At 37.9% G+C, this 72,089-nt stretch overlaps 2 protein-coding genes across 6 annotated transcripts in view; both read right to left on the minus strand.

Moving 5' to 3' along the window:
* Positions 1-205, minus strand: part of LOC116250929 (nucleobase-ascorbate transporter 1-like) — a 5,604-nt gene extending 5,399 nt beyond the window's left edge. For both annotated transcript variants that reach the window (XM_031624922.2, XM_031624925.2), the window contains exon 1: positions 1-205. This exon is cut by the window's left edge and continues 182 nt beyond it. The gene's annotated coding sequence lies outside the window, so the exon portion shown is untranslated.
* A 12,249-nt stretch (positions 206-12,454) lies between these two features.
* On the minus strand, positions 12,455-40,397 carry LOC116250545 (uncharacterized). 4 transcript variants are annotated; one of them, XM_050076848.1, is made up of 14 exons: positions 40,009-40,397; positions 39,777-39,903; positions 31,865-34,092; positions 29,395-29,548; positions 28,213-28,387; positions 25,519-25,634; positions 19,951-20,010; positions 19,130-19,277; positions 18,982-19,048; positions 15,028-15,099; positions 14,794-14,859; positions 14,029-14,125; positions 13,859-13,940; positions 12,771-13,782 (listed from the first exon to the last, which is right to left on the minus strand). In XM_050076848.1, the coding sequence occupies exons 3-14, from the start codon at positions 32,126-32,128 to the stop codon at positions 13,671-13,673; spliced, it is 1,413 nt and encodes a 470-aa protein (XP_049932805.1). In that variant the 5' UTR covers positions 32,129-34,092; positions 39,777-39,903; positions 40,009-40,397; the 3' UTR covers positions 12,771-13,670. The 4 variants fall into 4 exon arrangements, with proteins under 4 accessions (XP_031480108.1, XP_049932805.1, XP_031480106.1 ...); XM_031624246.2 differs by lacking the exons at positions 39,777-39,903; positions 40,009-40,397 and having other exon boundaries at positions 31,865-37,211; XM_050076849.1 differs by lacking the exons at positions 28,213-28,387; positions 39,777-39,903; positions 40,009-40,397 and having other exon boundaries at positions 29,395-29,570; positions 31,865-37,677.
* Positions 40,398-72,089: the final 31,692 nt, after the last annotated feature.

Genomic DNA, 72,089 nt, shown 5'->3' on the forward strand with positions numbered 1-72,089 from the left:
TGAGTGATAGTGGGGTAAGGAACTGATTCAAGACAAGACAAGGTAAAGCCAAAAAACAAGAAGAGGCGAAAGGTGGAAAAGGGGAACCAAGAAGAATGAAGCAGCCTCTCAGTCACGCCCCAGGAGGGAGAGAGAGAGAGAGAGAGAGAGAGAGAGAGAGAGAGAGAGAGGGCTCTCTTTGAGAGAGAAGGTTTAGTTGCAAAGCAACCCACTCGTTTTGCACAATATAAAAAAAACGCCAGGAAGCTCTGTCTTTCAGCTTCCCCTGCAGCATACGAAAGCGGTAAACCCTCCTAGGAGGTGAGTTCTGGGAATCAAATTGTTCACGCTTGTGATTTTGGTTGTATTTTGCTCTACCAAGTTCAATCGAACATGCCTCAACGAGCATAACACAAGTCAGCAACGAGCATAACACAAGTCAGCGGTACCACAAGTCAGCAGTACCACAGCAAAGGGTTTGAAGTTCAAAACCCAAGTGTGTTATTTGTTAAGTTTTGGTAGTATGGGTGATCGTAAGTCTACCCAAACTCCAAAGCAAGTCCAAACTTAGAGAAATAAAAGTATTATATTGAGGGTTTTATACAAAAGGTAATTTCTCTTTTAAGTAAAAAAAAAGCTCAATCAAATGGTGCATCGGGTTGGGCAGTCAGCTCATGATGCTTCCCTCAATCAAGCTAAAGAAAAAAAAAATTGTTCAGTTTGAACTTGATTGCTTAGCGGTCTAACTGATTCAAAATACTAACTGTTTGAAAACCTGAAGTGAAGGGCTAGGTCTTGAACTAGGTTCACTCATCTAGGCCTGACCTTAATATCTCAAAGCAAGACTGGGTCCCAACATGCCCAGTAAGCTTCGGCCAGCTGGTCGGTCTGTATTGACAAGTCGCGCCGCGTCACGTTTGCACTTAATTAGGGCTAAAAGTTTATTGGCGCCAGCTGATTGCCATCTAGTTTTAGAGGCCCATGTTGGAGCCCTAATAATTGTAGTTTCTTTAATAGTTGGTTCCCATGAAAAAGAATATGAGCCAAGTTTTGGTTCCTATCTCAATGATTTGTGGATCATTTTACACTTAATTGCCAAGAAAAGAACAATATGTTCATTTTGAGTTGATGCAATCGCTTCATGCTGGATGTATGTTTTTGAACCCACTCCTCAAATGTGTCCAATCGGTTTAACTGAGTAAGGGACCAGCCTTTACCCAAAACGTATTCAATCTGGCAGCTTCAAATGAGCATTAGGGACTAAAAGACAAAGAGGCCCTTATACCCAAAAAAAAGCAAAAAAGAAAAAGAACCCTTTTGTATGGAAAAATTTGGGAGAGTAAAAAAGTTATTGTTTCAACAAAGACAAAAATACCCTTAAGCAAACAAAAGGAAAAAACAAAAGAGAAAACCCCTTTTTGTGTTGTTAAAATTAAGAAGCCGGTCTTGCATCAACTGGAAATTGGGAATTATTAAGCTTGGCCTGACTGAAGCTCTAACTTTTATTTCAAAATTCAAATATTCCAAATCCTTCCAAACTCAGTATTCATGCTAGCCAAATACAAGTTTGCATTAGATTGGACACTTCTCTTGGGATTGTGTTTGAAATTGAAGCTCTTTCATTTATGAGATTTGATACTTTAATTAGCTTTTTATTAAGGGTCTCAAACTTAAACTCTTACGATCCACGAGGGGGTAGGCACAAGGATGGGCAGAAGCCGGTAGGTAGGGAGTCATTCTCTATTATGAACTCTTGTAGCATCAATTTCCGGTTGTAAAAGGAGAGTCTCGATATGCAAGTTGAAGTATAGTTGAGATATTATTCAAAGCACTAAAAACAACCTTGGTACCTTTAAAAATGGCGAGAAGGGTAAAAAGAAATACTAATTTTGATCACCTAAAAACTTAGCCTCTCATCAAATGTGAAATCTTACTCTCTCTCTCTCTTCCTTCAAGAACTCCATTTACTTAACCAAGCTAGTTGGTTTAAAGCCTTCAAATTGAAAATGGCCTAGAGTTACATGTGATTCCCGCTAGAGGGCGAGACGATAAAATCCCTTTAGTGATTAAGAATGCATTCATGAATTTTTTTTGCACATCATGGCAGTCAATTCACTGAACAAGCAGTAATTATCCACTTTATAAATCAAAAAGGCTTTGCAATGGTAGCTCCACAAACACCATGATGAAATCCTGCTTTTCTGTCAGAATTGGCCTATTTTGAGGCAATTCGAATCACAAAACAGTGACAAACCATGTCGATTCTGTGGCCGATCCACTTTTGGCAGAAGTTAACGAAGGAAAGAAAAGAAAAAGATCTTCTTGTGTCATGTGTCGATTTCAGTCAGTGACAACAAACCATGGAGATTCTTCTTCCTTTGACAGCTCTACCAAGATAACATGGAACAAATTAATTTTTTTTTTTCTTGCTTTAACTTGGGTTGTGATTGATAGGCGGCGGCATGCATCCAATCAACCTTAACACGTTTTCCAGAGCAATAAACAAGACAAATGAAACTGGGGAAAGAAGAAACAGACAAGTAGTTTCTGACTCTCTCATGTGTTAAAAAAAGGAAATTGCTGCCAACATCTACAGTAAAATCCGCGTAGAAAATTTCCAATAAATTTTGAAGATATATGTATGTATATAGTGAGGTTTCATAGATGTCATTTTGCTTAGAATGGTATTGCCTGCCGAACCCATTAGACCATAAAGTTGTAAATCCAGTATCAAGAACTTTTATCAAGAACTTTAAAGACCTATGCATTAAAGAACATCATTCGAAAAATTAAATGAATTATAAATTACTCTTTTTGTTAACTTTTATTGACTGATATAGAGGCTGTATCGACGCTGACATATATATATTTGATATGTGACTGTGCAAAAAAGGATTGGGCTCGGGTCTTATATTGATATTGATATTAATTGAACTTCTTTAGCTGATCCGATTTTTCACATGTAATTTGCAGTACTTAAACTTGGATCCAGTCTTGCTGGATCTGATTATTAATTGGCAGCATCAAATTCGACCACCCGCGGGCATTTATAGTCTCTCGCCCACTTGGCTACCATAAAGTTGAGTGGCAAACCTGTGATTTCCATTCCACTATTTGACGAATTACTTATTCATTGAATATGGAAGAAACACATATACAGTGACAGCCACATTCTTTTTTCAGTGCTCCCCAGCGAACTAGTAACCACAGTAACTGTAAAAACTTACAAAGTTACTTAACATCATACCATCTTTCAGAAAGTCGTGCAATGGATAAGGTGGGGGCTACTAGGCAGTCAACCTCTATTTTGTGTTCACAGGACACAACTTTTTAACTTTTTATGTTGTAAAAAAATGACACTTGTATGCTAGTTGAAGTATAGTAGGAGCATCTTCTCAAGACAACTAAAAACAGGCCTGGTACTCTAGGGAAATGAAAGCTTTAGTACTCCTATTTGGATGATATAATGAAATACTTTTCCTACTTACCCAACTTATTATCATACCAAGTAGCAATGAGAAAGGTATAATACCTCAGTCTTACTCAATAATACCCAAGCTCATAACTCAAAATTTGAAACCAAATCTTTCACATTTTAACCATAACTACAAAAAAAAAATTAATTGGCACACTACCAGAACCTAATAATATAGAGAAATACCATATCTACAGTAATGCTTGTAATAATATTTATCAATATTATTATCAGGCATATCCAAAACTCAAGGGGTTTGGCATAGCTGGTTGGGTTTATAGCTAGTAAAATACTGATTGATTTTGCTTGATGGGTATCATCCCCACATATACCAATGCAGGCTTATGCCTACAAGTTGGGGCGGATACTAGTTTTGGGGTTTGTACTGCTAAATGAGCAACCAAATCTCTCGACCTGGGTACAGTTTTCTCAAATCACAACAAAAAATATCATGTGTGTCAATAAAATATTAGTCTAAAGTTGGTCATATATACTTTTTATACATGTCAAGCAATGTTTAAATGGTTAGCAGTAAGGTTACTAAGTGATGGGTGGAATATGAGAGGCAAAAGGCATCCCTTTTCTCCTATTCCCAAAGTTCAGGACTGTTTCGCAACCTAAGCAATTTTACAATATTATCTTTAATCTGAGTATGGTGCATACCACCATTTACAGCTTAGAAGAATAGTATCTTTGGGAGTCATACTGAAAATGTGTCATTTGTGTGTCTCTCAAAACGACCAGCTATGCTATGCCTCTCAAAACAAGACGCTAAGTTTACACAGCTAAAAGTAAAGCGTGTCCTAAATCTCACATCTTGACAGCAGCTTTCATAGCGGGCACATTGTACATAGTATAACGATGAAGCAGCTCTGTATTCTCAGCCAAATTATTCTCTTTCTAATTTATTTTGTTTCTAATTGATCTATACATCCGCATTGACGGTTGACCCATAAAAGTATATAGTACAGTAATAATTATGTTACGAAAGTAGTAAGTGGGAAATGTAAAGGCCAAAGGGTTGTAAGTTGACGGCTCTCGTTGAAAAAGTCAGTCCATTAATTATGTTGTCTGGATTTTATATGGTATTGTCTTCATAAATATTGGTAGTTGAGCTCATCTCTCACTTCGAAAAAATAAAATAAACAACTGTGACATTCTTATGATTAAACCAAAAAAAAAATCTATACATAGGAGAATAGGAGAATGAGAGAGCATGGTTGTCTTTTTATAAAGTGATTTGTCAGATCGAAATGATATGTCCACATGCACCTTCGTTGGTGTTCTTGTCATTTTGCATGACTATTTAACGGGAGGTTTCACCTCGAAACAGTAACGTAGCTCATCACTGGTGGTGCCCAAATGAAAGGATTAATTTTACTTTCTTGGCATCCCTTTCGATGGAATTTGAACTCAGACTCAGATTTGGATCCCGAATCTCAGGCAGAATATGGATCCAATAAACGTAAAAAAGCAACATTTACAGATGATCAGGATGAGTTGGGACTGGACTTCAATTCGATTCATAAAGCTGCGGGTCAAATCCGAATAAGAATTCAGTCTCTTCTTTTTTTTTTTAACTACATCTGACTAAGCAGGCCTGTAATTGGACCAAGTCTTGTAGTCTTACAGCGTGTTTGAATGATGTTCAGAAATGACGTTTTTAGAGTGTTTGAATGACATAAAATTCAGGTAACATTATCACCACATCTGAAGCTAAAATGAGCTTGAATGCATGTAAATATCAGATCTATAATCAGACCGATTAGATTCATGTTTTAACTGCCTAATAATGTCAGTCTTCAGACGCAACTGATCCCTTATTCCCATGGAGCACTTGCAGAGGCGGACAGATAGATAATATATAATCTGACAAAACTACCTGTTTGAAAGGGATTTATGATCTTTACCATCAAACTTTTGCGGTAGATAGTCATTATTATAGGCATTAATGGTGAGCGTGTGTTGGACCCGATTGACAATGGTTTGACCAGAAAAACTTAGCTAAAGCGTGGGATTTAAGTTTCCTTTGACAGTAACTGATCACCACTCACCAGATATTTCAGGGAAGACTTTTTTCTGATTTGATTACCTCAGATCTTTAATCTTACGGAAAGCCCAGTTCGAATTTATGGTATTAACAAACGGCAAAACTAATAATCATGAATGTAAGATCTCCAACATCTCTCAAATCTATGAGAGAGCATTTAAAGGCCTTTAAGCTGAGATCAGAGGTTAACTGAATTCATCGCTTTCAACAGTGTCAGAATGATGCAGAAATTACATTCTTCTGCGCATTTTTCATTTATGAATATGAAGTCAGACCCTCCTTCTTTCTAGGCCCACAGATAAAAAAGGATGATTGGTATCTTAAATCCGTGGTTTGAAAGTCTAGGTTCTGACAAAATCATTGATTTAAGGGGTTCTCAGATCAGACCCTTAGATTTGACATTCAGAATAATCAAACACCCAATAACATTTTAGTATATATATATATATATATATATATATATATATATAGAGAGAGAGAGAGAGAGAGAGATGTTTATAAAACTGTTTTATGGTGCGAACATTACAGATTGATAATGTAATGAATGCATCTGCAGAAAAAGCATCAAACCATTGTTGGGAATGAAAGATCAAAATCTTGGTATCTAAAATCTTGACACCTGGGTTCCTAGAGGTGGTAATCAACCACCTTGTTGATGAGAATCTAATTTCCCAAAGACCAGGGCGCTGGCAGGAGAAACCAGTGAGACATGAAAAGGCGTGCAAAGTGGGAAACATCCTAACGCTGTCTTCTTCTTTTTTCTATTTTTTTCATGGCTTCCAAGGCAACCATGGTTATCTTTCTACCTCGCATGGACCTCTGCCCCATTCAGAAACTGCAGTGTGTTCTTATCATAGGGCATCTGGTTATCTTTTTATTCATAATGAGGCGCTGATCCATCTGTTGGGTTCGCACAGTAATGGCAGTCTGCTGGGTCCAGCATTTAGTATCTTTTTTTAACATCTTTCTTTTGCGGAATGAAATTCAGCACTCTTAACCTTTTCTGTAAAAAATGAGATGTAAAAAGTCAAGTTTGGGAGTTAAAAAGATTCACATGCAAACAATGGCTCTGGTTTGTAAAAGAGCATTTTTGTCTACATGCTTCGCGTAGGGACAGTTTTTACTGAGTTCCCATTTGTGGGCAGTTTGTTTTTTTTTTTTTTTTTTGGTGATATATCATTAAGTGAGTTATCTGCAGAAAAAGGTATACTCCAGTGAGTTGACCTTCCTGACAGATTTAAGAGACCTGAAAATATCTGGTTTAATATGCTCTTTTACTTAGTACAAAATTGCTGATAGGATCTTATAATTGATTTTAGCAAGAAAAAAAATGTTAAATTTAGGTATTTATTTCATCATTAAACATAGTTTTTGAAGAATAAGAAAAATAACAGCTAACTCGCCTGACACCAAAAAATGGAAAACAAGTTTTTTCTTCAATTTCTTTTCAAAACAGCAGAAATGCAGCGATCAGTAAGGCATGTCTTTATACCAACTCAAAACCACGTTGAATTACACTTGTGGAGGTATTATATTAATCTATTTGAATTATAAAGCTCTCGAGCTTTCCCATTGTTGTCAAAGTTAGACTCAAAACGGTTTCAAATTTGAATCAAATTGGTGGCAAATAAATTTCTTTTATCAGGGCCTTATGATCATATAGACTATAGTACTCCCTTGTATTATTTTTTTAAAAGAATTTAGTTTTCTATATTTTTTTAGGATTGAATACGGTAGTGATTTTTTACCGATTCATAAACACCTGACAACTTGGTCAACTGGATTCATTTCTCGATTAGTCCAACCAGTCTTGTCAATATCAGTCTCGTATCGGCCACAAATAGATAAGGTCCGGGCCAGTACAGCAAGAGGAAGGAAAAGGGGGTTGAGGAAATTACGTTCACAAGCATTTTTTTTTTCTTTAGTAAAACTAACGAAATGTGTGTGCTTCCTATTCTCAAATATATGAGGAAAGCTATTGAATTCAATCCCCTTGCCGCTGATTTTCAACCCACAGATATAAGAGTGTGTTTGCTAGCCGACAATGTTAGATTCAGGGGTGGAGCTAGAAAAATTAGTTGGATGAACACTTGAAGCTAGAAAAATTAGTTGGATGAACACCTGTTTAAAAACATTTATATCTGGAGAGACATTTATATGTGCATAAAATAAATATTAAATTTGCTAATGTAAAAATAAATGAATTTTAAAGATCTTGTGAGGGCAACTGTTCACGCCAGCCCACATGTGGTTAGATTCATGATAATTTATAATCACCTTCGATTTCAAATCTGTAAATCTGAAGTCTGACCTCCTCCCTCAACCTCGGATTCATGCTTTTTACATGAGATTCATACAGCCAAGTTCCTCTGTTTGTTTAAACAGTGCATCTCAAATAGCGTACATTTCATATCAGCCTCGGATTTAAGATCAAAGACTATCAGACACCACTTTAAGGGTGTGTTTGCTAGCATCAGATCGGAGATCCAAGGTGATTTGAGATCCTTGAAAGCCTCAAATGATTTGAGGTCAGAACCCTCTCTTTTTCAACCTCAAATATGAGGTTTTGGTTTAGTTTAAGTTCTCGAATCCTCTTTTTCACATAATGGTCAAATTCGGTGTTTGTTTACACTATGAAATCCCCATGTAAAAGGGCTATTTAGATCAGCTTTGGATCGGAGATCCAAAGCTATCAAACATACCCTAAGATTTTGCCCCTTAACATGGATTTGAAATCTACATTTTTTAGACAATATGAAATTCACTGAGTGGCGCCTGCATAGGATGGTGCTCGGACCAGCCTTGGATCATTCCCTTAAGGCAGCCTATCAGCAAGCGGGTCTGGGCCACTAAATTTTCTTGTACCAAATAATTCAGACTTTCTTAAATGTCTAGAGGACCACAAGTACTGTGGTCGGTGGTGGACAACTTGGCCAACAAAAATTCATGGTGTACCTTGGTGGATCATTTCCATAGTGGTCGGATCCAAATCCGATATGTACCTTGTTTTCCAACCAAACCCGAATAAGATTGTATAGAGACATGGCTAAAAACGAAAACCAAATAGAGGTGATTAAAATCAGTGGATTTTATGCTACTTGAACTCAAATTTATTTTAGAGAATCAGACTTGGGATCAACTTAACTCAATTTGGTCAGGTCAGATCTTGGCAAGTCTTACTTGGAGAAGGAATCTAGTAATGGAACAAATAGACTTACAGTACGTGATGGGACCCACATGCACATTATTGTCACTGGCAGAAAAGAGATTAGCATACTCAGTTCTAATCTATAGTTTGGTTTACTGCCCAGGGTAATGGCTGGTAGGCGGCTGATCACTGCTTCGATTCCATGGTGGCTGGGTGTTGCCCACACCAGCCTCACAAACTTTACTTATTATTATGTTAATAATTTCATATATTTTGGTTGTATATATATATATATAGTGCCCCTTAAAACATTAACGTTATTGAACTATTCCTCCCCTCCCACCAGCCAAAATTTCTTTCTGGCTCCGCTAATGGTTCGAGTGACATAGGCATCAACCACTTTTTGTACCAATGAGGTGGAATCGGTGTTCTAGCTGATATGCACTGAGAGCACCATGCCAAGCAGCAACAAAGCCCAGACGCTGGAGGCTAGGGAAAAAAGAAGGAGCTTTCGTTCTCGCTTGGATAGTGGGATACTCCTCGCGCTCACCCAGTTAGTAAAGTTTAGATTTAGTTTCAGTTCAACTTGTTTGGATCTCAAAGAGATTGGGGCTTGGAGGCCCCCTTGGACTATGTGGGCAGTTTCTTGTTTGGTGTAGATTGGATCTCTTTTTAATTTGGGATTTGAATGTTCAACCGTTTCGACGGTCTGATTCTCCATTTCTAATTGGGTAACAAGGACCGACCGAAAAGCAACGAATGAATGGGATCTGAATTATTAGCAATATTTAACTACCACTGAATTAAATGATACAAAGACAAGTACTAAACATTCCTTGGAGTTGGCGATTAATTAATTCCCTTTTATTGGTTTGAAGCAGTTTCAATAATGCCACCCCGACACATAATGTGTCTCCTACAAAGTTGCCTTACAGCTTGTTCATTTGGATTTTGCCCTTCTTCTTTCTTAGAAAGGTATATTTCAATGTCACCTTTACTTTTAAAGTCGGCTGCTTGAAGTACTTTTAGTTTAAAATTTTTAAATTTCAGAAAAACAAAAAGAAAATCTTTTTCACTGTTAATTCCCTTAACCAACAACGAAGATGAATTTCTGGATTAAGAAAGTAAAATATTCTGCTTATAACTCAAATGGGTATCTAAAATTGCATACAAAATACCAAATAAGCAGTTGGGCAGGTATGCGGAGCCCTTATAGCTATACAAATGGCAACTCTTAGTGACATTAAATTAACTCAATGTTTGATATACCTAAGTTCCAGGTTCTGGATGTTGGGCAATGAAGATCACATTCATTTAGACAGAATTTCCAAATGGATTTTTTCAAAAATAAACTTTTGGAGCATAGTGGCACAAAATTTGTGCAATTTTCAATGCACTTTATGGATCTGCAACGTCTGGTGTGTTCTCTTCTCACCATAACTGCACAACATAAATAGAGTGTCAGCAACCAGGTTGGCATGTGGTTTGCTGCAGTTTGATTGTAAGGAAGGTCATTCAATGGTCATAACCTTTCTCCAATAATTGGCCAAAGATGGATCATGGGCATGCCAAGATTTGGCCACCTTGTACAGAACATATATCAGATATTTGGACCTCTGCATTACCTTTGTTAACCTCAAAATTCTCAGAAATGATAATAGGGCTTCTTTTTTTTTTTCTTTTTTTTTCTTTTTTTTTTACCATGAAAAATGAGAGATTTTTTTGGGCATGTCAGAATTGTTGACCTACAAGATGACTATTTACATATCACGTTTTGGTTATATATAGGTGTAAAAATCCCATGAGGAAATTACTTTGGCCTTGAGACAAATGATTGAACTCTAAATGTCCATGCTTTTTTCGTCCAGCATAGACTTCCATGTAGAAATCTAAATTCTCAATCCAAGTTTGCTTTCCTGGTTTTGGGCCATGAATATCACAACTGCACTATTAGGATTTTCCAACTGTGAACACAATATCTGCAACATTAAGAGTTGCTGGATAATCTCAAATTTTATTCTAGAGTGCAATTGCGCCTAATTTTCATAATTCAGATGGCACCAGATTCAGTCAGACCAGATCCCAGCTGAAAATTGAACAGTCGATTTGGAACAAATTTATGGGCAATAGAGAAATAAAGTAGACTGAGATTGCTAGCTATGAACTTTTCTACATGATCAAAAAGTCATATCCCAAGTTGCACAACCCTGTGGATCAAATTCAGTGATTGTTTGAGGTAGAAAGCATCAAGCTAAGGATGACATCTGATATTTCTAAATGAAGAAAAATGGTTCACCAGGGTACATGAGACGACCTTCGCACAGTCGACAAATTGACATTAGTTAATTAAAGAACAAGCAAAGAACAGGAAGAAAATTACCTTCTGTCTCTATCAGTGAAGCTGATAGTCAACTTCTGAATTAGTCCGGAGGTGCGTTGACTATCACAATGGATCCTCCAGAAAACTCTAGCTTAAAGGTTTTTTTACCTTCGAATTTCTTTCTCTACCAACGGTTTGGTATGATTACGCTTCAGTGAGGCAACGCACAGTCACATTTTATTAAGATGTAAAAATAAGATCATGGTTCATGTTATCCTGTCCAATTGGATTAGATTCAGATTTGATGCAAAAGGAACAGGAATTTTAGATCCTGCAAGATAATCAAATACATAATCTGAGAATGACTTGAATTTTACCTTTGATTTGATTTCCATTGGTGTTCCGTTTTTCTGCAACAATTGCACATCAGGTCAAGTGAATTTATTTAGATGCTACTTGCACTGCCCACTTCAATTCTATCTGCCACAAACCCTAAGCGGTTCATGTCACTTCTCATCAAACGCATGCGTTCGTTCTTTTATACATATTCTTGAATGCTATCATAGTGAGCTACTGTTAGAACATATAGTCCAAGCAAAGCTTACGCAAGGCAAATGCGTTGTCAATGTCATCCACGCTGCCATTTAATATATCGATCCTTTGACTTTTTTTTGTTCCATAAGAACATTTCTTAATTCTTTCTTCCACTTGTTGCTCAAGTTGTGGACAATATAAATAATTAAAATTTGTCCCAACAAGTGATAACGTTCCTTAAGAAGGCTTATTTTCTTTTCTCTGCCGTTTTATTATATAAAAATGTGGAGGTAATTTGATCATCGCATACCCTGTCAAAAGGTACTTCATCGAAAGGGAGGTATGACTTCCATCCTTCCTTCTGCTCTAATTTTTCAAAAAGATATATGAAGAGCAATCTCTGGGCAAGGGGTATTTGTTGGTCTCTCACTCTCTCATGCGCGCCTCTGAAATGAGCTTTGCTCACCCAACCTAAGCTGAATGTATATTTTACAAGATGTGTGAAAGATGAAGCCAGTGGGTTCTGAAAGTAGAACCTACAATTTACGATTCGAAAAAGCATCTCAGTATACTAGAGATATTTCGTGCCAAAACGTTAAAACAAGTTATATACATGCCACATAAATGAGTTTAACGGAGCTCTCGCATTTAAAGACTGCATATCTCAACCTCAACTCGTCTTAAGTAAACGAGGTAATCCTTTGGCTCGAACTCGAATCACCAAGCTCAAGCTAAGCTTATACACAGTACAACACACACACACACCCCACATCGTAACGTGCCCAAATATCAAGGAACATCGTCTAAGAAAGTTGCCCAAGCTTGCACTGAATAGTTCTCTCTCTCTCTCTCTCTCTCTCTCTCTCTCTCTCTCTCTCTAACTAGTTGAAATTAACCAACCACAAACACTTGTAGTAGTTGAAATTAACCAACCACAAACACTTGTAGTACTTCCAAAAATAACTGAATTGATCAAATTGGTGAAAGAACAAAAATTTCTACCCCTCTTTCATCACTATACAAAGCACAAGGGACATGCTCACATGAACTGCATACAACAATAACAAAATTAGGTGCCCATTCAGCACATGGGACAAGGGAGAAAGATACAATTTTTGCCATGTCACTCGGACACTCTCTCAGGTCCAAGACAGATAGTTGCTAGAATTGATGCACTGATTAGTGCACAGCCTGTGAGTCTAACAATGGATGGTAACTCGCCAAGGAGAACTGTAGCTGAAACTTCCAACAAAATGATCTGAAACATGAAGAGAAGATTGACAACATAAGCATCTTTCCCACAAACTGCACTGATAGGTTGATAACTGATATGATAGGATTTGAATGTATGAGCACATATTCTCTTGGGGAATCAGCAACTGAAGCAATCAAACATCACAATTAAAAAGGTATATAAGAAGACTTGTTTCTTCCTGTGCCACTGAGTAGCATGAAAGCAGTCCATACAAAAGCACCGTCTGCAGCAATGCATTTTACCATGCAAGTATATGCACACAACGTGAGGATAGTCCGACTTGCATGGATAATTAATGAGGAAAAGAAATAAGGTAGGTGGCATCAAGAACTCTGAAAAATTCTTGTGACTTCACTGCATGGATATCTGAAAGCAGGAAAAGAGCATATAAATTTGAACCTATATAGCCTTTCAAAGACCAAGAGTCAAATTGCCTAGTACCTGTAAGACACTTCCTACACACCATGAAGGCATGAATAATTGATTTGAATACATCCTATTCACTAAGACATATGATCTGATTGTCAGATCAACAAGTTGATTGCAGATCTCGGTATCAATGCCTTGGCCCAGAAAAGGTAATGTTTCCTGATGAAGCCTGTTGATTGCGAAAGGCAACTTACTGGAGTTCCTTTCCCTTTCTTTCTGCGATTATTCCATATAGGTGATTCATTGGGACAGATTGATCAGGAATCGTACTTTGTTTTCTTAGTAGCAGTGCCCTATATAAATTCTCTTGCTTACAATAACATAGAACCAATCTACGACAAAGATGTTTCAGACATTTATTCCTACCATGCCTTCCTGCCATATTTGCTGCCCTATCACATCTTGATCTTGGTTTACTCAAAATGTGATCTAATGGCATTACACATGGAAATACGAAAAAAATTTCCCCTTTTAGGTTGGTCAGTCTGCCCATACATTGCAACATTTACCATAGGGAAGACAAACTCCATGAAGCCTCGAGCCCCCTGACACCTTGACACTAGCCCTTAACCAGCCATGTGACCTTGTAGAGCTGTTCAACCAGGATGAATTGAGGATAACATAAAAGTACAAATATATTTGATCTCATTTTGCATTTAATTCCATACCTTAACCAACTCTGTGGAAGCAGTGTACGATCATTTTTCTTTTTACGAATACAACTACTGGTTGATTCGGAATTTCGTCTTCCTGCTAATAACTTGAAAATCTTAGTCATAGTTCCTTTATGCATTTATCAAATGGAAGTCTGAAGACACAAAGAATTTTAGTTCCTTACTCCACATTGCTGTTGAGCCTTGAAAAAGTGATAAAGTGGCCCAAAAGGAAACATGAACTTTTTGAGTGATCCTAACCGCAATCTGTTGATAATCTATCTGGATATGCAACATAACACTAAGAGGTTAATCAAAGAGAAACGGCCTCCCTGGATCAGGATTTCTAAGATGGGGTCTAGTGTTTTTGTAATTCAGTGGCCATCTCTGACTGATTTTCTTCTGAAACATTTCCAGAATGCCCAACATTGAATTTCAGTTGCTCTTCTTTCAGGTTATAAGCATTTTTCTCATTTTTCTTCCTTGCTAAGGATATAGGAGTGCTCCTTAGAATTCTGGAAATCAAACCTTAGATCCCTTCAGCTAACAGTGTAACACCTAACGTGTATTGAAGCAGTAAAGTATGGTGCCTCCATATGTTGCAACTATATACTGTTTCTTTATAGTAAGGCAATATATAGTATATGCCAAATTGGATTTAAATCGTTTTATCGACCTTAAGTGTAATCATTGACATGAATTGAAAATTTTCTATAGTACGAGACAGTACGTTCAATAATTTGCAATTTGTATGACCTCTCCCTATTTCAAACAAAGTCGTCAATAAAATGTTCATAAGTCTATAAAGTAGACAGAGAATCCTCTTTAGATAGCATGCAACCTTTAAACTTCATTCATGAGGTGAAAAATTAACAATAATTCTTCACAACAGAAACTCTAGCATATTTTTCTAAAGTCAATGTAAGTCTCTTTAATGAACAGAGAATGACCTGAATGTACTGAATATTTGTAACTTTGCTGGTTTTTTCAATCTGAAGACCACGTGAAAGAAACACCTGTAAGAGAGGTAATATAGTCTTAGTGGCATGATGTAGTAAAATAGTAAGAGATCATGACTAATGACCGTACACAACAAACCATATTTAAGAATAGACCCACAGAAACCACACGGAAAGTATAAGACAAGAAAATACTAAAACTTGAAAAGAATAAAAATGTTTCACCTCCGCAATGAACGCTAGGATGCCAAGCACAATCATAAGAATAAGAGATCCAACGTCCGGAACTACAATTTCCTGCAACATTGCGAAAACTAAAGCACATGGACATGGACAAAATTTAAATACTAATATTGTAGTGTAACACTCATTATGATCCCTTCAGAGAACCTAAAAAGAGTTCAACATTATATTTAATTTTATGTGCATAAGCAACAATTGTATGCAAGAAATTTGAAGCAACTTGTTTTGATGTTTCTGCAGCAAATTTCTTTTACAATGAACACAAAAAAAATTTTGCCACAAAATCACAAATAAGAATGTTAGAAGTAAAACACATGTGAAAGCATACGTGGCCAAGAAACAGAATAAACAACAAACTCTACCTGTTTGTCCATTTGCTGCTGGACAGATAAAGAGGGAATTTTGTTATGGAAAAGAGAAGCTATTTTAGAAACTATAAGAATATGATCATGATTTTACAAAAAGGAACCACCATGCAACATCATGAGGTAATAGACTATGTACTATGAATTTCACTACTTATCGATGGTGCTTCTGTCCAGACCAAAACATATGATGAATACAAAATTACAGGATATTAGGGGATACTCCTCGCTTGTAAGCCTGGGCGTCGGGCCGGGCTGCCGCGGGGCCGGCCCGGGCCGGGCTGCCGCGGGGCCGGCCCGGCCCGGCCCGGGCCGGGCTGCCGCGGGGCCGGCCCGGCCCGGCCCGGCCCGTGAAAAACCTGGCCCAGGCCCGATAGGCCGGCCCGGCCCGGCCCGTGAAAAACCTGGCCCAGGCCCGATAGGCCGGCCCGGCCCGGCCCTATACCCCTCTGTCTCCCCCCGCTCCCCCTTCCGCTCCCCCTCCTCCTCCGTCTCCCTCTCCCCCTCCGTATCCCGCTCCTGCTCCCACTCCTCCTCCGTCTTCCTCCTCTGTCTCCCTCCTCCCGCTCCTCCTCTGTCTCCCGCTCCCTCTCCCCCTCCTCCTCCGTCTCCCGTTCCTCCTTCGTCCCCCTCTCCTCCTCCCCGCCCTAATCTCTGATAGCCCCAACCTGCGCCGCTCCACCACCAAAACCTTCGCTGCATCCTTGCCCGCGACGATCTTGTCGCCAGATCGCCGCCAACATGCTCGACGCCTCCGACGCCAGGTCGGTAGGTTGAGCGCCAAGGTCGAGACCGCCAGGGGAGGGGGAAAAGGAGTCGGCGAGGGAGAAAAGGCGCCGTGGTGGGAGGAGGAGGAGGAGTCCGGCCGCTGGGAAGGGGGAAAGGGGGTTGGCCGTCGGCGAGGGGGAAACGTGGTCGGCCGTCTGCTGTGGGCGTCGGGGCGGGCCGGGCCGAGCCGGCCCGGCCCGATACCCACCCCTACTCGCTTGAGCTAGCATCAATCTAGCTTCACAAAGTCCTTTCCCTCAGGGCCCATTTGATGGCCAGGATAAAATTGGTGGAGAGAGTGAAATGTGTACGGGCGGGTGAAATTTCACCCGCCCGTCTCACGCCGTAACGGCGTGAAATTTCACCTGAAATTACGTATGTGATCGGGTGAAATTTCACCCGTGAAAAAGTCCCTCCGCACAGGTCGGACTTTTTTTGGAGAGACAAAATCGAGAGCCGTTAAGGCTCTCAATTTTCCCTCTTTCGCTCATTTTCCCCTCACTGTCTCCTCCTCCCTTGCAGGTGGAGCACTCCTCCTCCCTCACCGTCTCCTCCTCCCTCGCAGGTGGGGCACTCCTCCTCCCTCACCGTCTCCTCCTCCTTCGTAGTGGAGCACTCCTCCTCCCTCACCGTCTCCTCCTCCCTTGCAGTGGAGCACTCCTCCTCCCTCACCGTCTCCTCCTCCCTCACAGTCGAACACTCCTCCTCCCTCACTGTCTTGTCCATTTCTCACCGTCTCCTCCTCCCTCGCAGTGGAGCACTCCTCCTCCCTCACCATCGCCACATCGCCATCGCCACCGTTCGCCATCGCCAGAGTTTTCTCTCCTGCTCTCGCTGTGTCCCTTTCAGAAACGCCCAAAAATTTGTTCTCTGTTTTTCTCTCTTGCTGTCGTTGTCTCCCTTTCTCTCTTGCTGTTGTTGATGCCTTCTTTTTCTGTCTTTCTCTCTTGCTGTCGCTGTCTCTCTGCTCTTGCTGATGCCTGGATATTCTCAGCAGTGAAGTAGACTTCACCAGGTTCTTTCCGCCTCTCTTTCTCTTTCATCATCTATCTCTGTTCACAATATATGGAATGGCTTGCTTGATAAACTTGATATCAGTAGTATAGCTTTGCCTATTGTTTGATTCTTGGACAAGGTTACTAATCCATGGAAGAGGATACCTACAACAGAGCATTATGAAGACGAACAACTGAGCATGATAGGAAAGCATGGTAGTTTTGAAAGCATGAATAATTTATTTTGAAAGAAGTGGCTCTCTTTTCCTGTGTGCATCGACCGAACCTCAACTTCTTCATAGGAAAGCATGATAAACTTGAAATCAGTAGCATAGCTTGCCTATTGTTTCCTTTGTAGATATTACTGTTTTGTATATTCTTTCAATGGCCTTCTTCCAGCATGCTTCTGTCTGCTGTTTTCAAAATCGACAACCTAAGTTCGGGCATTTGGTGAAAAATTAGTTTAGGCAACAAAAGGTTTTGCTATTTAGCAGACTACTGAGTAAACAATCTGAGCAAGTAAAGGGGACCAATCTGACCTAGTAAAGGACGCCTATCGAGTTTTTGATGCATTGAGGAGGGAAATTGAGCTTCCGCTTGAAGGGTGTGGTGACAGCAGCAGAGACGTCCAGCTATATGTGATGGCTGATACGACTTACGGAAATTGGAGGATTTCTTCATAACAGCCTACCACTCACTACTAGTACCTATTCATGATCAGTCCATAACTCCCAAACTAGTAATGCAGTTCTGGTTCCACTGGAAAACTTTTTCATAACATCAAGGTTTGCTAGCAGCCACTTCAATGGCCGAGACATATACAACCAAAAGAGAGTTAAAACCCTTGCAAATTGGTGCTCAATCAGAAACGGTGAGCAATTATAGGTAGAGCTCTCTCCATCCCATTGGCATCCTAAAGAGTCTTAGCTAGGACAGAGGCAGGCAATTGATCATCATCTTATCAATTTGCTGCAGGATGAATTAGTATATCCTTGCTGACCCATTTCCCTCTACCATCCAGGACTCGTCAAGGATGACAAAGTCATCCACAAAGATCTTGGAAAAATGGAGATCGGCCTCATAGGCTTGCCAACATTGAACTAACCCTCATATCTTATCAAATTGATACTTGAAGTGCTCTCTCTATTGCATAAAACTGTTGTTGGTAATGCATGCTTAATGCGTAGATGTAGACATTAACATTTTGTTGTTTTGGAAGATCATCCTCCAATTTCTTCCCACGTCAAATGGGAGAGGAGAAGGAAAAAAAACAACTACTAATAGTTCTGAAAAAGTCTCTCAATTTTTCTACTCTGTGCATCAAACAAGGTTAATTTTACCCTACAAAAAACTACCCTGTGCATCAAACAGGGTTAAATTCACCCGGTTAAATTCTTCCTGTGCATCAAATAGGGCCTCAGATTGGAAGAGGGAGAAATTTCATCATGTAAATTTTTCCAGAAAAATTTACCATGGTAAATTTACCACGTTAAATTCTTCCCTGTCATCAAACTGGCCCTCAGAGAAGACAACGCACAAGCTAGGGCCTAGCTAGCAAGGGTCCAACCAAACTTGATGTCATCAGGGCCTCATTTCTAACCAAGAGTACCAACATCTCTTAGCATGATGCTTCCATGCCTAGAAAGCTTAAGTAATCCAATTATTCTCCTAGCACAGCAAGAGTAGGAACATTTTCGGGCCTAAGTGAATCAGGTTAGCGGGGCTTCAGGCAGTTCCTGGCCCAACATATGCCATTACCTTTTTTAAGGAAATAAAAAATGACTTCATGTTAAAAATAACTATTTTACCTGAAAGACCGATGCGGATAATGCAGCAAAAGGAGTTGCAATGACAGCAAAAGCAAAAACAGTTACCCTGCAAAAACGGAAAATAAGCTTCACCTGGATATGCATCACATGTACATCAAAATTAAAAGGCAAAGAGTAGACACCATACACCGGCTGATCAGATGCCTTTGCTCCTGCACGTATGAAACAATAGCTAATTCCACCCATCAATGATGAAACAATGCCAATTATCACATCATAGACATTCAAATTAACGCCAGAAGTGCTTGTGTCATCCAAAGTTCCAGGCAACACCCCTGCATTTGAAACATAAGAAAATAAAAGAAAATTATAAGCAACAGTATAACAGAACTTAAAAGTAAAACACTAGCGTAAACAAAGTAGGAATAATAAAACACATGCACAAGTCAGCCAATTTTGCAAGTTGAATGGATCAAAATTGTTTCAAATCTCCACAAAGGATCCTAGACAAGATGCTAGTATCAAGACCATATTGCTCTTACATAAACATTCATATCTTCAGTTCCCTCCTTGAAATATGAAAAGTAAGGCATCCCTAATCACAAAATCAATTGAATCAACATTTTTTTTTTTTACTGAGTTTGCTGCTGGATCAACTTGAGTCTTCCATTTGCACATCATTCAGCTATGTCAAATATCCATGCCACCTCTAGCTCCTTAACCTTTCTCCTTTAGACCCAAGCACAAGCAATTATTCAGCTGTCCTAGAAAAAGGGAATGATTTTTAAGATGGCATGTTGCTTTAGTGTCTCATTACTTTGCTAACCTTATCATGCTTACACGACCGCCACTGAAAACTCATACCAGTGGATTCAGGATTTTGTACTTAAAATAAAACAGCAAAGGGCAGGAAATACTATATTAAAAACACATCATTTCAGCTTACAATTACAAGCAACTGAATATACGTGAAATGCATTATGGAGCTTCAGTGGTGCATGGACTCACCATTGACAGAGAAAACTGGGGAAAAAATGAATAGCGCCCCAAGGAAGCTGCAGGACAGGCCTAAAAATATGGAGAACATGAATGAGTCACCGATCAAACATGGTCAAGAAAACAAAAAGGGTGGCAGCCATGTGCATGTAAAGGTTTAACCATGGAGAAATATAAAATATCAGATAATTCAAATGTATCAGAGATAAATTATCATTTCAAAAGCGTCCTATGGAAATCAAAACAGCACTTTGGAGTTTGGGTAATAGTGAACGCCTACATGCAATAATATGACCATCATCTTATTCAATTACTAACCAAGAAAACCTCAAACTTGCTAGATTTTATGGACTTGTAACACTAGCATGTAAGACACTACTGCAATCTTAGCCCTTGATATTGGTGCATGACTTGGAGCCCATGCTAAATACTATCGCAAAGCAAAGGAGAGAAGTGTGGATAGAAAACACAGTAACAAATCAGTAAAAAGGCATAAGATGGTCGTCTACAAATGAGTACAAATAGGCGTTCTTGAGGTAAATATATTGAATTTAATAAGAAACCTGAACAATAAGAGAGAAAATTAGCATTATTCACTTCTTCATTATTGTCTTACAAAATTTACATTCTACATAATCATCAACTATTTTACTTGTTTGCAACTTTTCTGAAAATAAAAATATCCCTCGCTTTCACAGACTACTTTTAAGACATGATCAAGGCCATTAGAACACATATTTATTCTGCCGAACAAATATCCAATCACAAAATGCTTCAAAGTTCAAACAATATAAATATTACAGCAATCTCCTTAATCCAACACTGTCTGTAACTGTGGAATAGAAATGTACAAATTGATGTTTAATTTCTTAAACTGGCAATGAAACTCGAGATTATGTAAAACCTAAATGGACTTCAGATTTTCCTTCAAGTTCTTAAATAACAATATAATGGTGATAAGATAATTTCGAAAATCCAAATCCAAAAGTTTCACAATGCAGAAGAGAGATCTATCCATTAAAAAATCATGACAGAAAAAGGAATTAGGCAACACATATACTTTGATCTTTAGACATTAGTCACATGAACTTATATTGGCCTAAAAGTCTATCTGAATGCATTTCTAGCTTTAATATTTAGAATGTTAGTTACACGAGTTCATATCAACCTAACATACAATCTCAATGCATTTCTATCGACTACAAGTCATTCTGTATAGGCCATTAGAACTATAGTCACCAATATCTGCTCCATACATACATACCATACATATATACATTGTCACAGAAAACGCATATTAATCGAAAACAATGTGTTAAATATGAAAAAAAACAGTCGGCACAATTAAATGGCAATTAGACGCATCTTTTTTAAAAAAGCACAAGAAAATGAAAAACATGAAAAAAACGTGTATTATACGCGTTTCTTCATGTTTTTCAAACTACCGCAAACTTTTTATTTTTTTAAGTGTGAGGTCTGTTTTTTAAACAATGGCACCACATGTAATATTGAAGAAAAGTTGGTTCTTTTTAAACTTGACCTTCCCTTTTAATGACAAAAAAGGTACTTTTAGGTAGAAAAGAGGGGTTAGGTTAAAATAAAAAATCGTTCGGGTGAAAAAGGGTTTTGAACTTTGTAGTTGAGATGGGAGTCACCGAATGACAAAAGCTAAGAGGGGTCAACGGACAAAGGTTGACCTTGAGAAGTTGAAGCTTGCAAGCTGCAAGCATCGACAGGAGTTGCCAGACTGAAGGTAAGTTGTCGTTGGACGTTAGCTAGATTGAACCATTGAAGACTTGAAGCCTGCAAGCAGCCACAGCCACAGGCTTCGTCGGACAAAAGGTAGGTTCTTCCTCTAATAACTAATATGCTGTTGTATATTATTCAAATATTTTTATTAGTTCATGTTTCATAACTTTATGTTCATCACTTCGACGGTTCATCTCTCCATTTTAACGTTTTCTTGTGTTGATTGATGGTTACTCTTTTATTCATCTAATAACTAATATGCTGCTCTATATTTCATCGTGCTCCCTTATTTTGATTTTCTAATCTGTTTGCTGGTCTTAAATCCCATATGCTGCTGTATATTTCCCTGTGCTCTCTTTTATGCAATACGGGATGTAAGCTAGCTTGTTATAAATTTATAATCTGTTTGCAGGTTATGATCTGTTTGAGGTTTTAAAATTTAAATCTTATATGCAAGCTGTATAGGCTTTCAGCTGCAGCTGCTGTTTAAGGCATTGAGGTTTTAAAATTTTAATCTTATATGTTTCTGGGACGTAAGCCAGCTCTCTTTTATTATGTTAGAATCATAAAGTAACAGGCTGTAACAGCTAGGAAAAATAAGGGCGCAGTAACAGGCTCTGTTTTATTCATCTATATCTTTTTTTGTAAGCTGTAACAGGATTTCAGCTGCAGATTTATAGATATATATACTTTGTAATTGCAAGTCCTTTGGACGAAGTTCTTTGATTTTTTCTTAATTTGTTAACTTGTTGACTGGTTTAGGTGGTGATGCAGAATTTTTAATCATGCCTAAAGGCAAAGACATATTCTGGAAACATGCAGAATTAAATGAAGAAGGAAAATTGGTTTAAATTTCTGTGGAAAACAATATGCAGGAGGAATCACCCGGTTTAAGTATCATTTATCAGGACTTCAATGTCATGATGTTGCCATATGTCAGAATGTGCCAGAAAATATCAAGCAAATGACACTTAAAGCTTGTCAAGATATTAGCAAGAGGCCTACAAAAAAGGAAAAAATGCAAAGCTACCTAATAGGTTCAAGTGGAAGTGGAGCATATTGAGGTTTTTCTGGTTCAAACTCGTTGACTAAAGGAGGAGGACAACATCAAACAATTTCAAACATGTTAAAAAAAACAAGAAAAGGATCATATGATAGGCTCTTTTTTAAAGCCATGGCTATGAACAATCTACCATTCAACTTTGATCGAATGATTTTAAGAATTTTGTTGTTGCAGTTTCACACCATGGCCCAGGATACTTTCCACCAAGCAGTGAAACAGCAAGAATAAGGCTACTAAATGTTGTAAGGAAAGAGGTTTAAGCACATATTGAAGAAACAAAAGCTATATGAGCACAACATGGGTGTACTATTATGTCAGATATTTGGAAGGATACAATTAAAAGCAGATCATACATAAATTTGTTGGTAAGTCCAACAAATACGATATTTTGGAAAGCAAACTATGTAAAAAAGGGTCCTAAAAATGCAGAACTTATAACTGAATTTTTATCTTCAACTATTGAATAAACAGGGCCAAAAAATGTTATACAGATTGTGACAGACAATGGAAGCAATTACAAAAAGGCAAAGCTTATCCTTGAAGAAAGGTATTCAAATATTTTTACTATATCATATGCTGCTCATTGCATTGATTTAATGCTTGAAGATATTGATACTTTGGACAATGTGGCATCGATCATGACAAAAGCTAGACAAATTGTCAAATTCATACACAATAAGTAGAAAACTTTAGATATCATGAGAATTAATACAAAGGGAAAAGAGTTGAAAAATCCGGGTGCAACAAGGTTTTCATTTGTTCACATTCTATTTTAAAAAAAGAAAATTTGAGGTTCATGGTTGCCGCCAATGATTGGAGACATGTAAAAGAAGTGGAAAAAGATGATGCAAGAAAGATTACATATCTTATTCAAAATGAAGATTTTTGGAATATGGGAAAAGAAATAATCATGTTTGTTGAACCATTGGTGAAAGTATTGAAAATAGTAGATGGAAAAGGAGCCACTATAGGATATTTGTATGAGGCACTTTATAGAGCTAAAGAAGTTCTAAAGACTGCAAGTAAGGACAACAAGGAAAAATATATGCCATATTGGAAAATAATTGATAGGAGATGGAACCGTAACTTGCACAATCCAATACATGCTGCAATTGCTTTTTTAAATCCTCATTTATTTTGGAATAAAATGATAAAAACAGATGAAGAAGTTCGTGAGAGTTTGGAAATAGTGACAAAAAAACTTGTTCCTCTTCTGAAATAGCTAATGAATTGGTCAAATATCAGAACAAAGATCCTTCATTGTTTCGCAAGGGTTAGCCATGACTGTTATTGATACTACACATCCACGTAAATGTCTCATTTTATTAGCTTTTCTTTTCAAGTTTTCAACACTGATGATTGGTTATGCACTTAAAATTTTAAATTTTGTTTTGTTCTTTTAATTATATTAGGGATTTGGTTGGAGATGTTTGGTTCTTCTATTCCTATGCTTCAAGGTATAGCAATCAAAATTTTAAGTCAACCATGCAGAGGATCAGCTTTTGCAAAAAAGTGGAGTGCATTTGATGCTGCTAACATGAAGAAAAGAAACAATCTTGCACCATCAAGATTAGCAAATTTGGTCTTCATTAGAATGAATATGCATTTGCAAAGCATGGCTCTAGAATTGAAGAAGACCATTGCAAATCCTATCTACATTGAACATGTGAACCCATTTTCTGAAGAAGAGAAGTTAAATACTGAGACGACCAACTTTTCTTCAGATCAGAAGAGGAAAATTTGAATGAAAATGGAAGACAAAGAACTTCAAGGCATACAAGAAATGAAGAAGATGACTCCACTTCTTGGGATGAAGACTAGGACAAGTTTTTTTTCATTTTCTAAGTGAAGCATGACTTCAATTTTGTTGTAAAGTCATGAGGGCTATAAACTTTTGTTAGTTATGTATTTGCCAGACTATTAGTTTTCATTTTCTAATTTTAATTTGTTGCTTATCTAGTCATTTTTCAATGTTTTTTTTCAATTTCTCATTTATTTTATTTTCATATAATTTTCAGGATTTGTTATAAAATTTGCCGAAATTTTCTCAAGATTTTCCAGAGATATATAACTTTGTGGTATTATGCTCAAAAAATTCATCGCCGTATAACAATATATATATATATATATATATATATAAGTGCTGACACCAGGCAATAAGGCCCATGAAAGGCCTAGTTGGTGCATGGTGTAGCTGATCCAGCCATGACCCAAACAATTGGTTTACAAATTAAAATGTACACTAAAAAAAATGCATTACTAGATTCGATAATCAAAAGTAGTTGAAAGAAAACCTATATGTTTAAGACAACTCAAGATTACATATTATCTAATTTCAACATTGAAAAAGCAAAAAGAGAAGAAACAGCCTAGCAGCCCCCACCTAGTGTCAATTTAGACTAGTAGGCAGTTGGGGATCATAGGAAGAGCACGTGATGCCAAGTCAGGTCCCTTGACTAAAAAGACCATATCATAATATTATTGTAAGTTCATTGAAGAAATATATCATAAATATACACTTTTACTTTTGAGTCTTTTATAATTAGAACACTTGCTTGATTCTATATTTCTGATTTGCACTTTGTAGCAAAAAAATATAAAACCGATCCTTATAACTTCTCTATCATTCTTATATTTTTAATTTCAAAAGTTCCCTGTTTTTCATGAAATTGTTCTAAAAGTGCACATTTTGGGGAAACAATTCTGATATCAAGAATAGTATTGTGTAGGCTTTAATAAAATTTTGAAAGGAAGTAAACCAAACATACCACCAATATCTACAATGGCCAACTTTTCCTGCAAGATAACTCTAGCAAAAATGGATGCTGCAATTGGAGTTGTGAAGTTGAGCAATATAGCGTATGCAGGTTGTAACCTCTGGATGCTGCAAAGAGAAGCAGTAGAAAAATGAATTCGTCAATATACTCAGATTTCACTAAGCTTCTAACAGAAGTTTCCGAGAGACACTTGAAGAAAAATACTAATTAACCAGCAAAAAAATTTTGCAGAAATATGATCACTCCACTAGAACACCTTCCTAGTCAAGCAAAAGCAGTGCTAGATTTATGAAATCAAGCTTCATAACATGTGGTCTTTGCAGTATGACGGCCTCTTTTCAACAATTCTGGAATAAAAGGATAGGCTTTTATGATAAATGGAAAAAAGTTTCGAGATAAAGTATTATCTGAGTTGTATGTTCTAAGCTTATACCCAGTGACTAGTTAGTTGGACTAGTCAACTAATCAGCCTAGTCCTCATCCCTCACTTATAAATATATATGCATGCTTCGGATATACATACATATACATGTATGTATGTATATATGTATGTACATATGTATATAGGAAAATTGAATGATGATTCTAGTTTTTTAAAGTCATTCAACCATCTAATCAGAACCGCTTAATCCAACATGATGGATGGTTAAGAGAAAAATAAAGAGAAAAAGGTGATGCATATTTTCATCATGTAGTATTAGTTCACAACTTTGTCTTCTTGTTTTTCTCTCAACCCTCCATTTACTTTAGACGGATGACCCTGGTTAGATGGCTGGGTGACTCTAGATTGTGAGAGTCATCATTCTCTCTCTCTCTCTCTCTCTATATATATATATATATATATATATATATGAATGCCACCTGGGAACGAAAAGATAACATGAGATTTAGATATCCTCATTTGTACCTCAAGAGGTAAGTAAAAATTTCGAGGAATTGCTATGCTCGTAAAAAAATTTGAGGATGAAATCTCTTGTAGGGGGGGAGAATTGCTATGCCCGTAAGTTTTCAAAAGAGCTATTTGGCAATTTTTAAAACTAAAGTGTGTTTTTGCAAATTTTTCTTTTAAGATGGGTCAATTTTGAAAATTTGGTGAGAAGTGAGGGTTTATCGAGCCCTACCGCTTTTTGTAAGGAAGAACTGAGATATTTTGAGAGAGCGAGAGGGGGAGACAGGGAGAGAACAGGAGACAAAGAGCGGGAGAGGTGAAGAGAGAAAGAGGGAAAATGAGAGAAGAGACAAGGGAGCAGACAAGGAATTGAGAAATAGAGGAAGAGAGGAGAGTAGAGAAGGTAAGGTTATCCGAATTCAGTTTCTTCAATTATTTTTTTAAAATTCTTGATAGATTAGAAGTTTGAATCTCTACTTGGTTAATTTGTGATAGAGAATCACGTTTTTATCAACTTTAGTATGGGATTCATCATGGATGTGATATTTCTTGTCTATAGGGAGCTGAATGGGTATATATATATATATATATATATATATATATATATATATATGATTGTTTATTTGTCTCCATATAAATATATGTATTTATTTATAGTCTATCGACTTGGACCGGTTCAGGCTAACTACTAATTGATTGAACAACCTGCATCTGAGATCCAATTTTGACAAATTAGGTTCCAACCTATCTCATCAATTCTTCATCGGCAGCACCTAGTGATAACATCAATCTCTAACTCCATCTAAGATTGCAGTCTGCAGATATAAAATGAGATCTACACCTGTGTTGATGAATCATGTTAATTGCAGTTGACATGGATGAGGGGCTGCAGATATGTGGAAGGAGAAACATATTGTGGTTATGCATCAGGAATTATACGGTGGTATTTTTGGGAATATAGCTAAATGTTTTACATAAATATAGTCAGAGATCTCCCTCCTGATATTCCCTGTAACAATGGGACAATTTCAAGAATTCTGAATTTTTTACATTTCCATGGAAAAAAAAGGTCATATGCTTTTTAAGAAAGGAAAGTAAGTGAGAAATAGATTAAAAGTTCTTCAGAAACATGTCATGGATAAAAAAAAATTGGAAACCTTTTGTTGTGATAAAAGTACTTTTTATCCTTTTAAGTTTAGTCTGTGGTCACCAATATTAACAAAACTTTGAAAAGATCATGAGATGCCAATTTTTCAGAGCACAGCTAACTGGCTAAGTTAACAACTACAACTATTATTAATAAAATGTCACAAGGAGAAGATAGCAATCCATCTAAGATTGAAGTGTTTTAGTTATCTTTTTTATTGAAGTATTTTAGCTATCTTTTTCCAAGAATTTCAATATATCAAACAGACAATTAACTATACATAAGCACATTCCAAGATCCACTAATAGTCAGACATGCAAGAACATCTCCAATTTAGTATCTGTAACTTTTAACTATGAACTGATGCATATTACATAATTATTTCATATTTAATGACATAATGACATTCAGCTACTTATAGAACAAAGAAGAATAAAAGATATTACATACTTCATAATGCAATAAACACTACACTATCTTATAAATTCCCCTCCTTCTGGAGAGATTTAGATACAAACAGTGATCATCATGATTGAAACGACAAATAGTTTCATCAAGCAATAACAATTCAAACAAACACGCAACAAAGACAACAAAGAAATTTACTAGAATTGCAGATTTGGAGACGACATATGCATAAAACACAAACCTATAAGCAAAACACAACAAGGATAGGAATCCGGCTAGCGCTCTTGCAATCAGAATATTCCTTACATGGGGTGGTCCAAGTAATGGTTGTCCACTTCTTCTCAGCCATGTGAATGACATGAATAAAACAACAATGCATCTTACAAGAATCTTTTCGAATAAGGGAATTGATTCAACTGCCAATCACAATTAAAATCAAATTAAAATCTTATTTCATAGACAAAGAAGAGAGAAAAAAGAGGGGATTATTTATTTCAAAATTCAAACCAAGCAAGAGAAAAATAAGCAATTACCACCATAAGCCAAATAAATGCAGTATACATCTTCCATGTTAAACCAAAAGAATGACCAAGAAGCACTTTTTTTATTACTGAGGTGCACTGCAGCTACTTTTTGAACAAACAGATCCTTGACACATTATGCAGTGAAGATCGGAAAAGCTATGTAATAATGCTCATCCTTGTCCAATGTATTGGTATGCAAGGTGCATCTCTCAATAGACTATGACCCTTGAAAGGCACATCCACATCAAATAAAGCAAAAGCAAATTGCACACTTTTCCTTTTGACATAACCAGGGTTGCAATGAAATAAAATGTGAAATTTTTACATGAACAATGGGACAAAGAAAACTAAAGAACCAAGGTCCGAAAACTCAGAAAAGATTTACCACAAAGGAACTGCCTGGGACACCTAGGCTCCATAAGCACACATAACATGCCTATCACTGCCCAGATGACTAGGTGGCTGCAGTCAGGTTTTTTTTCCTTGTCCAATTTCTTTAATTCTTTAGAATATTAAAAAATAATGTTCTTTAAATTGCTTTTATTCTCTGAAATTTTGAGTTCTTTTTAGCTTTTTTTTTTGTATTAATACTATAAAATTAAAATGTTTGTTCCCTTATAACCTTTCCTGGTCCCTTCTACAGGTTGACTAGCACTTTCTTGGTTTAGAAGAGCTAACTGTTAGACTAGTCCAGCCATGAACCCTACATTTCTTTCTTGCAAATAATGCACTTTAGATAAATTGTTTTCTATGTTTCTTGACAGCTTTTTGCCCTTGTGCCTTTTGAAGAGTCTAAACCATATTCTTTAATAAAAGTATTGATGATTGTGATATTGATCCTGAAAACAAAAATAACTGATAATATTCTATGCACACTATACGACAAAATTTCCCTTTACCTGAAAAAATCTCTAGTAAAAGCTCCATGATGCAATAACCAACAGAAGAGACTGCCATACACAGGAAACCAGAGTACTTGGATCCACTCCATATCCACAGCATAAACTGATAGAGAGAAGATAAATCTGACTCTACTTGTTTGTTCACCAGCTCCTGCAGATACGTAAAACTTCACCTGGTCATATTAACAAGCAAAATCATCACAAAAGTACACATGCAACAAACATCAAGTACCATATCATGAGTACCTAAATGGAGGGTTTACTAGTTATCAGTTTTCAAGCGCACATGTTGATTTATACAAATCTCTGGTAAAAGTCACCAGGAATTGTGTCTACAACATGGACCTAGTTGCCTAGTTTCTCCATGACTAACCACAAATGTATTGCAATACAACTGCATAAGGCATGCAAAAGCATTCATAGAGCAGGATCAAAATCGATCAGAGAAAAGTGATCCCAAACAAACCTCAGTAAGTGGATTTCCAAAATTTCATGCACATATTATAAAGTCCATAACAAAAAAAATTGAGCCAAAAAGATAGCTGAGAGATTCATAGAATTGAAATATCATTATAAAAGCAGAGTTATAAGAGAAAGAGGTGTGCCATGATAACTAAGAGACACAAGTTTCAAAGGCTATAAGAACATGGAAATATGGATAATTTCTAGTCACTGCTGCAAGTATGCATAAACCACAGTTGTGAACAAGGTCTGACATTGATTCTGCAGAGCAAATACAATTTTGTTCAAGCGATATGCAATAACAGCACTTTCTTGGAAATTACGAGGTATTCTATAATGCAAGAGAGCTTCTAGGCAGAGATCTTACATTCTAGTCGATCAAAAAAGTGCATCACTTAAAATCATGTCCAATTGCAGTCACAAAAGCTTTGAATCTAATCAAATTTGCATCCAACTCAGCTTTATAGATTAAGATTCTGTTTTACAAACTATGCACCTTAAACTGTGGCATAAGTATTTTTAGAAAAAACATATTGAAAAGAACATCAGCCACAACATGGCTGGACTATATGGAGAACCTATATTACATGAATTTGCCATTGCCTGTAACTTTGTGAATATGTATAGCTGAGGCATCACTTAGTTAAGCCACCTGTCAACCACATTCATGATAGGCTTAATAATGCCTTTTTTTTTCAGTTGGGAATATATAACAGCCATTTTTTGGCATTCATTTTCATCAGACTCAATTTAAGTCACCAATTTTTTGTTGCAAATATATGACAGCCATTTCTTGGAGCTCATTTTCATCAGATTCAATTTAACCAATACTAGGTCAATGGTTGAATTTGGATCTGGTCAAAGAAGTATCATATTCAACTTCAAATTCAAAATTCATCCAGTTACATAGAAATCATTTTTCAGATATGGGACCCATTTACATCCACAAAAAAAGTCTGGACTTAAAAGAGGCATAGGTTGATTACCTATTTCCAGCATTGACAAACTTCTAAAACATTATGGTATATATTTATATGTGTATGTGTGTGTCCGTGTCTGAGTCAGATGTCTGTGTGTGTGTTATATATGAGGCAGGCAATAATGTATCCCAATTTATCTTGCCTCCTCGATCTCAAGCACTTTGAATGTTGTATTTTGTAAATTCAACCACATGGACGAATGCAAAATTTTAAAATTTATAGGACTTCAAAGAAATCATGCAAATTGGATGTAAAAATTAGATTCTATAAGGTTTTAAAAAGTAAAGGTCTTAAGTTTCCTCAGTGTATAAAATCCAATCAGCTTGAAACAGTGAGAGGTATGCATAAGAGGCACATCTGGGAGGCATAATCTGAAGACACATTCGGGGAGGCATAATCTGAGGACCTTCAGATTATGCCTTCCAAATGTACCTCTTATGCAGACCTCCCATTGCTTCAAGCTGGTTCGATTATATGCACTGAGAAAACTTAAGGGTCTATGTGTGTGTATGTGCGCGTATGTGTGATGACTGATGTGGCTAAATAACTGACCTAGTAGCAAAACAGGATGGTTTCTGATTGATGATTCATCACCGGAACACAGCGCATTATTTTATAGTGATAATATAATGTGTATAGGCAGTTCACTCCCGTACCCTCGTCATAACAAAGCATTACTCATGAGAGAAACCTAGTTCACATCCAAAGTGAGCTCCCATCGTAACCACCCCCAGCACCAGGCAACAGAAATTTCGAAGAAATTTCAGAATTATTGCATGATTTTTTTCAAAAACACCAGCCAAAACCATAGAAACAACTGAAGAAAACCAACATAACCAAGAACATGCGGCTGTCAGGAAACTTAAGTCGTCCAATATCTCAATTTAGCGTAGCAATTGAATGAACCAAGTTGAAATTATGCAAAACTGAAAAGCGAGGACAACAAACAAAACAAAAAGTTCAAACAAAAGACCTGCTGAAAACAAACAAGCACACGAAATCAATGAGAGATGGATAATTCGCACCTTGGACCTGGATCTGGGGTACGAAACAGAAAAAATGTTCATCTTTGGGGGATTCTGGACGGCATGGATTGCGGAGTCCAGCAGCGGCGTGATCTCGCTCATGACGACCACCGCCGCGTCGCCACAACTCAAGAACACTTCGCCGTTGTCCCTAGCCTCCTCCTTATCCTCCCCCTGCTCCTCCTCCACCTCTCCCACCTCCCTGATATCCGCTTCCAGGTCCCCGATTTCCACCATCTCCGTGCACGTCCGGGGAGACGCCATTTAATCCGACCAGCTGGATCCGACCGGCGGCGCTTCCCGCCCGGCTCAGCTCTCCGCCACCGGCTGCCGGCGTTTGGCTTCAATCCTAAGCCAAGAGGAACAGCGGCGGAATCGTCGTTCTTAACTGTCCCTCCCGCAAGGTTGGCGGAAGCGAAGAAGACCAAAGTGCGGGGTCGAAGGGAACGATTCCCTCTCTCCTTTGACGTCCCTGCCTTTAATTTAGGCATGCAATTGAGTCGGGTCCTCAACCCGGTTTGAACATGACCCATCCACCGACACCATCAGATCCGGTGGGATGTGAACAGATCGGATCCAAATCAAATGAATATCGCTTAATCAATAATCAGACTCGATGTTGGATTCGGATTTCATATTTATTCCACAATTTTATGTGTGTCAGACTTGGTGAGAGGATCCCATATGTATCCAAAATTGATTGTTTTAAATGGATGTCATGACAGATCATCAGAACTGATCAATGATAGTTTGGATCGGTTTAGATTGGATACCAGATAATCCGAGAACAAGTCACTTCATTCAACTAAGAAAGAAGGAAGCAATGGGAAGAGGTGATATAGCTCGACGAAATTATTCTTTCAAAGCAAGTTTAAGTGTTTAATACTTTAATATATTTGCTTTTGGAAAAATCTTTCATCATTTATTGCTTTTTTTTTTTTAAATTGCAAATACTACGTCGTTGACTGAGATCACCTGATAGTGATTGTCAAACTAAAATCTCACTATGAAAATATGAATGGACAGGTGACCCCCATTTGTCTTGTATTTTGAGATTCTTAAATTTCACACTAATGTTATGTTTGTTTGGTAGCTTTGGATTTCAAATTCCAAACAAGTCCATAATACTTATCACGTAAACAGTCGATTTCACTATTTCAGCAATGTTGATCTCATATTCACAATAAATTAATTAAAAAAACGTAGATATGAAGTGGATTTGAGATTCGTGAATTTGAGATCAAATCCGCTGCAATGCCCAGGTGTCATTAAAATCGGTTCGAAAATGAGTTCGAAACAAATTCAGTGCACCATGCATCCAGTTCAATTGTACCATCTGTCATCCTTAATTATTTTTCTAAGTTTCAAATTATAGTTTGTGTATTTTTGCATTTACATTTTGAAAATATTAAAATATTACTTTTTTTAACCAATGTAGGGAAAGTTTTAGTTCTGATTCAGTTCAGGCAACTCACGTAATTTTGATAACGTCGACCATTATATGAATGTGTTCTTGTCTTCATAAGGAAGCAAATAGTAGAAAATGCATGTTTTTTGCATTTGAAAGTAGGTGATTACAATTCGTTATAAATGCTTATAACTCAAAACTATTTGTAATATGTTAATGAGCATCTTACTCGAAACTACGTGGTTTAAAAAGCGGATAAAACCACCACCCTTGAGGTAAGTGACTTGGTTCCACATAATTAACGAGTAATTTTCATCATTGCCTACAATGTTCGAATTAGTGTAACTTAGATACATAATTCACAAACCTCACCCAGCTTCTATTAATTTGTTAGTCAAGGACTTGCTACCTTAATCTTATGTGACAAACTAAAAAAAAAATCACATAAATGTTTAACAATGTTTACTTTCTTATTATAATTAGCATGGAACATTCAATTTTCAGATAAGCGGGAGGGAGTATCTCTCTGCTCGAGTGAAAGCCAAAGCTACTCGCTCCCTCCTTTCCCTCTCTTTTTCCGTGTGCCCCAGGGTTTAGCAGTACTTAATGTGGGGCATTCAATGAATGTTACTTAGTACATTGGTCCGAGAACCCTAGTGGCAGACGAAAAATTAATGCCCGTGCCGCTTAAACCAGTGGCTGACTAGTGATTACCTACCAGCCACTAACCAGAGCCAGTGCGCCAAACCTCCTTAGTCAAACTCACTTTTAACTTGTCTGTAAGACTTTTTAAAACATTCACTTCATTGTGCCATGTGACCTGTGAATGAGAAAACAACAAACCAATAGACAGGACTTAAAATGGATAAACCACATTATAGCGAACATACCTTTTTCTTTTTTCAAAAAGTGAGAAGCTTAGTTCCACCAATAAACCTGTTATTGCATACTTAAGAAATAGTAGCCGGCACTTGACAATTCATGAGAGCTTTCACGAAACTTGTTTGGGTATACATTTTTCTTAATAGGAAAGTTTTGGTTAGACAAATTGGCTGAAAAATGGAGACCGTAATACATCCTCTTTTCAAGCAGTGATTCAAGGAAGGAAGCATGAGTATCTCGGTGACAAAATTGAAACGGGTGAGGATACTCCTAAAGATCCTAACATGATCAAGGAGTTGCATGAACGGTTCTTCAAAGAGCTTCTTGCAACTAGAGAAGGATCTAGGAAGGCCATGCAGAGATTTCTGGAGGGCCCTATTCTTATAGACGATGACAATTGGCCGGCCTCTCACTCTATGAACTGAAGACGATTGTGCTCTCCTCTAATCCCAACAGTGCTCCAGGACCAGATGGTTTTTTAGTAGACTTTACCAAGATTGTTGGGATGTGTTCGAGGTAGATGTGCTAGATATGGCAAACTGGTTCGCAGTCCAAATCATACCATGACTGTGCTTATCCCTAAACAAAGATGGAGCACAAAGAACACATAATTTTAGGTGGATAGCATTATGCAATTCCAAGTTCACCTCTAAGTTGTTGGCCTATAGCATAAAGCTCGCCCTATTTAAAATCACTAGTCCCATCCAAGCAGCTTTCCTTCTAGGAAGAATTTTCAACAATAATGTCATCCTAATTCAAAAGATTGTAGATTTGCTAAATGAGACCTCCTTCCCTGCATGCATGCTGCCTCAAGATTGACTTGGTGATGACTTATAATTAATGGTGTCAGCTGGAGATTTCTCAGCAATGTTGCGAGTGTGGATGGTTTTCTAACTATTTTTTTTACCAAAAGTGCTACAGCATTATTGGTGATGACCTCATACGGGGCTGTTCAGGTTTTTTTTTTTCGCTAAGAGCAACATAATTCATAGCATGAACCACACTATGATTTGCCTTATCCTTAAGAAGGATAAGGCTAGAAGGGTGGATAACTGTAGACCTATATCTTTGTCCATTGTTTATAAAATCATTGCCAAAATAATGGTGCAGTGGATAAGGGTGATTCTCCTTAGACTTTTTGAAAAGTACCATGTCATTACTAGGGTTCCATCCTAGGTGGATTCAAAGGGTTTTAGCATGCATCTCTTCTGTTTCTTATGTAGTTTTCGTGTATGGTAGATTATGCGAGAAGTTCTTTGGTGAGTGTGGGCTCAGGAAAGGGGATCCGGTCTCTGCTTGTCTTTTCATCATTATCATGGAAGTCTTTAATAGGTGTCGTCAAGCTAACACTTATAGTAAAAGGATTCAAATCGCAAAGGTTTGAAGACTGCCTAAGAATGTTGGGGCTGTCATGTTCGTGGATACTATCCTACTGATTGCCAAATGCCGACAAGAAATCCATTATTACCATTAGGGCCATTCTAGACGAATTCGAAAGATTAGCAACACGATTAGATGGCCCCTGGGAATCCTCCCCTCCGACTACCTCGCGTTACCATTGTTTAAAGGGCCCTTTCTGCCGATCTCTACACGTTGCTTCTGCTATAAACTGAAAAAAACTGAGTGGATGGATGGCCCGTCATCTTTCCTATACTGCTTGCATATGCCTCATTGAACATGTTTTATTCATCTTTGCTGTATGGATGATGGTATTCAAATTACTAGACAGTCTAAAAAAAGGTTGAACAGGCCTGCAATCAGCCCCTGTGATTGAGGATTCCAGTGTTAAACACTTGCACTTGCTCAATTGGGATAAACTTTGTGTCCTAAGGATGAAGATGTAGCTCAAGTGGGATCAACTTTGTGTCCTAAGGATGAAGATGTAGTTGGTTTAAGGATGGGTGATATGAATAGAGCACTTCTTGCAAGCAGATGTTGTAGGCTTCTTCAATTGAAATATCCTTGGGCTGCAATGTTTAAAAAGAAATATCTATCTCATCATAGCTTATGGATTACCAGAAGTCAGGGTAAAGGGTCTCATGTTTGGAAGTGCCTGGTAGAGGGTTGGCAATGGGTTCAAGGTAGGGTTCGTTGGATGCTTGGCAATGGGAACACTACCAAGTTTTAAATTGTCTGCTGGCAAGATGAACCGTTAATAAAAAAGGATAAAGTTCATGAATATGATATGGTGGAGAGGGACCTCCAGCTCTCAATTTAGCAAGTAGGTGAGGATGGTAACCAGCTTATCTACCTTGATTACTTTCCTTGCATCTATGACATCTTAGCTGGTCTGAGGCTCACAAAAAGTGAGGATTCCTTAGTGTGGATAGCCAATAATATTAAGGGCTTTAGAGCTAGTGAAATCTGAAAGATGTGTAGGGAGCTATGTCACACGGGTACTTCTCTTAAGCACGGTACGGGTACCGTACCGGTACGCCCGTGGGTGCGGCAGGGGTGAGAGTCCATTTCCGTCCAATTTTAATGTTAACCTTTTTTTACATTTTCACGTTTTAAAAAATTTAACGTTAAATAAATCGAAACCCTAAAACCCTTTTTTGTTTCGTTTCATTTCGTGTGTTTCTTCTTCTCTCACTGACAACTACTAACGGCGACCGACGAAGGCAGGGGCGGAGACCGGCGGCTGCAAGCGACGAACGACAATGGTAGACTATCTCCGGCGACGGCAAGTGCTGAACAGCGACTGTATTTGATTTTTTTTTCATCGTTTTCTCATTTTCTGGTTCATTTTCAGGCGGCGAACAGTAACCTTTTTCTGAATCCTCTTTTTTGTTCGTTGCCTGCAGTCAGTTCCTTTTTTTTTGTTCGTTTTTTTTATCTGTTCCGTGTTCCCTCTTTTCTTTGTTATGTTACTTATGTTAAGCACCTTGTTTGTAATTTTTTGAGCTTCTGGTGTGATTGCCATTGTCTTATTTAGTGTAAAACAAGACAATGTCTTGGAGGGAAACCGTGTTTAGTTTAAAACAAGAGAATTTCTGCAGTCGGTTCCCTTTTCATTTTTTGTTGAGCATTATATTTTTGGTCGCCTGCAGTCGGTTCCCTTTTTTTTTTGTTCGTTTTTTTTTTTGTTCCGTGTTCCCTCATTTGTTTGTTATGTTACTTATGTAAAAGTGTATGTTGCTATTTTGTTTGTGCTTCTGCAGTAGTGATTGCCATTGAATCAAGAATGTTGATACATTTGTATGTTAGTTACTTCCATACTGTGTTTTGCATTATGATTTATGAATATGTTATTCTGTTTGTAATTTATATATATTATATATATGTGTGTGTGTGTGTGTAATTTTGTTTGAAATTTTTTGATATAATATATATATGTCGCGTGTGCATACGGCCGTACCCCCACACCCAAATTTTTTGAAAATGGTCCGTACCCGTACCTGCACCAGTACCCATACCGGCACCCGTACCCATACCTATGTCAGCACCCGTACCCGTACCTATGTGACATAGGTAGGGAGGCTGAGCTGAAGGATTGGTGGAGAGCTGTTATTTGGAAAGGTTGTGCTTTAGCCAGTCGTTGCTAGTATACTTACATCACTTGCGAAGAAAGATTTTCCACATTTGACATAATTAAAAGGCTAGGTACTTATCTAGCCAATAGATGTGTGCTATGTGGAAATTATGAAGTCGGTGAGGTTTGAAGGTGGATCTCTAGTCAGTTTGGCATTAGCAAACTTCCGCAGAGAAACATCATCTCATAATTAAAAAGATGGTTGAGGATTCAAATTAAAGGCATGTGGAGAGCTAAGTGTTATCCTATCTCCTTCCTCCATATTATCTTGGCGCATTTGGTGGTACGTGCAGCAAATCCTTCATGGGAAGACACTTTTCCCTGCTGGTAGGCTCAAGCATAAGGTATGGAGAGTAAGTGCAGACACCTTTAGCAGCATCACTTGGCCACCTAATGTTGCTGCTAATTTTTAAATCTGGTTGGCAATGGCCTTGGATTGTGAAGGCAAGAGGAGGGGCATTAGAATGAGGCTCTCCATTTACATTGTTAATGTAAAATCGAGTAGGAGCTAGAAGGTGGCAGGAATCAATTACTATGCTGATGGTGTGAAGATTTTTGAGGGTGAGTTGGTTGCTCTTAAGAACATCCTTAGATTTCATAAAGATTATGATTTATGGGGACATGGTGTTTGTTTCTACTTCGAATGAGGACTTCATTAGAAGAATGAGATAGGCCGTGGAAGGTCACAAGATATGGCTTGAGTCGAACAATTTGATAAAGTGGCCACTGTGACCAACATTAGTTATTGAGAAAAGCCAACCTTCTACTGACCTTGGCTTTTTGTCAGAGCTCACTTGAATGCATTTGAAGATGTGTGTGTGTGTGTGTGTTTTTTTTTGGGAATGGGTGAACTACTTTTTGAGCTAATTTTTGGGTATGGGTTCTTGGCGGCTTGTATGTATGTAAAGGGCTGACTCAGCTCCTTAGATACCATCTCTATTTTGTGAAGATCTGTTGATGTTTTTCTCAAATCTTTTCTCTGATGTATATATTATTTGATGTTTGAACAAAGGTAGGGCCCTATTCCCCAGCGTAGATTATCACCTGAGCACTAAACCACACTTACTTGCACAAACTCATGACTTGGGAGTTTTAGACCTTCAATAATAGCAATAACTATATACCAAGCCCTATTGAATCAAAGTCCAAGGAAAACATTGGCCATGTCAATTTACTAAGTACAATTGCATGGGCAAATACTGACGATGTTCTTTGACACCACTAGCCAAACCTACAAAGAGGCAATGAGAACAACTAAGTAGCCAACATAGCTGATGGATACATAAATCAAGTTATTATCGCAACTCAACAATAAAAATTGTATGGATAGGGCTTGATCCCTTGTATCCCATTTGGTCATCAAGAAAAATAACAAACCACATGACCTAAAGGACCTAATGAAATACAATAACTAATAATACAAGAGAACTGCAAGAAGTATCTACTTTTTAACAATTCAATAAGTCCTAAACCTAAATCGTTTAGTAAACCCTCAGTTTATCACCACTAATCAGTAATACGGTATCATCCAAAACAAGACTAGCTATAATATTGAGTTAGGAACAAAGTGAAGTGACAACATTTAATGATACTATAGAACGATGAAAAAACAATATACAATAAACTACAAAACAAGTAGTTGCCACTGCTGATAAACTATTTTCACATGAAGGTAAAAACCTCCTCCTCCAAGGGTATCTTGAAACCTAAGTAATTCCCATTTTAAGACTGCAATTGAGTGCTTGAAGTAGGGACAAAACTAAACATACATGCCCATGGCATATCCATGTCTGCCAAATACTTTTAGTAAGACAAAGCATCATAAAACTACATTGACAAAACACAAGTAAAATGTCATGCATATGCAGACAAGTAACGTTGTTAGGCACATAGTATGTTGCTTATTAACATTCTGTCTATGAATTTTAAACATCTTAATGTGAACCTAATATCTGCATAAAGACCAATTAAAGAAAAATGTCTATCTGCATGGGCACCGCCAAGCCATATAAATAACTCTCAAGCAAATACACAAAAACTATCAAGCACATACAAAATAATCTGTAAAGTATAAACAGTGAGTGAAGTACCTTCAAACTGAAACATGGCCGTTCTTGAGGTTGGTCGATGACAAACAAGGTGGACACTGATGATGGAGACGGTAAGTGGTGGCAAAGATGGTAGAAGAGAGAAATAGATGGTGAATAGGCACCAATGCTGGAATGAAACAAGAAGCAGTGATTTTGGGTATCCAATTCAGATGAAAGAAAAACTTTAATTTATACTTGAAACAAAAGAGCAAAGTAGTAAACTGGGACGTACGGATTTTAAAAGGGCTAGTCTACGAACAATGGTGGTAGATGCCAGGGATTAGTGGCAGAAATACCAAATTGAAATTGAAGAAGAAAGGCTGCTGCTGGCTAAAAACAAAAGAATAGAACTCAAATGTGTGAAATGAAATAGGGAAGACACAATGAAAAACCTTTAAGCAGTGTCATGTGAGGGAAAAGGGAAAGGGAGAAAGAAAGGAGCTTATCGGAGAGAAGATAGCTGTTGTCATGGTGCTGCTGCCGTCAGAGCACCTGCTTTCTATCAAGCGAGATCAAAGGCCCATAGACACGAGGCCATCAAGGAGAGAAGGTGAGGTCAAGGCTCAAGCGAGAGGGGAGAGAGAAAAGGGAAGGAAAAAAGCATGAAACTCGGGAGATAGGACTCCCTACTCGATTAACCTTTTTTCCTTAAGCTGATGATGGATGCGGGTAATAGAAGGAAAAGCAAGATAAGCAGTCAACCATGCAGTTACAACTAAAATAGAAAAAGAGAGAGAGAGAGAGAGAAAGAGAGAATGCATACTATTAGATGGTCTCAACAACTACATTTCTGGCTAGTGTGTTGGTTGGCTTCCCAAGCGATGTTGCCTCTTAGGAGAAGAAGGTTGTACATTAGAGGGCGGGAAGGATGAGCAAAAGATGGGAGAAAGGAAGGAGAGAGTAAAAGGGGGGGGGGGGGGGGGGGGAATGCAGGTCAATGAACAAGCCCATTGCGTTCAAAGTCAAGTTTTTGTTGTTTTCTTTTGATGGTCTAATAAAAATAGAATGGACGGCCTGGATACCATTCATCGGATACTATATATATATATATATAGGCAACACAATTAGTTAGTACACTAGGTGTAGGATCGAAATGTCACTGAGTTCGAAATCAACTCCCAGTATCCTAATGATCCCTAACTAATTCGTCGACCCCTACTTTATGATCTATGGGAGCACATTTAAATCTCAGGAGAAATACACTCACAGTCCCAAGACATAATTACAACTTCAGACAATCACTAAAGAATCTACCACAACAAAAACAATATATGCATCTAGCATTAAACAACAAAAAGAAGTTCATCATATTGTTCAATAAAAATAAAGAAAAGCATCACTGTCCATTAACAAGAAATTAATCTACTGTGGCCACATCCAAAGACTGAGTATACAGCTCAACACACCCACGACCTATCTTAGGAAATTCCTCCTTATGGTCAAAGACACGTTCACTATGAAGAAGGCTTTGAAGTTTATTCCTTTGCTTTTTCAACAGTGTCGCCACCCGTTCCTTGAACCCAACTACCCAAGCGTCACATTTTTCCGTTCTTTCCAAAAGTTAGGCAATGTTGTGTCTCACCAACCATGTTTCCTAAAATATAATTCTCCTCACTCTTCATCGGGGAGGGAGTATAGCATCGCTTTGCCTGTTGCTTCAGTCTCCACACAGATGCTAAATCTGTCCACTATCATCCATAGTGTATGATGCATATATGCAATATGTTTGCAAACGGTGCAAGTGGAGCACATTGAAAATTTCATGAACTCATTCTTCATATTATCTTAAGGTCATTGTTGAAATTCTAAACCTCAATAGACCTCACAATGCTGTCTAATGACTACTTAACCATTTAAGGAGTTTGGTCGTCATTACTAATAGCGATGGCAAGTTGGTTTGCATCTCCAAGGCTCGAAATGACCACTAAGGTATATGCATTAACATGAATTAATTGCAGACTTAAACAAACCATCATAGAACACATTCATAGTTTAAATAGCATATCCAAGCTCATTAAAATATATTGTAAATCTTGATTTTGGATTTAAGATACGGATCTAAACCACTCACATCCATGACTATGCTATAGAGGTGAAGTATATATACATAAGATCCATCCCAAGTTCATGCTAGCATAGGTAATGAGTTTACCATTTCAAGCATGAATAATAATAAAAAATATCACCATTCCACATCACAACACCAATGTCAGTTTAAAATGAGTATAAGGATCAAATCTGGACCATATCAAAATATTCAAAACCCCTCTAAGTTAAAAAGGACTCTCATATGGATCCAATAGAACATGACCAGTCATATGTATTTTTTCAATTGATTCTATTGTGCAAGATTCATATCTAAAACCAAAAGCAATTAAAAAATTTTGATCATAACTCAAACAGACAATGTACATATATATATATATATATATACACACACACACACATTAAATTTTGCAATCCATTCATGTGTTAGCTTATGCCTCTATAGATTCCCTCCATTGCTGTTTGCAAGGGCAATCATACGCCCCCCTATTTTGTATGTGCATGATGATGTGTTACTGCATTTATATTTTGAATCCAGATCCTACCCATCATGGGCAGATCTAGACCTAGAGATCCAACATATACGAACATCTACAAGATTGTGTCAAAAAATATACTTGTAGAGCAATTGTAGAGAAAACATTGTGTTGTTCCAGGAATACATACTTTTAGATCCATAATCTAAAAATGTTATATTTTTATTTCACAAAACATATGTAATTATGGATCTTAATGTTCCAAACCCCACAATATTCAAACACATGATCATTGTGTGTTTTCTGAAACAATAATATGGTGTTTCTAAGACAGGTACAAGCATATGAACAAAATACACAATGTTCTCTTATCAAATCATCCTTGATGAAGATAAAAATTTATGTGATTATGGATCTTAATGTTTCTACTCTACAATATTTAAACACATAACATGATCATTTTGTGGTTTCTGAAACAATAATATGGTTTTTTTCTAGGACAGGTACAAGCATATGCACAAAATACACAATGTTCTCTTATCAAATCATCTTTTCAATTTCATGGTGAAGATAAAAAATTATGAGATTATGGACCTTAATGTTTCTAAACTCCACAATAGCAACCACATAACATGATCATAGTGCGTGTTTTGAAACAATAATATGTGTTTCTAGGAAAGGTAGAAGCATGTGTGCAAAATATACAATGTTCTCTTATCAAATCATTCTCTAAAATTCATGGTGAAGATAAAAATTTATGCGATTATGGATCTTAATGTTTCCAAACCCCACAATATTCAAACACATAACATGAGCATTATGTGTTTTTTGAAACAATAATTTGGTGTTTCTAGAATAGGTACAAACATGTGCACAAAATACTCAATGTTCTTTTATCAAATCATCCTCTTAAATTCATGATGAAGATAAAACTTTATCTTTCTAGATATGGGCACACAAGGCACACCTGGGTCCAATAGGAAGGACAGCTCGTATGGCTAGACCCAAAACCCAAGTCCGTTTTCTAGTTAGAACCTAGAGGCTCACGTAGTTCCCCATGCAGACCCACATGTGGCTCTGTCAATGTTCTTAAGATATTAAGGTCTTAGATTCCTAAATGTAGATCTCCTAATAATCTGAACATGAGGATTAGATAATTTATGATACATCAAATTTTGGTTGCATGCACACAGGGTTGATAGGCTTGTACACATTTAATTATACAGACAGCTCAAATTTTAATTGATGGTTTTTTTATTTTACACAAATTTTAAGTAATTAACATACCTTCAGAGATTCTCAATGTACAAACAAGCTAATACATTTGTTTAATTTAAATTTTTTTCACTACAACAAAAAATATTACTGGCTAAGGCTCATTCAATGACCAGCTATTAATATTTCATTGCCAAAAATATTTTTGGCAACAATTTTTATCTTTGCAATTGCTAAGGGTGGCCCTAACCGCACCTCCTATGGCCCAATTTGTTAACAAGATAGTGTTTTCAAATTATTTGTTTATAGATTTTACTTATTTTGGAGGTGTGCTTTCAAACAAGACACTTTTCTTTCACCAATAGCACAAAAGACATTATACCATTAAAAAAACTGTTAAATTATTCTAAATGAAAAAAAATCTAAGCAAAAAATAATGTTAAAAGTTATGGATTATGACTATGGCTTTTATCTAAATATTGATTAAATGTATATTATAATAGCTAATTGGCTATCCAAATCAAAGGTTATATCCAAACAATTGTCATTATTAGTATATGAAATACTCTAAATACTAGAAACAACAAAATGTTGGTAAAATCTCAGTTAGCACCAATATAACCATTGATGCATTTTTGGTTTATTGATCAAATAAATCTATCGTTGGTAATTTCTAACACTTCAACTATCATCAACACACGTAAGCCTGAGTATTGGGCTGGGTACCTGATGGGTACCCAGTACACGGGCTGATTCAGGCTTGGGCATGGGCCCAAAAATTGGGTGTTGGGCAGGCCCAATAAGTTGTCAGGCTGGCCCAGGTGGCTTGACTCAGCCCAACTAAGCTCAATAATTTATATTTAATATTATTTTATTATATATATAATTATATATATCTTGTTATGATTAAATTATATTTATATATTATTTTATATTTGTAACGCTCGTTCTTTTTTTTTTAAATTTTTTTAATTCGGGTTGGACTGGAGCGGGTCTAGACCCGGATCCGAACTCCAGGCGTAAAGAGGAGCCCAACAGCGAAAGAAGGGCAGCGACGACAGAGGTGGAGGACGGCGGCAGCGGCGCTCGGGTAAGCCCTCTCGAACCCTATTCACTTTCGTCCTTCTTTCTTCCTCTTCCTTCTCCTTCTCCATCCTTCGTTGCATTTTCAATGTCCCTCTTGCGCAACCTTCCCTCTCTCGTGCTATCTCCCTCTTCTGCCACTCCCACGCTTTCTCACCCTCTCTGTTTGTCTCTCCTCTCTATTTGAACCCTCTCTGCCCACATTCTCTCTCTCCCTTGCCACCCTTCCCCTCTCCCTCTTGTGCGGTCTCACTCCCTCACCCATGCTCTTTCTCTGCTCTGGCTCTCTCCCTCACCCGAACCCTTGGTTTCTCCTCTCTCATTGTCTCCCTCACGTGTGCAGCCTCACTCCCATCTGTGGCTGTTGGATTGGATTGCAGTTTAGGGATGCATTCTTCCCCTCTTAGCAGCGAGTAGACGGCGTTGGTGGTGGCAGCATTGAATGATTTTTGCCACTAGGGGACCAATCGAGCATTTGAGTCGGCTTCCGAAAACATTGCAGCAGTTTGGACACTAAATTTGGGTGAGCGAGGCCTAATCGAGCCTAGATTGTTGAATATGTTATGTTGGAGCGTGTATAATTATTGATAGAGCATGCTAGATTTAAGATTGATGAATTAGAATGCATGTTAGTGATGTTATTATTTTGGGGAAGGTCTAGGACTAAGTTGGAGGGACGATGATCCATTTCTTTAATGATCTTATAAGCATAATGGGTTGATTTTCGAAACAATTAGGGAGCATGTTAGAGATTTGACATTTGTGGAGAAGGTGTAGGACCGTCGTTGTGAAGTTGTGATGCACGCCATTGTCGACGTGCGTAATACATGTTGGTTGGGAAGATGTGTATACGTTAGTGATAGATTGAGTGAACCTTTGAGCTTAGATGTTTGGTCACAACCTCAAAAAGTTGGAAAGAGACCTATTGGATGGTTTTGTGGGTCGACACTACCTGTCGACATCCTCTTGAGGTGATGACATGCCTCAATGCTTATGTTTCATATTTGTATATATGGTAAAGTGAAGCGAGTGTAGAACTTACCATCTGATTGTGTTCCCAGGTACACCGGGCACATCCAGTAGACCTTGAGTGACTAGATTTGAAGCTCGAGGCGTTTTGGAGTGTTTTGTGGACACGTGACAGGTATAGCGGCATTCCAGGCAAACCCTTGCCTGGGAACCAACATGTGAATGTGTGTTCTTAGGATCATGGGATCTTAAGATTGTGATGTGATTGCAGAGTATCTCTCCTTAGAATTCACACACCCATGAATGAGTGCTCTACTGCTGCAGCGGGAATGGATCCATATTGTTATGGGCCACCATGGGGTTGCCTCTCGGCTGTAGGCCGCCTGTAGTGTGCACGTGCCTGTGTTTGCACCCACAGGAATGGTCAATTCACTAAAGCTAATGAAAATAAAAGCAAATCAATGAAATGTATATGAATGATGTGCATGTGAATTGAAATTGTGTTATCTTGGCCATTGAGTAGCCTTTACATGTCGTGGTCTATGTGAGGGCCCTTCTTGGCAAATGATGTGACTATACCCTGACACGACATGATGATAATTTGTTTTTATGATTATGATTATCTCATATTTAAGCCCTACCTAAGAGGGTTTGGGATTTTCCTGACTTGTTGCCATACTGCGAAGGCTAAGCCTTCAGTTGTTTCTTTTTTTCAAGTTTTGGCGGACCCGGGATAGCAGGTTGATCAGATGGCTTCACTCACATCCTATTTGGGAGGTTTTGAGTCCTTTGTAGTGCTGGCGCGTCTTATTTTGATTTTACTGATGTCTTGTTTTTGTCAGGAATCAATTATGTGGTTTGGGGCATTTTTGTCATACACAGATGTGATTTTGTATGACTTGAAATTGTTATATAAATGAAAGTTGCCTCACTGTTTCGAATGACATAGCTCCCCTTTTTTTTTGAATTGTTGTGTAGTCACACCTCAATGCTTTATGTTTAGAAAAAAAATTTCGTTCGAGGGTCAAAAGGTTGGGGTGTGACAATATTAAATATATTTTCTAATGTTAATCGGGCCATGCCAGTCCAGGCCCGAGCCCAATTCCTTAACCGGCTGGGCCAGCCTGATATATAGGTGTTGATCTATATATCATCAACTTCTAGTTGATTATCAATTTAGTGACAATTTTATTTATCATCAGATGTGGGTGTCCTTACTTTCAAAAACGTGTAAAGAAAGAAAATCTGTCTGAAGTCTTGTTTTCACAAACGTGTCTTTACATTTTCAGCCTCTCAAACTAGTGATTCTATCCTATTGATGCATTTGAAGGAGCATCAAACATAGTAAACATTTGCCTAGATCATAGATGCCTACTATGCATATTCAAGGTTAGGATAAAAATTTATCTCCTCATTAGACTTCTTTTACATTGTTGATTTGCACCCGTAGGCAAATACACCTTTGGGGAGCTTGATGGAACATCTTAATAAAAATGAAAGCCTACATAAGTCATAAAAAATGTCAGATCCTCCTAGAATTGCTATTTGCATTGTAACTTTTTCATCTTTATAACATGAAAAGGGAGAAATTTTTTGAAACAAGTTTCAACCATTTGATGTGATGATTTAAACAGAGTGAAAATTCATATCTCCCATTGAAAGGAAGTTGCTAACCTAATAAATTTTGTATATAATCAACTGATGAATATGGTTTGACTACATATATGGAGGAAAATGATTTTTTTTCATCTAATGAGAGGGAAGTTGAATCTCACTAGGACAAAAATATCATTTTTCAAAATTTTTATATAGCACAAGTGAAATTTTTTAAAATTTACATGTATTTTTTTTAAATAACTTTTTTTTTTTGAAGTAGGGCCAGGGCCCAAGCAGGCCCTACCTTGGCTCTGACCCTAGTTAGGACACCATCCTCGAGGCCTATGCCCTGCTTTGGCTTGCTTGGATGTTTGTGGCTTAGATGAGAAAAAATTTAACTTATGCATGCATGAAAGACGCAAGAGCAGAACCATAATTTTTTCATGAGGATGCCGAATTAAAGTTTCTAAATTTTGCAATAGACCAAATATCATTTTTCAAGATTTTTATATAAGACAAGTAAATTGTTTTAAAATTTACATGTTAACTTTTTTTTTTGAAGTGGGGCTAGGGTCCTTGCAGGCTCTACTCTGGCAAGGGAAGCAGCAGGAGCCATTTTTTGAATAGTTATAATTTTAGTCTTTGTTAAAATTTTCAAAGTATAGTTTGATCTTTGCAACGAAAAATTTCTACCCCTACCCATGCTGCATGCATGCAATGCAATGACTCAATTTTAATTATTGCATGGATGTCTAGTAATTGACAAAGAGATTTGGATTAGGTTGGATCCAGACCAAGATGTTGACCCATTCGGTATCATCGAGTTAAAAGTAGAGATGGCAGCAAGGGTGAGCCAAGGTAAAGGGAAAAATAATTCTTTACATGAGTTGAGCTCTCGAATGTTCTCCCCTTATACACTCACAAATTTTCAGGTGGGTTCACGGTGGCATCCGGCTGCACGTGATGGTGCCGCTATTGTAAGGAGAGCGGCCTGTGCCTGTCACACTCTCATCCATAAATGCCTCAAAAGATATTACAACCCATGAAGCACTGTCCCTCCCTTATTTGAAGGCTGAAGACAATCTAGAATTTTCTTCAATATATAAAGAATGTAGGTCATAATGCTTTAAATTATATACCATATTGTACCCAGATCCCGATGTAGCCGAAAACCCCGAAGGCATAGAGAGAACCAGGGGACCTCTAGGTCTTCTTCGGGCAGTGGGTTGTTAACCTCCTACTTGCCCTGAAGGTTACAAGGCTTTAGGTTGTGAGGGAATAACCAGAGAGATTAAGGCAATAGTAAACATGTCTCTTCTAGTGATACAGACTCTGGCACATTGTAACATAATGGATTTCTTTCTCAAGAAACAAAGCAAACAGGATTTACTTTTTCTTTCTTAAAACTTATAATACTAGAAGATCTGAGATCTCCTATTTGAGACAGCATCTGATCATCATCAGCTGTGTTGCCTCATGCCTTCATTGCATGTTCATGGATTCTCTTAGAAAATTCACAAAAAGACATGCAAACAGGTACACCTGTGGATCTCCTTAGCATGTGCAGCAAGCACAGAGAATCCACCAGCAGTGAAGGGAGCCAGACCAGCTACACCTTCTTCTTTTTTTCTTTTTCTTTTAAAGAGAGGGGCAAAGGCTTTCCCCTTTTATCATGCTTCTTGGGTCCAAGATTGTGTCTAATAGAGTCAGTGCACCTTTAATTTGATGTCACACTCTACCTTCATGCACAAGAGTTAGCACACCACAGGTATGGAGCTGATGACATGCTGTCCTTAGACTGAGACCGGTGGTTCCTGCAGTCCTATTTGGGTGGACAGAATTGAGAACCGTTCTTGTGGTTCCAGTAGTCCTTAGATTGAAACCGGTGGGTCGTACGATTCACAACTTGGTCCGATCACTGTTGTCCTCCTCTCGGCCTTTCTGTGATGTGTTTACATCAAAATGGAGGAACACATTCATTCCATCGGATAAGGGGTCAGGGACTAGCTAGAGATGGATCGCCCTCTGCTGGATCCGCATTTATGAACCTTTGGTCCAAAACCTGCTTCCAGTTAAACAGTTGGGTCCTCTCCTCTTTTTTGTTATTGTCTATCCCGTTTACATCAAAACAAGTATTCTGATAAGTCCACTTTAGTGAAACCCCAGTGGCAACTGACAACGTTAATCAAAAGAGTTAGTGCAACCGGCAATGTTAACCAAAGAATTAGTGCAACAGACAATGTTAATCAAAGAGTTTCTTATTTACTGTTTAGTGTGAACAACGACAGGAATGCACCTTTCAACTTTAAGTGTCATGTTTCAACACTATGCAGAAGCATAGCAGCTCAATTGAGAAAACCTGGCTTAATATCGTTTGCAACTTTACCAATTTCAAATTAACAAAAAAGATTTCGTGATGTTTTCCTGTTGTCATGCATGTTTTTCAACTTCTTCATTTCTTGGTTGTTTTTGGTTATGCGTTCATACAGTATCATGTTAGCTGGTGCTTATTGATCTGAAACAGCTCCAATGCATTCGATCAGTTCACCATGGACGATGGAAAATGTGAATTGAGACATTAGTTTTAATTTTCCTTGATTCTCTTTGTTTTTTAAATGTTTCCTATTTTTCCATACTTTTGAGTTAAAATGAAAAGAAAGTCAATGGGACATGCCATGCAGCAATGGTCTTTCGACTCTTTTGTCTATAGCGTTGGTGGCATGGCAATTTCTGGAGTTCTCCAGCGCTGGTAGGCATAGAGCAGTTTACAGGACAAGGGATACATGAAGTGTGAATGAAGCAATTTGTTCTTGTCCTTTTCCTAGAATGTCTCCATTGAAGCTCTTTGCTAGATTTATTTAAGCTCCCAAATGTGTTTGTTGTCTTCATGTGATCAAATTTGATGGGCATCAAAAACTCTGTTTCCTAGACATGGTCCATGCTTTGATGTGCTGTTGTGAGTTACAAGATTTAATTTAGATTCTAGAATATTGGAGAACCTTTTCTGTACCAAAACTTCTAACATTCAATTTATTTTATCTTCCCTTCAAATCCTCGGTGGTGACAAGGAAATTATTTCCCAAAGGCAACGTAAAATCTCAGAGAGTGAAGATAACACTGGCCATCTCTCTCTTCCACAGATATCTTCGTCATCGCTCTCTGAGATTTTGCATTGCCTTTGGGAGATAACTTCCTTGTCACCATCGAGGATCTGAAGGGGAAAGGATGTGTGGAGGTGTCACAACTGATATCTGTGTTCTAGTATGGTAATCTAATAATGTGCAGTTAATAAGCATATGGAGACTTGAAAAGAAAAAGTGGTCACACCACCACACATCCTCTCCCCTTCAGATCCTCAACGGTGACAAGGAAATTATCTCCCAAAGGCAATGCAAAATCTCAAAGAGCGAAGACGAATATAAGACTGGCCAGCTCTTTCTCGGTCTTATCTTCGTCTTCGCTCTCTCAGATTTTCCCTTGCCTTTGGGAGACAATTTTCTAGTCACCAATGATCCAAAGGGGAGAGGATGTGTGGAGGTGTCACAGCCAATGTCAGAGGTCTAATATGGTAACCCAATAATGTGTAGTTAATAAGCATATGGAGACTTGAAAAGAAAAAGTGGTCACACCTCCACACATTCTCTCCCCTTCAGATCATCAATGGTGACAAGGAAATTATCTCCCAAAGGCAACGCAAAATCTTAGAGAGCGAAGGCGAATATAAGACTGGCCAGCTCTTTCTTGGTCTTGTCTTCATCTTCACTCTCTGAGATTTTCCATTGCCTATGGGAGATAGTTTTCTTGTCACCGCCGACGATCTGAAGGGGAGAGGATGTGTGGAGGTTTCACAACCGATATCTGTGGTCTAGTATGGTAATACAACAATGTGTAGTTAATAAGCATATGGAGACTTGAAAAGAAAAAGTGGTCACAACTCCACACATCTTCTCTCCTTTAGATGCTCGACGGTGACAAGTAAATTATCTCCCAAAGGCAACGCAAAATCTCAGAGAGCGAAGACGAATATAAGACTGGCCAGCTCTTTCTTGGTCTTGTCTTCATCTTCACTCTCTGAGATTAACCAATGCCTATGGGAGATGATTTTCTTGTCACTGCCGATGATCTGAAGGGGAGAGGATGTGTGGAGGTGTCACAACCGATATCTGTGGTCTAGTATGGTAATACAATAATGTGTAGTTAATAAGCATATGGAGACTTGAAAAGAAAAAGTGGTCACACCACCACACATCCTCTCCCCTTCAGATCCTCGGTGGTGACAAAGAAATTATCTTCCAAAGGCAATGCAAAATCTCAGAGAGCGAAGACGAATATAAGACTGGCCGGCTCCTTCTTGGTCTTATTTTCGTCTTCACTCTCTGAGATTTTCCATTGCCATTGGGAGATAATTTTCTTGTCACCACCGACGATCTGAAGGGGAGAGGATGTGTGGAGGTGTCACAACCGATATCTGTGGTCTAATATTGTAATCCAATAATGTGTAGGTGTAGTTAATAAGCATATAGAGACATAAAAAGAAAAAGTGGTCACGCCTCCACACATCCTCTTCCCTTCAGATTCTCGATGGTGACAAGGAAATTCTCTCCCAAAGGCAATGCAAAATCTCACAGAGCGAAGACGAAGATAATACTGGCCAACAATTTCTTGGTCTTATCTTTGTGCCTTTAAGAGATAATTTCCTTATCACCACTGAGGGTCTGAAGGGGAGAGGATGTGTGGCGGTGTCACAGCCGATATCCATGGTCTAGTATGGTAATCCAATAATGTGTAGTTAATAAACATATGGAGACATAAAAAGAAAAAGTGGTCACACCTCCACACATCTTCTCCCCTTCAAATTCTCAACAGTGACAAGGAAATTCTCTTCCAAAGGCAATGCAAAATCTCAGAGAGCAAAGACGAAGATAAGACTGGCCAACTCTTTCTTGGTCTTATCTTCGTCTTTGCTCTATGAGATTTTGCATTGCCTTTAAGAGATAATTTCCTTATTACCGCTAAGGATCTGAAGGGTAGAGGATGTGTGGAGGTGTCACAGCCGATATTCTTGGTCTAGTATGGTAATCCAACATGAGTGAAAATCTAATTTGCAACTCATTTTACATGTCATTCAACAAGATCCATTTCATGACAATAATGCAATTCCTCTAGCTCCTTCTACAAATGCTTGACCTTTAACTCCACTCTTTCTAGCCCAAATTTGCTCCAATTTAAAGATAAAATCTGAACCGATCCAACTCTAGTTTCCTCCGACCCAATTTTCCAAGAAAACCAACCCATTGAGTCCCCCATTTGTCCTTTCAAACTTTTGACTACTTGTCACATTAGGAAGACCCAAGTAGAAGCAGGATCCGTTGATGACGACTTTGTAGTTCATCTAGCTCCTTCCGTAAATGCTGGACCTTTGACTCTACTCTTTCTATCCCAAATTTACTCCAATTTGAAAACAACATCTGAGCTGATCCAACTCTAGTATTCAGAAACCCAATTTTGCTGGAACTTGACGATTGAGCACCCCGTTTGCCCTTTCAAACTCTAACTACTTTCTACATTTAGGAAGACCCGAGCAAAAGTAGGATTTGTTTCATGACAACTTCTTAATTCATCTAGCTCCTTTTGCAAATGATGGACCTTTAGTACTCTTTCTAGCCCAAATTTTCTCCAATTTGATGACTATATATGAGCCAATCCAACTCTGGTATCCTAAGACCCAATTTGTTGGAAAACCAGCCCATTGAGCACCCCATTTGCCCCTTCAAACTTTGACTGTTTTCTGCATTTAGGAAGATCAGAGTAGAAGTAGGATTTGTTTCATGACAACTCCACAATTCCTCTAGCTCCTTTTGCAAATGCTGGGATTTTAACTCTACTCTTTTTAGACAAAATTTTCTCCAATTTGAAGACAAGATCTGGGTCGATCCAGCTTGTGGGCCCCCTGTTTGCCCCTTCAAAGTCTTACTACTTTTTGTATCTATGAAAACCCGAGCAGAAGTAGGCCTGAAATTGGTTTAAATTTAGAAGCACTAACTTTTGGCTTAAATCTCCAATTTAGGCATATAATAGTTTGTTGAAAATCCCTATACATTCTCCCTCTAAATCCAAAATTCATTCCAATTAGTCTTCCAAATTCATCACACATTGTAGACTATTTCTATAGTTATCTATAGAAAACTATTTCATGAACCATGGACTTCCACCTTACAACTAGGACCCTGAAAGATGTAGTTCTAGACCTTATTCTTGTGTTTCATTGATTGAAGACTAGCAATTCATGTGTTTAGATGTTTGTATCACATTTCATGACCCTTGAAGCACGTGTAAATGTGTTGTTTAGTCTCTTTATGGGTCATTTATAGCAAATAAAACTTTGTGTTGTCTCATTAATCTACTGATCAAAAGATTGGGACAAGTTCATCAAACGCTAGAACTATTGTTCAATGCACCTACTTTAATTTTTGGGATAGATTTATGGGATACAAACAAATTGTTTCTGTTGTCAAACTACTTGTTACTATACTCTGCTTTTGTCAAACTACTTGTTACTATACTCTGCTTTTGTCCTTTTACTGTCACTTTCTTTGCTTCTATTGCTTTCATTGCATGTTAAGTATGGACAAGTTGATCAAAGGCTAGAATTATTGTTCAATGGACCTACTTTAATTTTGGGATAGATTTATGGGATACACACAAAGTGTTCCTGTTGCCAAACTACCTGTTAGTATATTCTGCTTTGGTCTATTTACTATCACTTTCTTTGCTTCTAATGCTTTCATCTCATATTAAGTATGGTGCTTTGCTTATTTTTGTACATTTCATTGTTGGAACTTGATTTTCTATAGCTTTTAGAAGTCCCATTTGTTTTCCTCCAAACTAAAGCCATTAGTCCCGTTTAGTATTAGAGGCAGCTATTCACCTCTTTTGAATTCAACCTTCTGCACCAAAAATTAGATTGTGTTATAGAACCCGTAACTTCAAGTTCCAAGCTTAGTTTTTCATGAACTATGTCCCTGGAAAGCTTCAGATAATGTCCAATAGCTATCCACAAATTTTTTTGGAAATTGTGTTCATTTGATTGTCTCTCACTTTGTTTTAGTAGAACCTGTTTTCTATCGTTTCGGTAGAAACCTATAATTCCCAAAACTTAGAAAATGTATTTCTCTTGTTCTAGACCTCCAAATTTTTATGATTTTGGTGTCCTTAGAAGGACACTATTTGTCTAATTTCTAACTCCAAAATTTCAGCTAAAACCGAGCTCATTTGATAGGTTGTTTGCCCAAAATAGTGCAACCTATTTTCTGCAAAGCCCTGAATTTTAGGATTCCCTAAAATCCAGAATTTGTATTAACTTATTGACTCTCTCTCTCTCTCTCTTACTCTAGGATTCCGATATGGATTCCATTGCCTCCAACCAACCCTAGGTCTGTCTAGAGACAATGTCTCGAATTTCATTTCATTTGACCTAGTTTGCCTACTTTATTGAAGTCAAATATGGACGTTGTGAACCAAGTTATTTTGCAAAGCATGTCATATTTATGTTCTTTTGGTGGCTCAATGAAGCATAAGATGCTATTTTTAGCAACAACTTCAAGTCATTGATGTGATATAATGAAGTGTACAACAACATCCATTTGTTTATATTTTTATATTTTCCATATAAATTATATTCCTTGTATTTCATTGAAACATTTTTATCTATATTAAATGAGCATGCATCATATAGTATTCATGCATATACACACACTTTACTTTCCATTCACGCTAAGCACAATGCACCTCCCAACAAAAATCAAGAAAGATGAATTCAATTTATGTCTTTTGCCCACAGGTGCAACATGAAGAGGTTCATCTCCTCTTAATTTCTCCAAGAACACATTATTTTCCAAATTTAGAGGCATGCAAGTTAGGGTTTCCTAAATTCCTAGTTAAATTTTATTCATTCAAACATCAAAATGCTAGGTCGTACCCCAATTTACACTTTTATTTTAGCTCAGTTGGATGTGAGTCCACTAACTGGCCTCTTTAAGTCAATTGATCATCCCCTTTCCCTAGATTTGGCCATGTTATTTTCTACTTCAAAATGAATTTTCAAAGATTCCCTGATTATCCACTTTAAGCCAGAGAAACTTTCATTTTTCCTCTAGTTAGCTAGGTTATCCCCATTAAGATGCAAGAATTGTCCTTGAATTCCTTCTCATTTAAATGCCTTCGCTTTCAAAATGAATTTCAAAGTACCTACTAAATTTAGATTTTAAATTTATGATTGGTTTTAATCTTCGTTTTGAGCCTGACCTTGCCAGAGTCGACCCTCAGAATTGACCCTAGATCCAACTCTGAAGCAAGACTAAACTTCAACATGCCTAGATCAGAACTATGTTCCAATTAGAACTGGACTTCAATGCCCCTTTAGGCTGATCCAAGACTTTATTTCTTTTAAAATCTAGGTTTAACCATCTTTACATCTCTTTTCAAACATAATTTTTACGCCATCGCTTTTCGAAACTCATGCATCATGTAGATTTAGGATGCATGCATGGACCCCATGATGAAAGGGTTTTCCTAAGAATATTATGTGTATTTCTAAAACTCTAAAGGTTTCCTTAGGGTTTTCCAATCATGTGTTTTTCTACTTGCTTATTGCATCATTTTCCTAAAACAAGCCTATTTCAAATCAGCATGCATTCTTATAGGCATTTCTAGGTATATTTTGAAACACATAATTAATATTTAGGCATTGCTCAAACCTTGCTTTGGTTACTCCTAGTGAAGGCACCAGGAACAGCTGAAGCTCATACCAATAGGTCGGGTCTCATTTCCCATTTCTTTTATCCCATATTTTAAAACAGAGGCAAGTATATATTTTCAAGTTAGCCATCATTTGCTGTCAAAAGTTTTCATATATAAACAAGTGTTCCGCACTCAGATGAAGCTTTGCCCAAAACAATCTGAAGCTCTATTCTTGGGTCAAGGATGGTGAGTAGAATTCAAGCTTGGCTACCCAAGCTTGACTTGTGCTCCAACAGCCCTAGCTCCCTCATGCTCAGCTAATGTGCTCCCTTAAGAATAGTAAATTGTCATTTACATTAATGGCATTCAAGCACTAGGTAACCCCCACTTATTTCTGCTCACATCTAGCAGTTAAGGAAATTAAGTTTGCCATTTTTTAAAATTGTGAATTTCTAAAACTGTTAATTATGAAGCATTTGAGATTGTGAAGTCTAAAACGTTCTTTGAACATATAAAGTCCAATAATCCAGTCAATCTATGAATCTAACTAGATTTGGTTGAAAAGGTGTTCAGAGATGCAATCCAAATGGCTCAACAGATTGAAAAGGAAATCATGGGAAGAAAAGATATTAACAGATAAAATCTAGTTGGCTTAGCAGATTGCAACTGAAATCATTACTCAGTGGATCGTGTTGCCTAAGAAACATGCGTTAATTGAGGAAGCTGATGGACACTTTCAACCAGAAAGAGACAAGTCAATCTAATGATCTTGGAATGCTGACAAATCCAGCAAAAAAATCTCAAATACTAATGTTAAAAAATTTGTTGATGACCATCATGGAAATCTTATAACCAGCTCTCCTAAAATAAAGGAGAGGATTGAGTTGGCACTCCACTATATTATGAAGAAGCTTGTCACATGGTATGGCATGGTGGAAGTACATTTATCATGTCCTTAGGTGATTCAATCCATGGAACCATGTAAATATGTTTGTCTTCTCTTTTTGAGCCTTTATTTTGCATCATTTGCATTTCATCAAGATTCATCCTCTGTAGTTTGTTGAGATTCACCATCTGCATTTGCTTTGTCCTGAATTGATGTGATGAATTTGTAGAGAAGCATGGAGCATTTAGATTTCTTGATATCTTGGTCATGATTGTGCTCTTACCATTAGGTGCCTTCATGCATAAGTATGCATAGTAAAGTGGACAAATATTTCACAGTCTTTGTGTTTTCTTTCCCATTCCTCGAGGCTTTTTGTTGTTCAATTCAATTTTTTCCCCAATAACTTCAAGCTGAAATTTTATATTCTGATGTAATTCTGGATGTAGTTGTTGCTTGGCAATCCCGTGGTGGGTTTAAGCTTTTCCCAACATAGTTAAAAAGAAAAGCAAGAAATGTGGATAACTTGTTTTACCTCAGAGAAAGCAGACCACTTGTGCAGAGTATGGGAGTCATCGTGGTCAGAGAGAGAGGTTGTGGCTTTGACGGGGAGCTGACGATTTTTGTCTGGGAAGTGAAGGTAAGAGAAGGAAGCTGGAGGAGGAGATGGTGGCCTGCACATTTTCTTCCTCTCCTACGTAAATCTTAGCTCGGTTTTGAGGGAAGAAGGCGTGGAGGGAGCCCCTGATCAAGATGCATTTTCTACATAAATCTGCACATTTTCTAAAAAAAATGCATTCTTAAAAGTTCATAAAACATCCAATATGTACAATGAAGTCATATTGAAACATCATAAGAAATCCAAATGCTTTAAATTGTAGAAAAAAAGTCTTTGCAAATATTTACAAATGTGCCAGTGGTTGGAGATTTTAGAAAGATTCGATGAAACATCCATGTGGGGTTAGATATCTACTTTGTTTATTAAAAAAGGCATAAAAAGCAACGAAAATACTTGCACTACAGGCAAGTGGGGTTGCTTCTTTTGATTACTGGGTTATTGTTTGGTTTTAGTTCTACAAAGTTCCCACTCCTCCTGATCAAGATGGAGCTGGCGATTTCTTGGACATTTGTTCTGTTTGCTTTTCAAGGCTTGAGTTTGCGACTCTAAAAACCAAACCATCCAGCTATCTGATTTCACTAAATCCTGAAAGATAAGGACAAAGGACAAGTTTGTTGTTACCACAAATGTAGGTTACCTTATCTGGTTTAAATGAGACTAATCGGTTTCTGGGCCATGCTACCATCTGGAAATAAATATCTTCTCCTAATATCAGCGGCCGCTATTGAAGCCTCAAGCTCTTGTGAAATCCATCTTGCCCTCCAACTTGAAAACGCGAGCATGAAAAGCAGCATCAGCAAACAACAAGCTGCTGCTGCTGCTCATGGCCGCCACTTGCCTGTAGTGCAAGTATTTCCTTTGCTTTTTATGCCTTTCTTAATAAACAAAGTAGATATCTCACCCCACATGGATGTTTCATCAAATCATTCTAAAATCTCCAACCACATGCACATTTGTGAATATTTGCAAAAACTTTTTTTTTCTACTCAAACACCTTTTAAGGCAAACTTCCTTCTACTCAAATAGCACTTTTTATTTCTTTTCATATGAGAAGAGATAGATGATGAGATATTTGTCTTAATAGTTGGTTATTAACATGTGTGTGTGTGTGTGTGTGTATAACCAGTTGCTTTCACTCTTATACAACATCTTTAGGCGTATGTATCATAATGAACAACTTTAGTAGATTAATGGATACTAATGACATTTAGCCATTTAGGTTAGACTCCCATCAACTTTGTTGCATTTTTAGATTAACAAAGGAAGATCTCTTACTATCAACTATCTAACCAACTAAGGAATAATGATAAACACCAACTAGAAAAAAACAGAAGAGCTCTCTCGTACATGGTGTATTTATAAGTTGTTTTAGCCAACTGAAAATTGGTAATACCAAAGCAAATCATAAGTTCATAACTGACCCATGTCAAGCAATCAATGACCAGTCACATGTTCTACAGACCCTTATTGTCAAACTTTGAAGAAAAGAGTCTTCATTGCCATAAAATAGAGGCTCTGTTGAATAGCATCGTGAGGGGCTCAATATGGATCCCTTCACTCGCTTGGTATAGAAGAAAAGAATTTTCTCTCTCTACACAGCCTATAAACTGCACACACCACTGCTTTTATTTACTTACTACTACCATTGTTTCTCAGACTAAAAGCTCTTCACCTGGCCTGCCATCTATCCATTTGCCATCAGAAGATAGAACGCAGTCTGTGAAAAGAGGTTTAGGAGCGGCGCTGAAGCCATTGACACCAAAGAGAATACAGGTGAAGGAAGCCATCTTGAACAAATTCAAGAAAGCTGTTTCCAACAAAGCCAGTCATGATGAGAAGGTTACAACACATAATTCCAATTCACCATTTAAAAAATGGAAGGTATCAGATGCTGGAGATGGGAAAGGAAGATGGGAGCATCATTGGATATTTTAGTTAGACATTATTTTCTATAAACTTAGTCTTCCTCTCTGGGCTCTTGTAACTATGAAAGTGCCGGTAGTAGACCCACCAAAGAATATGAGCAACTCTTTTCTCCCAAAATTTCTTTTCCAAGTTCTTGTAGAAAGACAATCATACTATAGTTTGTATAATGTGAAATGGAACCAACCACATAACATAGCCCAGTGGCTTACATACTCTGAGTTGTTTTCCTCTATAATATCTTTTCAGTTGATTGGCTGGATATCTCATTCCACTTTAGCATAATACTTTATATATCTTATACTCAATCATGGAGATGCAAATTGCATGAGAAGAGTTCCCAGTAATGATTGGATATTTTTTCCTAAAACACGTGCTTAATATCAATAACTGCAAATGTACTTTCCTCTTGGTCTTCTCTGAAGTCTCAAGTACATCTGGATCTTGCATATCGGCATATACCTGATAAATGATCACACAAGCATAAACCAATATTGCCAAGCAACAAATGGATCCATAATTCCATCAGCATATACAATTTCAGCTTCAAGTTATGGGAAAAAAAAAAGTGAATTGAACAACAAAAAGCCTTGAGGAAAGGGAAAGAAAACACAAAGACTGCGAAATATTTGTCCACTTTACTATGCATATGTATGAAGGCACTAATGGTAAGAGCACAATCATGATCAAGATCTCAAGAAACTTAAATGATCTATGCTTCTTTATGAATTCATCATATCAATTCAGGAGAAAGGAAATGCAGTTGGTGAATCTCAACCAACCACAAAGGATGAATCTTGATGAAATGCAAATGATGCAAAATAAAGGCTCAAAAAGAGAAGACAAACATATTTATTTGGTTCCATGGAGTGAATCACTAAGGACATGAGAAAGGCACTTCCACCATGCCATACCATGTGACAAGCTTCTTCGTAATATAGTGGAGAGCCAACTCAATCCTCTCCTTTATTTTAGGAGTGCTGGTTACAAGATTTCCATGATGGTCATCAACAAATTTTTTAACATTACTATTTGAGGTTTTCAGCACTCCTAGGTCATCAGATTGACTTGCCTCTTTCTTGTTGAAAGCATCTGTCAACTTCCTCAATAAAGCATGTTTTCTAGGTAACACGACCGACTGAGTAATGATTTCATTTGCAATCTGCTCAACCAACTAAATTTTATCTCTCAATATCTTTTCTTCACATGATTTCCTTCTGAATCTATTGAGTCATCTGGATTGCATCTCTGAATACCTTTTCAGCCAAATCTAGTTAGATTCACAGATTGACTTGGATTATTGGACGTTATATGTTCAAGAAACGTTTTAGACTTCACAATCTCAAACGCTTCATAGTTAACAGTTTTAGAAATTCACAATTTTCAAAAATGACAAACTTAATTTCCTTAACTACTGCTAGATGTGAGCAGAAATAAGTGTGGGGTTACCTAGCTCTTGAATGCTATTAATGTAAATCACAATTTACTATTCTTAATGGAAGATGTAGTTGTGGACCTTATTCTTGTGTTTCATTGATTAAAGAGTGGGAATTCATGCATTTAGAAGTTTGGTATTGCATTTCATGACATTTGAAGCACATGTGATGTGTTGTTTAGTCTCTTTATGGGTCGTTTGATAGCTAATAAACTTTGTGTTGTCTCATTAATCTGCTGATCAAAAGATTGGGACAAGTTCATCAAATGCAAGCACTATTGTTCAATGCCGGCCCGACCCGGTAAACCCAAGCCCGGGTCGGCCCATCGGGCCCGAGCCCGGCCCGTCATTCGGGTATCAGGCCCGGGTCCGACCCGGTGGACGCTGAAACCGACTTCGTCTTCATCTTCAGACTCTTCACCCCCAAAACAGGCAGCAGCAGCAAAGGTGGCCGGAAATCCTGTGATTTTGGCCGACTCCGACCACCCCAACAGTCGAGCTCCAGTCCACTGGAAGTGCAGCCATCCGGCAATGCCTCCTTGGAAATTTCGTGGCGATTGATCGCCGGTGGAGACAAAGCCAGGTGAAGAAGCAACTGCAGTAGAGGTCCGTGGCTGAAAAGAGGGGCGCCCGAAAATCTTGCGATTCCGGCTGGCAGAGTGCACCTCTGGGGATGGACTTGGGCTCTTAGGATCGCCATTCACTGGAGGTGTCGTCTGAGCTTTTTGGCACAAATGGCCACCGGAGATGGCAACGGCAGAACGAAGAACAGGCCGTCGGGGAAAATGCTCTTTAGACGACAAGAGCTTCTTCAAATGCTTCGATCGTGGTCGTTTCCGGCTTGATTCGCCTTGGGTTTGCTCCAGGGGAGTCGTGAGAGGCAGGCGATGTTGTCCAAACCAATGAGCACGGGATTCTGCCGAAGCAATCGCTGGAAATGGTTGGAACGCCTTGCCTGTTCTTCACTGGAAAACGACATGTTTTTAATATCGGGCCGGGCCGGCCTATCGGGCTTGGGCTCGGCCCGGGCCAGGTTTTTCCCGGCCCAGACCCGAGCCTGACCGGGCCGGGCTGGGCTGGCCCCATGCCCAGGCTTAGATATCCATGATCTAGTGCGGAAAAGCCCCTCTTTCGAATTGAGACTGACTGGTGGAGCCATATTCCTTGCTCTTCCTTTTTCAAATTGTAAATTGTGAACCATGAAGAGAGGAACAAGGAAATGTGTGCCAATAAGCAAGAGGGGAGAAGAAAAAGGTGCCGGAAATGGACATCTTTCTCTACCTCTATCTCTGCGTGTGTCAATTGTTTTATTACGAAAACAAATCCTTGTATACATGATTTATTTTCTTACTTGTTTACTGTTAGTGGGTAAGAGGAACTGGAGTATATTAACCGCCGGCCGTGGCATAGGAACCAAGAGTCGTTTCAAAGCTCTATTGTCCTCCGGGCACAGAGGGAGAGAGATTTGCCGGAGGCAAAAACACAGAGAAGTTGGCTGCTGATAGGCTTGAGGTCCTTTTTTATCTGTTCCCGAGTCCTTGCCACTGTTCCTTTTCTGTTCCTGCAGTCCCTGATCAATGGCTAGGATCATGTCCTGTGAAATTCCCTGCTCTTTATTACGAGCCTTTTACTTTTCAACATTGTCACAAAAAACGCCGTTTTTTTAAAAAAAACACATATTTAATGCCAAAAACACTTCTGCCGTATAATACCCGTACTATTCCCGTTTTTTTTAAAAAAACGTCAAAAAACAAAAAATGCGTATAATACCCGTTTAATATCCGTATAATACCCGTTTTTTACCGTTATTTTCTCGTTTTTTGCCGTTTTTTTATTAATTATTATTTTTTATAATTTTTAAGATGTATTAAATGTTTAATTTTTTTAAAAAATTTGCCGAACTTTTCTCGTTTTATTTTCGATATATAAAACTTTGCCGTATTATACCGTTTTTTTCCTCGCTGTTTAATACCCGTCCCCATTTTTTGTGACAATGCTTTTCAAGACAGAGAGACACTCTCTCTCTCTTGCACATTGTTCCTGCGGGATTAGAAAGGAGGAAACAAAAATCGCGGGGTTTTCTTTCCCGGATAACATCGGTTTTTCCCAAGACATTGGTGTCCCTGGGTGTTGGACGTGGCTGTTGTTGGCAGCGTTGGGGACAATTGACACAAACAGAGATAGAGGGAGAGAAAGATATCCATTTTCGGCCCCTTTTTCTTCTCCCCTCTTGTTTATTGGCACGCATTTCCTTGCTCCTCTCTTCAAAGTTCACAATTTACAATTTTAAAAAGGAAGAGGAAGGAATATGGGCTCCACCAGTCGGTCTCAATTTGAAGGAGGGGCTTTTTCCCGCTAGACGACGGATATCGGCTTATGAATAAGAAAAAATGGTCACCAGCCGATATCGGTTTTTCCCCACTAGTCCATGGATATTGGCTTATGAATAGGAAAAAATGGTCACAAGCCGATATCGGCTTTTCCCCACTTTTAGTGGCCCACAGACATATTGCTGGACCTTTAATGAAATTTTTGTGGGCAGCTCACACGTGGCTCCATTACTGTTTTAGGGAATGTAATTGACCACTTCGTTAATTTGATGTAGGTGATTGGATTTGGATTTGAAAAGTTTCAATGCTCCAATGTTAAGAAACTTTTTTCTTATTCATATCTTTTCCCCTTTAGACCACGGATATCAGCTTTTCCCTACTAGACGATGGATATAGAAAATTTTTACCATATATCTTAACGCCTTTCAAGATTATTTAACGACGCAAATATTCAAAGTTTTTGAAGTCCTTCAATATAAGGATTTGATAATTATAAAGTGTTAGGTAAGCATAGCATTCATATGGAAAAAACACAAACTGCCACAATCGATCTCCTACAAAGTGAGTCCTCGGAACTCCAGTCCTGTAGCAGATATGCTGAAGAAAAGCTTAACCAATGGCTCCACCATGAGATGAAGCATTAACGGGGATTCCAAGCCTGCAAGCCCCTGGAATCAAAAGGTTTCCACAAACATGAGCAAAAAGTCAACTTCCTCAATCCCCTGAAATTGGATGATTATCGACGCTAAACAAATGGATATTCCACAGAAATATCAACTCATCGATGGCAGGCAAAGACCGTGAACTAATAGCGAAAAGCGAGTGAAGTCTTTCCTTCTTCTCACAAATCCTCAAATAATCTGGGGAATTTGACCTTTGTGCAGAAGAAGGGAAGAAGGCGGGACCTGGAATCACATAATTCCTTCAGAATAAGAAAATTCTGCAGCAATGTTCAGTATCCAAAGCCGTAATTCAGCACCAAAATCTCCTCGCCGTCACTTTTTTCGAGATAATGTGCAATGTCGCGAACACGAGAGCAGTCACTCCTAAGGATCAAGAAGCAAAATAGACCAAAATAATTATGAAATCGACGCTTAGTTCTGTGCCTCGCTGATCCCTGATCTGCTAAAATAATACAAACAACAAAAAGTCGATATCAACTTGTGACCACTTTGTTAATCTGATGTAGGTGATGTTGGCAAGTGGTTTCGAGATTTTGGATTTGGATTTGAGAAGTTTCAGATGCTCCAATGTTATGAAACTTTTTTCTTATTCATATCTTTTCCCAGCTAGACCACAGATATCGGCTTTTCCCCGCTAGACCATGGACATAAGCTTGTGTTCATTGTTTGTGGGTGATTTTTGTTGTGGTCTTCCTTGTAGGAGTAAGTACGTGTCCCACGGTGAGATGGTTCCAAATTTGGAACATATAAAATTGTCAAAAAAAAATAGAAATGAAATTTTATGAACTCAGTAAATTGCCCGTTGTAATTATGGAAAACCAAAGTCATTATTCAAATTTGGATTCGGGCAATCGAATCAGTTAAAACTCAATCCAAATCTTATTGTATTGGATTCCGAGATCCGAAAAATGTTTATGTAATATTGAGGTACTGCCTAGGTGAGAGGCTGAGATCCTCTTCCTTTTCCATTGTCTTTGGAGTTTTAAGCTGCAAAAAAATTTTCTCTCTCTACACTGCCTGTACATTGCACACATCACTGCTTTACTTACTACTACCACTGTTTCTTAAACTAAAAGCTCTTCACCCGGCCTGCCATCTATCCATTTGCCATCAGGCAATGCAGCGTAAACAACATGGATAGAACACAGTCTGTGAACAGAGGCTTAGGAGCTGCCCTGAAGCCATTGTCACCAAAGAGAATACAGGTGAAGGAAGCCATCTGGAACAAATTCAAGGAAGTTGTTTCTAACAAAGCCAGTCATGATGAGAAGGCTACAACACATAGTTCCAATTCACCATTTAAAACGTGGAAGGTTTCAGATGCTGGAGATGGGAAAGGAAGATGGGAGAAGCATTGGATATTTTAGTTAGACATTCTCTTCTATAAACTTAGTCTTCCTCTCTGGACTCATGTAACTAAGAAAGTTCTGGTAGTAGACCAACCAAAGAATATGAGCAACTCTTTTCTCCCAAAATTTCTTTGCCACTTTCTTGTAGAAAGGCAGTCATACTACAGTTTGTATAATGCTGAAAATGAAATCGACCACATAACGCAGCCCAGTGGCTTACATATTCTTAGTTGTTTTCCTCTGTAATATCATCAGTTGATTGGATGGATATGTCATTCCACTTCAGCATAATACTTTATATATCTTATACTCAATCATGGGGATGCAAATTGCATGAGAAGAGCTCCCATCAGTGATTGAATATTTTTTCCTGAAACTTGTGCTTAATATTAATAGCTGCAAATGTACTTTCCTATTGGTCTTCTCTCAAGTCTCAAGTACATCTGGATCTTGCTCCTGCTTATCGGCATATACATCATAAATGATCACATAAGCATGAACCAATATTGACAAGCAGCAACTAGATCCAGAATTCCAACAGCATATACAATTTCAGCTTCAAGTTATTCAAAAAAAAAAAAGTGAATGGAACAACAAAAAGCCTCGAGGAATGGGAAAGAAAACATAAAGACTCAAATATTTGACCACTTTACTCTGCGTACTTATGCATGAAGGCACCTAATAGTAAGAGCACAATCATGATCAAGATTTCAAGAAATCTAAATACCCTATGCTTTTTTACGAATTCATCATATTGACTTGCATCCAAGGTCATCAGATTGACTTGCCTCTTTCTTGTTGAAAGCATCCATCAGCTTCCTCAATTAACGCATGTTTTCTAGGCAACACAACTGACTAGATTTTTTCTAAGAAAATGATGCATTGGAAAACCCTAAGTAGACCTTTAGGGTTTTAGAAATGCACATAATATTCTTAGGAAAACCCTTTCATCATGGGGTCCATGTGTGCATCCTAAATCTACCTGATGCATAAGTTTCGAAAAGTTAATGGCATAAAAATTATGTTTGAAAAGTGAAGTAAAGATGGTTAATCCTAGATTTTAAAAGAAATAGAGTATGGGATCAAGCTAAAGGGGCATTGACGTCCAGTCCTAATTGGAACACAGTTCTGATCTAGGCATGTTGAAGTTGAGTCTTGCTTCAGAGTTGGATCCAGGGTCAATTTTGAGGGTCAACTCTAGCAGGGTCTGGTTCAAAACTAAAAGAAAAACTAATCATAAATTTTAAATCTAAATTTAGTAGGAACTTTGGAATTCATTCTGAAAACAAAGGAATTTAAATGAGATGGAATGCAAGAATAATTCTTGCATCTTAAAGGGGACAACCTGACTAACTAGAGGGAAAATGAAAGTTTCTCTGGCTTAAAGTGGGTAATCAGGGAATCTTTGAAAATTCATTTTGAAGTAGAAAATAACATGGCCAAATCTAGAAAAAAGGGGTGATCAATTGACTAAAAGGACAAAAGCAAAATACACTAATGTGTAGTTTGACAACAAAAACACTTTGTGTGTATCCCATAAATCTACCCCAAAAATTAAAGTAGGTTCATTGAACAATAGTTCTAGCGTTTGTTGAACTTGTCCCAATCTTTTGTTTAGTAGATTAATCAGACAACACAAAGTTTATTTGCTACCAAATGACCCAGAAAGAGACTAAACAACACATTTCAGGTGCTCCAAATGTCATGAAATGCAATACCAAACATCTAAATGCATGGCTTGCCACTCTTTAATAAATGAAACACAAGAATAAGGTCTAGAACTACATCTTTCAAGGTCCTAGTCCTAAGGTGGAAGTCCAAGGTTCATGAAACAGTAATGGAGCTACATGTGAGCTGCCCACAAAATTTCATTAGGGGTCCAGCCATATGTCTGTGGGGCACTAAAAGTGGGGAAAAGCCGATATTGGCTTGTGACCATTTTTTCTTATTCATAAGCCGATATCCGTGGTCTAGTATGGTAATCTAATAATGTGCAGTTAATAAGCATATGGAGACTTGATAAAAAAAAAAGTGGTCACACCTTCACACATCCTCTCCCCTTCAGATCCTCTGTGGCGACAAAAAAATTATCTCCCAAAGTCAATGCAAAATCTTAGAGAGCAAAGATAAGACTGGCCATCTCTTTCTTGCCTTATCTTCGCCTTCGCTCTCTAAGATTTTGCATTGCCTTTGGGAGATAATTTCCTTGTCACCACTAAGAATCTGAAGGGGAGAGGATGTGTGGAGGTGTGACCACTTTTTCTTATCAATTCTCCATATGCATATTAACTGCACATTATTGGATTACCATACTGCTATAGTTACCTAAAACTTTATAATCATCAAATCCTAATATTGAAGGACTTCAAAAACTTCAAATATTCACATCGTTGAATAATCTTAAAAGGCGTTAAGATATATGGTAAAATTTTCTACATCCGTCGTCTAGCAAGGAAAAGCCGATATCTATGGTCTAGCAGGGAAAAGATATGAATAAGAAAAAAGTCTGTTAACATTGGAGCATCTGAAAATTTTCAAATCCAATTAGTTCGAAACCACTTGCCAACATCACCTACATTAGATTGACAAAGTGGTCAATTACATTCCTTACAACAGTAATGGAGCTATGAAATGCCCACAAAAATTTCATTAGAGGTTGAACCATATGTTTGTGGGCCACTAAAAGCAGGGAAAAGCCTATTTCAGCTTGTGACCATTTTTTCTTATTCATAAGCCAATATCTGTGGTCTAGGGGGCAAACATAACTTTTCAAATCCAAATCCAAAAGCATAGTAATGGAATATGTGTGAGCTGCCCAAAAAAATTTCATTAGAGGTCCAACAATATGTCTGTGGGCCACTAAAAGCAGGGAAAAGTCTATATTGGCTTGTGACCATTTTTTCTTATTCATAAGCCGATATCAGCGGTCTAGTATGGTAATCCAATAATGTGCAGTTAATAAGCATATGGAGACTTCATAAGAAAAAGTGGTCACACCTCCACACATCCTTGCCCCATCAGATCTTCAGCGGTGACAAGGAAATTATCTCCCAAAGGCAACGCAAAATCTCCTAGAGCGAAGATGAACATAAGACCAAGAAAGAGCTGGCCAGTCTTTTCTTCGCTCTCTGAGAATTTACATTGCCTTTGGGAGATAATTTCCTTGTCACCGTCGAGGATCTGAAGGGGAGAGGATGTGTGAAGGTGTGACCACTTTTCTTGTCAAGTTTCTATATGCTTATTAACTGCACATTATTGGATTACCATATTAGGCCACGGATATCGGTTGTCACACCTCCACACATCCTCTCCCCTTCAGATCCTCGGCGGTGACAAGGAAATTATCTCATAAAGGCAATGCCAAATATCAGAGAGTGAAGACAAATATAAGACAAAGAAAGAGCTGGCCAGTCGTATCTTCGTCCTCTGAGATTTTGCTTTCCCTTTGAGAGATAGCTTTCCCTTTGAGAGATAATTTCCTTGTCACCGCTGAGGATCTGAAGGGAAGAGGATGTGTGGAGGTGTGACCAGTTTCCTTATCAAGTCTCCATATGCTTATTAACTGGACATTATTTGATTACCATACTAGACCACGGATATCGGCTGTGACACCTCCACACATCCTCTCCCCTTCAGATCCTCAGTGGTGATAAAGAAATTATCTCTTAAAGACAATGCAAAATCTCATAGAGTGAAGACGAAGATAAGACCAAGAAATTGTTGGCTAGTCTTATCTTCGCCTTTGTTCTCTGAGATTTTGCATTGCCTCTTGGAGAGAATTTCCTTGTCACCATCGAGAATCTGAAGGGGAAAGGATGTGTGGAGGTGTGACCACTTTTTTTTTATGTCTCCATATTCTTATTAACCACACATTATTGGATTACCATACTAGACCACAGATATCAGTTGCGACACCTCCACACATCCTCTTCCCTTCAGATAGTCCACGGTGACAAGAAAATTATCTCCCAAAGGCAATGGAAAATCTCAGAGAGCAAAAACGAAAATAAGACCAAGAAGGAGCTGGCAAGTCTTAAATTCATCTTCACTCTCTGAGGTTTTGCATTGCCTTTGGGAGATAATTTATTTGTCACCCCCGAGGATCTGAAGGGGAGAGGATGTGTGGAGGTGTGACCACTTTTTCTTTTCAAGTCTCCATATGCTTATTAACTACACATTATTGGATTACCATACTAGACCATGGATATCGGTTGTGACACCTCTACACATCCTCTCCCCTTCAGATCGTCGGCGGTGACAAGAAAATTATCTCCATAGGCAATGGAAAATCTCAGAGAGCGAAGACGAAGACAAGACCAAGAAAGAGCTGGCCAGTCTTATATTTGTATTCGCTCTCTAAGATTTTGCGTTGCCTTTGGGAGATAATTTCCTTGTCACCATCGAGGATCTGAAGGGGAGAGGATGTGTGGAGGTGTGACCACGTTTTCTTATCAAGTCTCCATATGCTTATTAACTGCACATTATTGGATTACCATACTTGACCACGTATATTGGCTGTGACATCTCTACAAATCTTCTTCCCTTCAGATCGTCGGCGGTGACAAGGAAATTATCTCCCAAAGGCAATGCAAAATCTCAAAGAGTGAAGGTAAAACTAGAGAGGAAAAGAAGAAAGAGCTGATCAGCTCACATGCCAAGTCACCTGCTCACATTTCAACAACGCAAATATTCAAAATTTTTTATGTCCTTCAATATTAGGATTTGATAATTATAAAGTTTTAGGTAACCGTAGCATTCAGATGGAAAAAACACAAACTGCCACAATCGATCTTCTAGAGAAAGAGTCCTCAAAACTCTAGTCCTATAGCATATACAATAAAGAAAAGCAGAATCAATGGCTCCACCAATAGATGAAACATTAACTTGGATTCCAAGCCTGCAAACCCCTGGAATCAAAAGGATTCCACGAGCATGAGCAAAAAGGCAACTTCCTCAATCCCCTAAAATTGGATGATTATTGACGCTAAACAAATGATATTCTACAGAAATATCAACTCGTCGATGGCAGGCAAAGACCATGAATTAATAGTGAAGAGCGAGCATGGTCTTCCCTTCTTCTCACAAATCCTCAAATAATATGGGGAATTTGACCTCTGTACAGAAGAAGGGAAGAAGGTAGGACCTAGAATCACATAATTCCTTGAGAATAAGAAAATTTTGCAGCAATGTTCAGTATCCAAAACCGTAATTCAGCACCAAAATCTCCTCACCATCACTTTTTCGAGATAATGTTCAATGTCACGAACACGAGAGCAGTCACTTCCAAGGATCAAGAAGCAAAATAGGCTGAAATAATTACGAAATACATGCTTAGTTCCATACTCAATCACAGAGATGCAAATTGCATGAGAAGAGCTCCCAATAGTGATTGGATATTTTTTCCTGAAACTTGTGCTTAATTTTAATAGCTGCAAATGTGCTTTCCTCTTGATCTTATCTTAAGGCTCAAGTACATCTGGATCTTGCTCTTGCTTATCGGCATATACCTCATAAATGATCACATAAACATAAACCAAAATTGCCAAGCAGCAACTAGATCCATAATTCCATCAACATATACAATTTTAGCTTCAAGTTATTAAAAAAAATGAATTGAACAACAAAAAGCCTCAAGGAATGGGAAAGAAAACATAAAGACTCAAATATTTGACCACTTTACTCTGCGTACTTATGCATGAAGGCACCTAATAGTAGGAGCACAATCATGATCAAGAAATCTAAATGCTCTATGCTTTTTTACGAATTCATCATATCAACTCAGGACAAAGTAAATGCAGATGGTAAATCCTAACCAACTACAAAGGATGAATCTTGATGGAATGCAAATGATGCAAAATAAAGTCTCAAAAAGAGAAGACAAACATATTTCTATGGTTCCATGGATTGAATCACCTAAGGACATGAGAAAGGTACTTCCTCCATAACATACCATGTGACAAGCTTCTTCGTAATATAGTGGAGTGCCAACTCAATCCTCTCCTTTATTTTAGGAGAGCTGGTTACAACATTTCCATGATGGTCATCAACAATTTTTTTAACATTAGTATTTGAGATTTTTTGCTGGATTTATCAGCACTCCCTGGTCATCAGATTGACTTGCCTCTTTCTTGTTGAAAGCATCCATCAGCTTTCTCAATTGATGCATGTATTCTTGGCAACATGACCGACTGAGTAATGATTTCATTTGCAGTCTATTGAGCCACCTAGATTTTATCTCTCAATATCTTTTCTTCCCATGATTTCCTTCTCAATCTGTTGAGTCGTCTGGATTGCATCTTTTGAAGACCTTTTCAACCAAATCTAGTTAGATTCATAGATTGACTTGGATTATTGGACTTTATATGTTCAAAAAACATTTTAGACTTCACATTGTCAAATGCTTCATAATTAACAGTTTTAGAAATTCACAATTTTCAAAAATGACAAACTTAAATTCCTTAACTTCTGCTAGATGTGAGCATAAATAAGTGGGGGGTTACCTATCTCTTGAATGCAATTATTGTAAATCACAATGTACTATTCTTAATGGAGCACATTGGCTGAGGTTGAGAGAGCTAGGGCAGTTGGAGCACAAGTCAAGCTTGGGTAGCCAAACATGAACTCAACTCACCGTCCTAGACCCAAAAATAGATTTTCATATTGTTTTGTGCAAAGCTTCATCTGTGTGCTGAACACTTGTTTATTTGTGAAAACTTCTGATAGCAAATGATGGCTAATTTGGAAAGATATACCTGCCTTTGTTTTATAATATTGGATAAAAGAAATGGGAAATGGGATCCAACTTGTGGTACGAGCTTCGACTGTTTCTGGTTCCCTCACCAAGAGTAACCAAAGCAAGGGTTGAGCAATGCCTAAATATTATCTATGTGTTTCAACATAGACCTAGAAATGCCAATATGAATGCATGCTGATTTGAAATAGGCTTGTTTTTGGAAAATGGTCCAAT

This window comes from Nymphaea colorata, chromosome 3, assembly GCF_008831285.2.
Source record: "Nymphaea colorata isolate Beijing-Zhang1983 chromosome 3, ASM883128v2, whole genome shotgun sequence".
Classification (NCBI taxonomy): Eukaryota; Viridiplantae; Streptophyta; class Magnoliopsida; order Nymphaeales; family Nymphaeaceae; genus Nymphaea; species Nymphaea colorata.

Excerpts from the sequence above, each read along its gene's own strand:
- LOC116250545 (XM_050076848.1), bottom strand. The coding sequence starts at position 32,128 with ATGGCGTCTCCCCGGACGTGCACGGAGATGGTGGAAATCGGGGACCTG. Across the intron at positions 15,100-18,981 it reads TATCCGCATCGGTCTTTCAG|GAAATTGTAGTTCCGGACGT; the intron begins GTAAAATAGTTA and ends GCAATGTTGCAG. Across the intron at positions 14,126-14,793 it reads CAAATATTCAGTACATTCAG|ATAGATTATCAACAGATTGC; the intron begins GTCATTCTCTGT and ends TTGCATATCCAG.